General features: G+C 39.6%; 1 pseudogene; it reads left to right on the top strand.

The window, feature by feature from the left end:
• Nucleotides 1–39,018: 39,018 nt before the first annotated feature.
• On the top strand, nucleotides 39,019–42,391 carry LOC148209726 (uncharacterized; annotated as a pseudogene).
• Nucleotides 42,392–66,067: the final 23,676 nt, after the last annotated feature.

Raw genomic sequence — 66,067 nt, forward strand, 5'->3', positions numbered from 1 at the left:
AGTATATGTTTTAGTTTATAATGTCTTAGAACTTTTCTAATTTAGTATCTATGGTTTAAAATGTTTCAATTTAGTCTTTAGAAAAAAAAAATTAGTCTTTTATGTTTTACAATGTTAGTCTTTGTCTCTTGCTGTTGGTGAACGTTAAAATTGGCTATCCATAAATTTACATGATAGTTAGCAAATAGGTGGATATTTATAGAGGGAAAAAATAATAATTTTAGAGAGTAAAATATCTAATTCCTCCTTCAAATTTTTAAGAAATTAGAATAAATTCTAAATTTTCTTCTTTAAATTTTTACCAATTCACTGAGTATTGTAATAATTTTCTTGTCTAAAATTTTTTCAATTTATTAAGTATTATAATATTTTATTCTCTAAATTTCTACAAATTCATTAAGTATTATCTCATCTCAGGTAGGTTTATAATTAATCAATTTTAACATTCATCAATCGCGATAGACTAACTTAAAAAATGTTAAAATATAAAAGATCAAATTTAAAAATTTTAAAACAATATAACTAAAATGTAAAAATTCAAACGCTAGGACTTAAAAACATATATTATAGCATATTTTATATTTTATATTTTATTATTTCCACGAATGTGATTTTTTTTAGTTCAACAACATATAGGGATAATGGTTCCACCCTCAAATCTTTTGGTCAATAATATATGTCTTAACCAACTAATACTCAAGTTAGCTCCATGCGTATAATTTTGATATAATTAACTTAATTGTTATTTTGTACTAAAAAACTTGATTGTTATTTTGAAATCATAAATTTGCTTTGAATATAACACTATATTTATGAGAGTGAGATTTTGTTGTATAAAAAAATTATAAAAAAAAAGTGTTATGAGAGTGAGATTCAAGCTATCAATTTAGGCAGGAGCGATATCTTAATTTTATATTTTGCAAGTCAATTGTTCTTTTTTTCAATTAGAAAAACATTTTCACTCCTTAGTATGTATATTTGACTATTTAGAATCATATTTGTTTGGATAGAGTAAATAAGAAACAAAAATGTACAATCACATTTATTAACATTCTTATTAAACAAATAAAATTGAATGGCAAGTTTTTAAATTAAAACAATGTTTACAAAATCCTAATGAGTCTTGCCTTTCTCTCAAATCTCACATTCGTTTCATCTTTCCTTTCTCTATGTGATCACATAACCAAATGCCGATCTCTTCCTTCAATTTTTAGTTTTCAATTGTACTCAATCGTTACCACTATCACAATGCTCGCTATCATACCATTTTATTGCTTGTTGTTGCTTCCAACCTATGCTCGTTGCTGTTACCGTTGTACTAGTGTTCATCATCACCTCTTGTTGGCATCATCTCGTTGCTCTTGCTTTTTCTTTATGTCTAATATGTCTACTAACATCCTTCACTTTCCGTCCTTCATCAATTGCATTGTCTTGCATCTGTGTTCGAAATTAGTCTATCTCTTATCTGCAATCTTCTATTATAACTTATTTCATCAAAATTCGATTGGGAGGGATTGATTCTAATGTTTTGTATTTATATAGTTCATATGGAATTTTAATAGTCATCGGTTTCATTATGAGATTTTAATAGTCATCAATTTCGTTATGGAATTTTAATAGTCATTAGTTTGATCATTATAATAATAAGTAAATTAAAAATGGTTAATAGATTTCTATTTTATTGTAATTAATAATAATGACAATAACGATTTATGTTAAAAATTTTAAAATAAAATCATATAAAAAACAGTAAAATTGATAGAGTTTGTAATTAATAAAAAATTAAAAGGATATTATGGTCAAAAAATGTTTTTCCGAGATTGTGTCTTTTTAATACAGTATAGATAGGGTGTTCATAAAAATAATAGTAAATATAATTTTTTTTAAAAATCTATTTTTGTGGTAATTAAAAAAAAAAAAAAGAAGTCAGTCCATTGCTTTTTTCCACTCCTAAACTCTCTCACATCTCCCTCCATTCCTTGTTAACTCCCTCCCTCTTGTCTACTCGTTAACTTTCTTTTTTCATACACAGGTTTCTCACTCCATTCTCTCTTTTCTTTTCCTCTAGAAATTATTCAATACAACTATATAAATTTACTATTAGATTTAAGTCACTGATTTGGTGAGTGAGAAATTAATTAACAGTATCTTTTAGTTATGCATCTAATGACTATGAAAACGGCCAACCACATTAAGTATTTTTTTTTCTACGATTCCTTATACAACTCTCTGTGATCACATGGGCATAACTTTGTGCTTGAGAAACCTACTCCATTTAAGATCAAAAGTTCAAATCCCTATTCCTGCAATTTTGTTGTTGTTGACGCGTAGTCGAGTACGGTAAGTCAGAATTGGAGTAGTCGACTATGGAGAGTACGATAGTTCAGCGTAGGAAAGAGTTAAAGATTTGTAGCCTCCCTCAACTATGAGTATTTCCTTCTATTTATAGAGGGAAAAACCGAGTATCACTAGGATATCTTATCTGAATCTAGGGAAAATGTTGAGGCCATCAGGATATCTTATCGTTTTGAATCTAGGATATCTTCTCCTGAAATTAAGGCCATAAGGATATCTTCCCCTTTTGAATTCCTTAAATAAAGAGAATTTGAATTGTAGAAAATAGGGATTTTCTCATCCATAACAATAGCCCCCACTCTCAAAGTTGAAGATAACGAGTTATTCAAAATGTCAGACTTCTACTTCGAGAGTATTTTGTCGTTCATGGTTGGCAATTTTTATAGAAAAGCCCCCACATCAGTCTCTTAGGCTCTGCCATATAGTTAATTTTAACAATTTAGGTGTAACGCCCCAAGAATTTCACCATTTCCAAACAGGGACCGTTACTAAGACTACCTAAAATTTTCACATAAATAAGAGAATTATCTTCACAATAATACTAAGCAATAAAGCTACCACGCTTCTCCTGCGCTACTCTAATTTTCAACACACACGAGAGCTTGAACAATTAGAACAACAACACTAAAGATTTAAGAGAAACTCACATCCTATACCGATAGACCATTTAATAATGACTTCACATTAACCAAGCCCTTCAAGGAAACCTTTACTAACTATAAACCTTCCATTAAATGAATATTAACATCTCGAATGGCAATGAAGCAAAAACTAATTCAAGTACGATCAACTTAAACAAATGTGTTCATAAATATCCTACGTACGTAGGTTACAATCCCGTAGTTCAAGAAGCTAACAAAATTGATGCTCTAAAAAGAATAATAAATCTGCAACCTTACAACATCCGTTAGACAATAAAACTAAACAAAACCAACCACTAACAACTCAACTACAAGATTAAATAGCCACAACTATCCTAATTAAAAGAAATTAATTTCACGCAGCATAGTTAATGGTCTTTCCGATCAAGCCTCCTCCTCGCCATCACCATCCCAAGAGCTAGCTCGATACCTGCAAACTGGAGGGGAAAAAGAGGGATGAGTACAACCACAGTACTCAGTAAGCAGCCCTTATCTGAAGGGTCACGCACAAACAGCATACTTATCAAGGAACAACGTGTCATGCTTATTAAAGAATCAACACACACACATCATGCTCAACCAAATCATGAAAACATTTACAGTCATGCTTTTCATCACATTATGCATTCAAACATAGACACATTCTATAAAATTCGGTGACAACCACAACGAGGAACACATTAACTACCAACCTCTAATCTCCCTAACATCTCAAGTACCTCTACGCTTATTTCAGCTATCCTAGCCTTCCACAGTTAACTCCTTCGAGTAGGGTCGGCCCCTGACCATTTTCACCCAGAGCCCCGATACTACTGCATCGGCCCTCGACCATTTATACCCGAGGCCCCGATGACTTCACCATCTATTGGCCCTTGACCATTTATACCCAAGGCCCCAATAGTGTTCCTTTCAAAAGACTCCTCGCATCGACCCTCGACCATTTATACCCGAGGCCTCGACACTCATCTTTATCCAATATTGGTGTATCGACCCTCGATCATTTTTACCCGAGGCCTCGATGCCCAATTAGTGACGTATCAGCCCCCGACCATTTATACCCGAGGCCCTGACACTCACCCATTCACTTTCTCCAAGAATCCAACTCTCACCAGAATCTTACTATATACTTTCTTAAGCCATGACCCATGCGTCTTTCAGCTCACAAACACAATTCAACATACTTCCACAACATAAACAACATCTTATTCATGAAATGATAAACCAATCATGCTTTCACAACATAACATTTCTTAACAACAGCTCTACAATGAGTTTTGTCACAACAAAGCATAACCAAACAAATTTTAAACAATTAGAGCCCAACATAGTTCACCCATAACACTTAAAATCCAACATCAATATTCAATAAGTGTTGCTAGATATAATAAACACACGAAACACGCCGAACAACTCATGCATATTCAGACAACAAACATTTCCACAGCACTACTCAGCAGTTTAACAAAGCAGAAACCTCACCATTTTCACCGACATATATTCCGACACTACTCCAAGTATACCGAATATCACAATGAGAGTTATTTAGCACAATGACGTAACAAAATTAATATTAAACGCCACAAAATTTGCACATTAGAGTCCATTTAACATACATTAACGCATGCACACGCCCCTTGTCTACTTACTTTGTTATGTCTCAAAACTCTCACAAGAGTCGTACTTGCTACTACGCCATGCCTCATGCATCAACAATCTCATAACAGTCCAACATGCGATACTCCAAAATGATCATATGTAAAATCCAATCAATTTAAAATAGTTCAGCATGATCCAACAGCTCCAACAGGCTTCGTTCACAGAAAAGGCACAACCAACAACTTAACCAAATATAATTGATAGATACCCATCATACATCAAACACAACCAACTTCTCATAAATATTCAATATGCTTTCGAAGCAACAGATTATAGTACCGGTATACAATTTTCATCATGAAAACCAATTAGAACATAACAACAATTCAATCATAGTCATCCAAGATTACTTGGCTACATTTTATTCACACAACCACATTATTTTCCCAAGATATATCAACAGTTTTATCAACAATGACATTTACTAAATGATAACAACGACCAGCAACATGCAAATATCACACATGGGCACACGGACAAACAACCATATCATATCAGCACACAACAACCAATCCCTCCAGTAAGAAACTACTTACGCAAGGGTCCTAACACGGTACTAGGCTCGCCGAAGGATTGCCTACTAACTCACTCTAAGACCTCTTGTGTTAGGAGTGGGTCGATGCCGAGGGGGTTCGAGCTTCCAAATCCAAGTTTGAAGGACTTTGCGCTTGCTGTTTCGATGTCAAAAAACGATGGGTAACGCTGGATTGGCTCCGATTAGGGGTGGGTCAACGCCGAACCAACGCCGGTGGAGACAAGTAACGAAAAACGAGCTTCAAACGGGTGTGGGTCAACTCCAAACGGGTCGGAAAGCTACTGCTAGCGTCGGGGAGGGCTGGACGCACCATATTTGGACTAATCGAGGAGTTGTGTCACCATTTCAGTCGCTGAAGGACGTCGGGATGCCATGAACTGAGGCAAAAATCGTCGGAACGCCATGACTCGCTGCTGCAGCACCATCCAATGCTCGGGCTACCGCAAAACTGACGCAAAACACCGGAGGGAAGATGACTGCAAGGATGCGCCACCGTAGGAAGTCATCACGCGTCGGGTCAGTTACCGGAGAAACGTCGAGGGGACGATCGTGTTCGGATTCGTGGGTTGCCGCCGAATAGTCGTGCCGCCGCGAAATGAATCGTCGCCAAGGGTGCCGCCGGTCGCCGTTGAGTTGCTCCATAACCATGGAAAACGCATCCGTTCCGTGGGTCTCCTTTTAAGCCGCCGCCGCTGCTATTGTTGCTAACACCGGAAAGTGGCCGGAGGAGAAAAGAAGAAGAGGGTGGGGTGGGTGTGACGGTAAGGGTAAGAGGAATGGAAAGAGATGAATTCTAGGTTTTGTTTCCTTTTCTTTTCTTTTTGTTTTAAATTTACATTCTTTTTGTGTTAAAACCCTTTATTCTTTATTTTGTTTTAAAACTAAAAGTCCAACCCTTATTCTTAAAGGAGGCCCAACTAAATAACACAATGGCCCAAAACAAAAGCCCAATAATTAAGCTTTACAAATAAAATAAACCCCACAACAACCCGAAATAAAATAGTTAACTTAAACTCTAAAACCCAAGAATAATAATTCGAAGAAAAGTAGAATTTAGGAAGGGAAAATCCTAAAGCCCCTGAATTTAAGATTTAACTAAAAATCTCCTACACAGATCGAGAACTTAAATTATCTTAATCCAATGAAATTAAACTTAATTCTAAATTAGCCAAAAATTAGAATTTCAAAGTTAGAAGATCCAAGAATTAAAGTTATCAACTTAGGGAAAAACCAAAGACACTATTTATCTCTTAAAATAAACAAGTCAGGGAGCACGAGGCGTTGCATTAGGTTTTTTTTTGTTGGCCTTGGGATATAACTTATAGCTGAACCAGTGGTACCACCATTGGGTTTCTAACTTGATATGACCAAGATGTTTTAGCCTTGCCATTAGGACCAATCACTCGTTCAAGGGCCAAACAATTACAGCTAGCATTTGATTCTCACATGATACACGACAACCCAAGCGTATTGAGCTACTCGAGACATAAGCCACTTGAATCCAATCGTATAGTTGGTTCAACCCAAAAGGCCAAGATTAGAGGGATTACCTTTGTAGTTGTTACCTTGAGAAGACAGATGACTCACTATGCTCGAGGCCGGAAACACTCCACGAGTTTGATGACCAATCAAACAAGCATGCTCCGAGGGGTTCAAATACGAAGGCCTAAGTTTAACCACACAAAGGGATTCGAAATTTGAGAAGGGGTTTGCACAAGGCAATGGGAGAAACACTCACTCAATTTGATTCAATTCGAAAAGTCTAAGGTGTGTAACAATGGAGGGGTACAAGCCAAGGCCCTTGGCCTTTTAAGGAAAATAACAAAATTAAAAAGAAAATTAAAATTAATAAATTCCTAAAATGTCTAAAACCTGCCTAAAGATGAAATTTAAAATTGATAAATGATACAATAAATCAAAAGTATATCCTAAATCAAATCTCCCAAGAATAAACCAAAATCATAAGGAAAGATATTCCGTATTTGGGAGGAGTGGGCGGTAAGGCATGGCTGGCGCGCGTGGAGGCAGGGCTGGCACGGACAGTATGCGTGCATGGGCGTTGGTGGTGGGGCGCGCTGGGCGTGCGACATGGGTGCTGGGCGCTGGGGCAGGCACGCTGGCCGTGCGGCATAGGTGTTGGCAGGTGGGGTGCTGGCGATGGGCGGCTGGGATGCTGGCGTTGGGCGGTTGTGGCACTGGTGAGCGTGCGGCACGCACGGGCATGGGCGTTGGGGGCGGCATAGACGCGCGGGTGATAGCAGGGCATGCGGGTGCTTGAGCGTGCAGGGGACGTTGGCGCGCGGGCGGAGGCGGCTGGCACAGGCGTGAGTGGGTGCTGTGAGGTTAACGGCACGTTGACGTGCACGGCAGGGGCACGCGCGGGCAAGGGCGTGCGACTGGCGGTGCTTGCGTGCTAGTGGCCTCTCAACAGGCTTGTCCTTGAAATGGGGCCACTTGCTTGACCTCTCTTCTTCTCAACGCTTCCTCTTGACCCTAGTGGGTTCTTCATTGACCTTCAAAATAGTAAAAATTTGGTTATGTGTCCAATGAAGTCTCCTTCATTTGAAGGGTCTTTCCTCAAGTTCTTCTTGTTGGTGTAGGTGTCATTTTGGAGTGTTGGATCAAATATGATCACATCATCTCGTCCTTCTTGAATTGGATTCGTCCTCGAATCAGGTTGATTACCTACATCCAAATGAAGCAAGTTAGTCCAATGATATGAATCTATAGTAGGACTATTACCTTGATGAAGTTGAAAAACTTCATTTTCTTCTTTCTTCTCAAAGATCTCCACTTGATTGTCATTTGCGCTCTCCTCATGTGGCTCGGTCTCTTGAGGTATTTGGGATCCTTGAGTGGGTGGCTCGAAGTTGCTTCCTTCTCCTTCTTCTTCTTCCATTTGTCCTTCCACATTGGGTATGGCTTCGGACATTGTCTCCTCAATTTCCTGTAAAACTCAACACAAGTACTAGGTAAAGTATTTCTTCTTTCTTGAGTTAGGAGATCATTACCTTCATTAAAATATAGAAGAAGCAATTGTGTAGCACATAGAGCTCGCTCTATCTCATCTTTTCTAGCCATGAGGGTCACGACTTTCTCTTTCTTTCTTGGAGCCTTCTCTTTCTTTTTATTTTGAAGTTCAATAACTTCATTTTTCTCGGCCTCTAACCTTCTTTCCTCCAATTTTAATTCATCAATGTGTACTTCCTTTCGAGAAAGAGGTACAAAGTGTGATTTTCTTACCTTGATGGTCAAATGAATATTTATTAAGAAAACCATCGAAACTCACTCTTTTATCAAATTGCCACGGTCTCTCTAGCAAGAAATCACTAGCATGCATAGGTACAACATCACAAGTGACCTCGTCCTTGTACCTACCTATGTTGAATGGAACTTGAACTTACTTCTGGACCTTCACATCTCCACTATTATTCAACCATTGTAGGCTATAAGACCGTGGATGGGGTGTAGTGGCTAAATTCAACCTCTCAACTATATCGTTACTAGCAACATTAGTGCAACTCCCACTATCAATGATAACACTACATGGGGTGGAGTTTACTATGCATCTAGTATGGAGTAGGTTCTCTCTTTGTGCCTCTAAGGGTTATTCCCTAAATTGCACATTGAGTTTCCTCTTAGCCACTAAGGCTATGTCCTTGGAATCCTCTTTTACTTTCTCCTCTTGACTATTCTCATCTTTCCTCTCCTCAACTTCTACTTTTTCTTCTTCCTCATCATTCGTGAGTAGTTCTCCCTTTTTAAGTATCATGGCTCTCTGGTTAGGGCGACACTTGAAACATTTAATGTCACTAGTCGTAGTCTTGGGAATTTCGGGTTGGGCTTTGGACTTGGATGACTCTCCCCTTTCATAGTTAACTTTCGGCTTTGACTCTAGGGTTTTGTTCTCTGTTTTGCTACTAATTGTCTAAAGAGTAGATTTGACATACCTTTTAGCTCTCATTTGGTTTTACTCCTCCAGTTTGACGGCGAGGTGTAGAAGTCTTCATAGTATTGCAAATCAAGCTTGTTGGCTATATACGGATTAAGGCCATCTAGGAAACGAGCCATAGTGGTCTCGTCATCTTCCTCTAGTTGCAATCGGCTCATCAACATGTCCATCTCCTTGTAGTATTCTTCAACTCCCTGGTGCCTTGATAGAGCTTATTAAGTTTCCTTGAATTTGCTCTTTGGTAGTATGGCTGCACAAATCTTCTCTTCATGAGTTCCTTGAACTCTATCCAAGAAGTTACGGGTCCTTCATGGTTCCTCATTCTATGAGTCATCACTTTATCCCACCAAGTTAGTGCATAATATTTAAAATGAGTGATTGCAAGAATTACCTTGTTGCCATCATCATAATTGTGGCATGCATAACTCAATCTCCTTTTCCCATGATTCAAATTCTTCGGGTGTAGACTTTCCATGGAAGGTTGGGATTTTCAACTTGATGCTTCAAAGGTAGTTTTCTCTTCTTGGCCTCTCTCGGTGTTGTTAGAATCTTCCTCCTCCTTGGCCAATGTATGCCCTTCTTGGACCTACATCAAAAGGATCTTCATTAGCAAAATATTCATTTAAAATATTTATCTCATCTTCTTGAGAACCGTCGGATATCTCTCTTGGACTCATTGGTCTCCTTCGGTGTGGCATTCTTTGTGGCCTTTCCAATCCTTGAACTCGTGTGTTCATTATTTGCAAGGATTCGGTTAGGTCTTCAAGCCTTGTATGAACCTTGCAAAGGTTTGGATTTGAGCTTCCTTAAGCCTTTCATCGCTCACATTGGCCTTGTCTCTTTCTTTTTGTGAGTCATGAGACTTTCCTCTTGATGCCATCACTACACAAGTAAAAGGTTAGGATAAACAATAAAATTCACTTTCACTCCCCTACTTGTCCTCTCGGCTTCCTCTCGTTTGGTAGGGTGGATGTTGTTGTGAATACCCTTTGGAGATGCTTGCTTGAATGCTCATAGCGAATTGGTCTTAGAACACGTAAGTATAAGCCTACAAGCAACTTGCAAAAGTATCCTTTTTTTTTTCTACTAGGGGTCACTGGTATAGAAGACACCAAAGACAAAGCTCAAAAGACAATGATAGTTACAATGATATCAAATGATGATACCAAATGATAGCGAAGTCGAACAAAAGAAAGGGTAACCTTGAGCCTAATGCTCTTGGTTCTAGGGACTTAACAACAATATACAAATTGAAGTTAAAGCTAAACAAAGAAAAACTATGCAAATAAAATCAATAAAATAAAAAATAAACTAAAAAGATGTACAAATCCAATTTGTAGTGCAACAAACACAAAGAATAGACTTACCAACAAAAAAGTGGACTTTGCGATAAATAGGGTGATTTGGGTGAAGGGTGTGTGATGTATACAACTTGGATGGGGCTCCAACCACTGGCAAATATTAGCACAACAAGTGTACTTGACATATGTGGGCTGCCAAAAGGTTTGGAATACGTTGGAGGGCGCTGCTCTCTCAAAGAAAATTATGGGGCTGCACAATGGACTCTCTCGGGTGGCCCAATGGGGGTGGCGGCTGTCCTCCTTCTTTTGGGCTGTCCAAATAGGTCAAAATAATCCAACAATAATTTTAAGGGATTAGTACATTGATAGCCTATTTAGGAATCATAATTACATAAAAGGATTAAAATGTATAAAATTTACAGTTTTGTCATGAAACAACACTATTAGGATGATACCCATCACACAAATTACCCCTTAAAATGTGCTTAATTATACTTACCAAAATAAAAAAAATTTCCAAAACCCCACAACCATCCATTTTCGAGACCCCTTTCTTCCTCCTTCGACCGTCTGTTCTTCTTCCTCCGACCGACCGTCTCTGTCTGTCTTCCTCTCTGGCCAGCTCCGTTTTCTTCGTTGCCCGTCTCCGTTTATCCCGTTCGAAAGGAGATTTTCGCTCTTCCTTCTTCTCCGGTCGTTTATGCCTGCCTTCATCTCCGACTGCCTCCGTTTTTCTCCGTTGCCGGAGCAGTTCGTCTCCGTTTATCTCAATCGAAAGGTTTGGATTCCAACAGTTGTGTTCGATTTTTGATTTCGTGTGAACTATTGTATAGATGAGGATATATATTATAGTGAGTTTGATTAAGATATATCTTATAACTCCACTTGTATATATGCGAATATTCGGATATATACTATAGTGATTTTGAATGTATATATGCGGATATGCAGATATATACTATAGTAATTTTGAAAGTATATATGCGAATATATAAGTGGATATATACTATGATTTTGAATATATTTTTTGAATATGCAGATATATGTTTATTGAGACTTCAAAAGCTGTTTGTGTGATTTTGAATTGTCCTTGAAGATTGAGCACCAATGTGGGAGTGAATTAAGGAAAATCAATCTTTTTGAATGAGTAAATTAAGGTTTTGAACGAGTGAATTAAGAGATTTGTGTTGAAAATTAGTATGGGTCCACAATAATTAAAGAATTATGATAATAATTTATGGAATAAAATCTTTTATATTTAAAAAAAACAAATAACTATAATAAATGTAAATGCAATAAATAAGGGTAAAATCAGAATTAAAATAAAATCCTACATTCAGAAATCTAAAAGTGTAAAATTAGAAAATTTTAGACATTTGTGTAATTAAGTTTATAAAACAGCCCTCCGAAGATATTATCTCTAATTTTAAATCAAAATATAATCAATGTTAGAATTATTTGCCAAAAAGAAATCGATTTGGACAAGATTTGGTGGCCCAAAGATTTTCTCCAAAAACGTCCAGCTTCAAATTTGGAAAGTTTTCTGCTTCGACACCTTCTTTTCTTCCACTGATAACTTCTGCTACAGACCTCGGATGGCAGTGATCTATATGTCTCTGGAAAGCTCTTTCAAATACTTTTAATTTGGTACCAGATTTGACTATATTCAGCAAAAAGGTCAGTAAGATATGAATCGTCGAAGTTGAGACACTGCTTCTTCGACAGCTGCAGGATTTCTAGATTACACAGTGTTTTCGAAAAAGCGATAACACTCAAATCACTAATCACAAATTATTGATTCTAGAATCTATGGAAAGCTAACATATAGGTCTTTCTAATGGCACCAGTTTCACTCAATTTGAACTTCTGAGCAAAAAGTTATGGATGTTTAAATTCGACTCTAGGTTTATGCTCTCTGCAGGTTCTCTAAATTTCTGGGTCCGAAGAAAAGTTGATAACTTTGGCTATACAGTTCGGTTTAAAGTGAAACTTAGTTGGCTGGAAAGCTTTTGAGGTGCATAACACAAACAAATAAGTTTTGGATACTTTAAAGAAATTGTCGAAATCAGAAATTTTGTTGCAAGAATGATAGACAAAGTTGGCTCGCGGAAGACAAAGAACAATGGATGAATTTTTTATGAGATTTTTGGATAAAGGAATGTAAAGACAAGACTGAAATTTAAAGACAGAAAATAAACATATATCCCGATCTAGAGCCTAAGCTCTAATACCAAATGATACGCGACAACCCAAGCGTATTGAACTACTCGAGCCACTAGCCACTTGAATCCAATCGTGTAGTTGGTTCAACCCAAAAGGCCAAGGTTAGAGGGATTACCTTTGTAGTTGCTACCTTGAACAGGCAGATGACTAAATATACTCGAAGCCGGAAACAATCCACGAGTTTGATCAATCAAACAAGCATGTTCCGAGGGGTTCAAATACGAAGGCCTAAGTTTAACCAAACAAAGGGATTCGAAATTTGAGAAGGGGTTTGCATAAGGCAATAAGAGAAACACTCACTCAATTTGATTCAATTCGAAAAGTCTAAGGTGTGTAACAATGGAGGGGTACAAGCCTATTTATAGGCCAAGACCCTTGGCCTTTTAAGGAAAATAACAAAATTAAAAAGAAAATTAAAGTTGATAAATTCCTAAAATGTCTAAAATTTGCTTAAAGATGAAATTTAAATTTGATAAATAAAACAATAAATCAAAAGTAAATCCTAAATCAAATCTCCCAAGAATGAACCAAAATCATAAGGAAAGATATTCCTTATTTGGGGGGAGTGCACGACAAGGCATGGCTGGCGCGCGCGGAGGTAAGGCTGGCACGGACGGAGCACGCGCATGGGCACTAGGGTGGGGCATGCTGGTCGTGCGGCATGGGCATTGGGCGATGGTGCAGGCGCACTGGGGGTGCGGCATCGGTGCTGGCAGGTGCGCTGGGCGATGGACGGCAGGGTGCTGGCGATGGGCGGTTGGCACGCTGGCGATTCGCGGCAGGGCACTGGCGTTGGGAGGTCGGGGCGCTGGTACTGCACGGCAGGGCACTGGCGTTGGGCGGTAGGGGCGCTGGTGAGCGTGCGGCGCTCGAGGTCATGGGCGCTGGTGGCGGCATAGGCGCGTGGGTGGCGGTAGGGCGCGTGGGCGCTTAAGCGTGCATGGGGTGTTGGCGCGCGGGCGAAGGCGACTGGCACAGGCGTGGGCTGGCGATAGCGCGAGTATGGCATGGGCCTTGTGAGGTTAGCGGCACGTTGGTGGGCGCGGCAGGGGCGCACGTGTGCAAGGGGTTGAGAGTGGCGGTGCTTGCGTGCGAGTGGCCTCTCGACAGGCTTGTCCTTGAAATGGGGCCACTTACTTAACCTCTCTTCTTCTCCATGCTTCCTCTTGACCTGAGTGGGTTCTTCATTGGCCTTCAAAATAGAAAAAATTTGTTGATGTGTCCAATGAAGTTTCCTTCGTTTGGGGGTCTTTTCTCATGTTCTTCTTCCTTGTTGGTGTAGGTGTCATTTTGGAGTGTTGGGTCAAATATGATCATATCATCACATCTAAACAGTAGTGATTTCCACTAATGGACATCAAGAGGACAAAGATGAGAAAAAGCTTTATTCATGGTGCCAAATGAATATACGAGAAGAAGATGAAGAAATTTTGTATTAACAAAGTTAATTATTTTAAAATTGTTATTTATCTTATTTTAGGCCTTTATATTTTTTAGCCAATGATGTGTCATTGAATTTATTAATTTTAGGTTTTTTTTTATTAACTATGTCACTTAAATTGGGGTAGTATAGTCTTTTAGCTTCCTTTGAGATTATAGATTTGATATTGTGAACATAACAATCAGTTTGTAGATAACGAATTTGGAGTGCTTTAGTGTGATGACTAAGGGTTCATCAACTTTGCAATTCTTGATCTAGGTTGCAAACCCGGAACATTCAACCTAGGTTTGATAAACCTTCTTGTAGAGTGTTCAACCTTGAGTAGGGAACCAGTTCTCCTTACCTCTTGGTCTTCGATCATCAAGGTAATCATCGTCTAATCTTTCCTTGGGATTGTGCTATTTGATCTAGGGTTTTTGAAATTGACAGTTAGGGGTCCTCCTTAGGTGGAAGAGTTTTTATCTACAATTTTCTAGGGTTTCATATCATAATCTATTTGACTTTTGCCCATGGTTTTATACCATAGGGTTTACTCTTGGGTTTCTAACCTATTTGGCTTTTGCCAATAGCTTTATACCCTGAGTTTAGTCGACACCCTTGGGTTTCTAATCTATTTGGTTTCTTCTGGTTTTTTACCCTGAGTTTAATCAACACCCTTGGGTTTTTAACCTATTTTAGTTTTTGCCAAGTTTTATACCCTAGGTTTCATTGATTGGTTTGACTTGCCTGCGTTTTGTTTTAATCTTGTTAGGCCTGTACGCATGTCTTTTTCAGCACCTTTGGGATTTTGTTTCCTGGTTTCACTGACTGGCTTCTAGCTTATTGACTTGCTTCTAGGTCTGTCTAAATTCGAATTCATTGACTAGCTGTTGATTAACTTGCCCAGGATCTGTCATAGAATTTGTTGATTCGTTCGTTCTAGATCCTGCCTCAGAACTTACTGATTTGCTTTTCCCTCGGCTACCTTAGGTAGGGGCAGCCCCCGAGTCGTATGACATTAGTTGTCAGAGAGTGTGGTCTGCCTCCAGAATCCATGTATATATGTTTCTCCCGAGATCTCCTCTGATCCAAGCAATTCTCGATCAATTCGTTGTCAATCGTCTTAACTTTTATATCCTAGTTGTTCCCACATATGTCTCCAATTGTTGATGCAAAAAGTTGGCCTTCTAGGATCCTTCCAAATTCACACCAATCTTCAAGAATAAAAGTGATCGACGAGACCTGCAAAACAGAAGAGCACTAAAGATCGGTGTGGTTCATGTCACACATACTTCGATGCTTAAATCAGAATCAGAGTAGTCGAGTATGGAGAGTAGGGTAGTTCAGCGTAGTAAAGAGTAGAGATTTGTAGCCTCCCTGAACTATGAGTATTTTCCTTCTATTTATAGAGGGGAAAACCCAGTATCACTAGGATATCTTATATATGAATCCAAAGAGAATCTTGAGGCCTCTTCTCTTTTTGAATATAGGATATCTTCCCCTTTTGAATTCCATAAATAAAGGGAATTTGAATTGTAGAAAATAGGAATTTTCTCATCCATAACAGTTGTCATTTATTTTTTTGAATGTGGATAATGATTACACAATGAAACCCTAAATTTTTATAATACAATAATAGTCCAAATATTTGAACAAGATGATTTTCACAAATATCATAAGTTTAGAGAACATACCTTATCTATAATGTTAATTTCGTAGAATTATTAGTAAGAATTACGTTATCCCTCCTGGGTTTCTTCAGATATGTTATGGGTAAAAAAAATAGTCTTGCCACGTGGAGGATAAAGGAAGGTTGGAAGAACGAAGTCTTCCTTTAACCAACACTGGAAAACCTCCATATGACTGAAGGTGTTACCCATCCCCGAACTTATTCATCCAACAGGTCGACCTTTGGGACGACATGAGTAACTGGCGGTTGGATGCCTTGTCGGATCCTCAACCTATAAATAGAGTGCTTAAATCCCAATAAGGAATCATATTCTATCTCGATTTTTATACTAAGGTCAAACTTAAACTGATTTGAGAGTTAGAGTGTTTGCTTCTCTTGTGCAAGTTTTTCCCAACCAAGTAGCCCTTAAGCTTGTTCCAGTTACGACCTTGACTAATGTTGGACAAACATATGGCGCTGTTTGTGGGAAAGAACATCGTAAGCTATTCCTACCAACATGTCTCTCAACCTCAAAGACTCAAGGTTGAATCAACCAACAAGAAGACCTTAGGAACAAGCTGAATGATAATCGCAATCCAGGACATGCGATGCTGAACTCCATGGTTGAGTTACATGAGAAAAGTTCGACCTTATGAAGAGCAAGTTCGATGTCGAGGTTGATGTTGTTACTTTAAAAGAGAAATACAAGAGCAAGTGTAATGACAAAGATCTCGATGACACAAGCATAGAAAATCTCCATTCATTTAAGAGGACCTTGATCCTTCTATTCTGAGCAAGTTCACGACCCTTAAAGCTTAGTGATCATATTGATTACTTAGAAGTTTTTTAAGGGCTACTTCCAGGTTGCCGGTGATGCCCTAAAATGTCGAGCTTTCCAAATAACGTTGGTATGAAATGCTTGCCTGTGGTATATGTAGCTATCTCCAAGGCCGATATCAACCTACAATCAATTGAGGAAGACCTTTATCATAGAGTTCTCCTCACGACATCATGTTAAGAGGCCAGCTTCCCATCTCCTCACCATCAGGCAGAGAGACAATGAAGCGTTGAAGGTGTATATTGGCTGATTCAAGGAAGAACATATTAAAGTGACGCATTGCTCAGACGACACGATAATCTTGTATTTATTTGCAGGGCTTATGGATCTTACCTTCATAACTTAAGCAAGAGACTAGTTATTTCATTTAATGAGGGCTTATGGACCAAGAAGTTAGTGAAATAAAAAGATTTCAAGACAAAGGACAATCTTTTTCACAAGGCCGTTCCGACTAGAATTGCTCTGATTATGAGACCAGTCGAGGACGACCTTACAAGAATTACATGCCTACAACTATCCAATCTTTATGATATTGACAAATATTGAAGAAGGTGGGATGAAGAAGTTGCTCAAAAGGTTGGGAAAACTGAAGAGAGACCCTGAGAAATGCGACGAAGAAAACTATTGTCGCTTTCACAGGGATCATGGCCATGATACATCCAATTGCTTTGAGCTCAAATGTCAAATCGAAGACCTTATTCAAGATGGCTACTGTAAGAAGTTTGTTGACAAGAGCAACTCGAATTTTTCGGATAAGTCAAAAAGTAACCGCACTCGCTCAAGAACTCCTCCACGACGCGAGGACTAACCTCCTATCATCAATAGATGTCCAAGTGGGGGCCAATCTAGAAACCAATGAAAGGAGCTTGACAGGAAACCTTGACATTAAGGTGTACACCTTACACACCATGGTCGTGACTTGCCCCATCTCTTTCTCTGATGCCGACTTGGAAGGTGTCCATCTGCCACACCATGATGTCTTCGTTATTGTGTCCATGATCGATCACGTCCAAGTTCGATGGGTGCTTGTTGACAGAGGAGCCTCGGTAAATATACTCTCCTTGACAACATATGTAGCCATGGGATTGAACGATGCTGATGCATTTTCAGCACTAAACCCCAAAATAAAGAACCAATCAGACTTGGTAATGAGAAGCATGACTCAGCAAACGACAGTGGGAATATCTGGTGCAAAGGCAAATGTGAGCCACACTCAACGGATTTCTTGCTCCTATTGCGAAGGAGAGCGTCACTTCAATTATTGTTGTTAGGATTGACATTTTACTGTAGAAACGTGTGTCGGTAGGCCTGTTTCATCACGAATTTGAACCATTTCCCATCATTATTTGTCAAAAAGGATTACATATTATTAAAGTAGAATATGCATAGAACATTTCTGGATAAATTGTAATATATGGTACTTTAAGAAAAAAAGGAGAAAAACATGGTCAAAGTTCGAAGAAAATAATAGTTTTCTAAATTTTGCTAGAAATTGCGCCTCACATTTTTGGAGCAATCTTTGCAACTTTTTCAAAACATGCGTTTTGATTAATGAAAGGAAAGGGGGATATTTCCAACATGTTTGAATCAAGTTCCAATCCTGAGTCCAAGTAAAAAAGGGGTTTGTTAGTTAAATCTCAACCCATTTCCACATAAAAATATGGGGAGTTCAACCAACTCAAGGGCTTATAAAAGGGAGCCTCTCCCTCAGCTTCAAATCATACCTTCCAATCTCGTTTTCAGCTTCATTTTATTTCCTTCTTAGTTGTAGAACTCATTCTTATACTTTAGATTTATGTTTTAGTTGTTATTTCCTTGTATTTTCATACTTTTGCTTACCGTGTTGCTTTTTTAATTCAAATTCTACCTTTTGTTCTTTATTTATTATGTTCTTCTTAAGTTATTTAGCGTGTTTACACTCCCTTCACGCTCGAAAGAGAAGAGGGTCAAGCTAGAACTCCTTGACCCTCTTCTCTCTCCAGCGTCAGGGGAGTTGAAACTCGCTAAAGAACTTTAAGATAACAGAATGAACAAAGAACGAAAGTAAGAACTCAAATTAAAAACAATACGAAAGGTAAAAGTGTGAAAATCGAAGAAATGAACAACTAGAACATGAACATAAACCCTAAAAAGGTGTTCTACAACTAGAGAGCATCTAAAAAAAAGAAGAAATGAAGCTTGGAAGGGATGATTTGCTGAGGGATGGATAACTTCGTTTTATAGCACCATAGGTTGGTTGAAACTCCCCTCCATTTTAGGTGGAAAAGGGTTGAGATTCACCTAACCACCTCACTTGGACTTGGACTCACGGTTTTAAACATGTGAGAAATATCCTTCTTGCCCTTCATTAATCAAAACGTGCGTTTTGACAAATTACCCTCCAAAAATGCACCGAGCGCAATTCTGCAAAAAACAGAATTATGTTATTTTCTTCCAACTTTGACCGCATTTATCTCATATTTTTCCAAAAGTACCATAGTTTGACTTTTATGCAGAAATATTCTATGTATGTTCTACTTTAAGAATATGTGGTTCTTTTTTACAAATAATAATCTGAAATGGGTCAAAAACGTGGTCAAACAGGGCTACCGACACATGTTTCTACAGTAAAAAGTCAACCCTAACATTCAACATATCAACAAAAGGGAAACTACCTATTTGGTTTTGCAACCCAAGGTCAGCCAGGGATTCAACGATAATCAGAGGGAACATCTACCTCTTGGAGAGTTTAATTAAGGCATACATGGCATAGAATGATGCCATAGTGCAAAGTTAGGCAGCATTTTTTTGTAACCTAGAAATTCAGATGGGAGAGTTAGCCACATACGTGAAGAACAGACGGTATGGAGCATTATCGAATGATACGGAATTCCCTCTTGCAAGGAGCAATGCAAGACCTTCACATTGCGAAGTGGGAGGTATTGCCTCCTACCCATCCAAATGCTCCCGGTTTGTCAATGCTACGTTGGACTTGGGCGAGCGAAATTTTGTAGAGGCCCGAAGAGGGGCTTACTAAGCGACCAACAAGTTTTCCGAAACCAAACTTAAGAGAATTGTTACTTTACAAAAATGCTTGCTGAAAATCAACGAAAGAAGGAAGGTCTATTTTCCCACGTGAAAAACAACGCACCGAAAATCAAATCAAAATAATCCGAAGCCATGCCAAAATGAATCAAAATGAAGGAAGTGGGATACAAACAGAAGAAGAATTCGAGCCAGGCAAAACGCCTTTGCCCATGCCAGTTGAAAAAAGGACAAACCTCAAGCAATTAGTGTAACGCCCCAGGCCCAGAATTCGAAATCCGGATTTAGCACTTGTTTGCCCCGGCATTCCTCTGCATCCCCTATGACCTGACCGCACTGCATAGAAGAGTGTCGTCACTCACATGCTTCCTAGTAATCAACTTGGAGGTCACCCAACCGAAGATTGCTCCAAGTCAAACAAGCTTAAATTTGGAGTTTCTACGATTGAGTTACTGAAAAGGAAGGTGCATCTTGCTAGTGTAGTGACTATCAATTCTTTTAAGCCTTTCTTTACCATTTTTCTACGATCTCAAGACCCCTCTCATTTGGAGGTGGTATCGGTTCATTCATGTACCCCTCCTCTCTACTCGGGTGTCACAGTTAGTGAATAGTAGTAAGTAGACAGGGGGACCACAAGGTAACACAAGTGAATAGGTTGACCCACTAAAAGCTATAATAGCCAATGCAGGAGCATGTCATATGCATATGATTGGAAAACAGAAGTAGATAGAGCACAAAAATGCTCTAGCTGAGTATAGGCCTGCACCACCATATCCAAAGAGACTACATAAAAAGAATCAAGATGTTCAATTCAAGAAATTCATAGATGTGTTAAAACAACTGTATATCAAAATTCCATTGGTGGAAGCACTAGAACAGATGCCTAGCTATGTGAGATTCCTTAAAGGATATACTCACTAAGAAGATGAAGGAAGGAGATTTTGAAACTGGAGCATTGACAAAAGAATGTAGCATGATCCTAACAAGCAAAATTCAAAAAAAAAGATGAAGGATCTAGGAAGCTTCACTATATTGGTGTCTATAGGAGGGCAAAAGATAAGCCAAGCACTTAGTGATCTAGGGGTGAGCATCAACCTCATGCTCCTGTCCATCTTCAGGAAGTTCGAAATGGGTGAAGTGTGACCCACGACGGTGACTCTACAGCTAGCTGACCGATCCATATCATGAAGGGAAAATCAAAGATGTATTGGTACAAGTACAAATTTATATTCCATGCCGACTTCATTATCTTTGATTATGATACGTATAAAAAGTTTCCATCGTCACAGAAAGGCCATCTTTAGCTATTGGAAGAGCACTAACGGACGTACACAAAGGAGATGTGACAATTCAAGTGCAAGGCCAGGAATGAAGTTTTCGGTATAAGATTCCATGAAACATCCTACTGAAACAAAATAATGTTCAGTGCTGAGAATTTTAAATGAGGGTTTAATGGAGGAATTGAGTGTAGAAGCAATGTAGAAGCATTTTGACGATGCTGATGCTAAACACATGTTAAGGAAAAATTGAAAGTCAGAAAGCCATATATCTGGACAGTACACTCAGAGGTGAGTAGTTAGTAAAAATAGAATATGAACTGTTGGAGTTGGCAACATGAGATAAGCCATTGAAGTCATCCACAAAGGAGCCAGAAGTGCTAGAGCTCAAGGCATTTCCACAACATTTGAAATACGCATACATAGGCTCAATAGAGACTCTGCCTATCATAATTGCTGCTGATTTACATGAAGAAAATGAAAAGAGACTACGAAATGTGCTGAAGGATCATCAAAAAGCAATTGGCTGGACTATTACTGATATCAGAGGTATAAGCCTCAACTTCTGTATGCACAAAATTGTAATAGAAGAGGCCAGGAGGAATCCAATAGAACTTCAACAATGATTAAACCCTACGATGAAGGAGGTATTGAAGAAAGAAATCATCAAATGGTTGGACGCATGGATTATTTACCCCATTCCTGACAGTGAGTGGGTGAGTCGTCTGCAATGCATGCCCAAGAAAGGGGACATGACTGTTGTTGAAAATTCAAAAAATGAGCGGATCCCTACAAAAATAGTAGTGGATGGAGGATCTGCATGGATTACAGGAAGCTCAATGAAGTAAAAAAAAAAGACCATTTCCCCCTCCCATTCATTGATCAGATGTTGGACTGACTGGCGGGGTAAGAATATTACTGTTTACAAGACGGCAATAGCGGGTATAATTAGATCACAATAGCACCTCAAGACCAGTAGACTACAACGTTCACCTGTCCATACGAGACATTTGCTTCCAAGACGATGTCATTTGGGCTTTGCAATGCTCAAGCAACTTTTCGACAATGTATGATGGCAATATTTTCGGATCTGGTAGAATCAGTAGTGGAAGTATTCATGGTCGACTTCTCAGTATTCGGAAAATCATTCACCGATTGTCTGAAGAATCTGAAAAAGTCCGACAAAGATACGAACATACAAATCTAGTCTTAAATTGGGAAAAATATCATTTCATAGTACAAAAAGATATCATGCTGGGACATCAAGTCTCCAAGAAGGGTATCGAGGTCGACAAAGCAAAAATTGAAGCAATTGAGAAGCTGCCCCCAACAGTGAATGTAAAGGGCATTCACAGCTTTTTGGGGTATGCTGGTTTTTATAGAAGATGAAGGGAACGTGAATCCCGAAGCGGAAGCAGTAGAACGCGTTCTTGAATTTCTTTTGAAATTTAAAACACATAAAAATATAAAACAGGGAAGAATGTTGGATTTTACCTTTGAAGATTCTTTTTCGTGTAATCGTAATGAGACAACACTACTTGACCTTCCTCATTACGTCTCTCGGTTGAGAATCTGGATTGTGAGATCCAATTGCAACGGATACCTTTAGGGTTCAGTTGATTGTTATTTTTATAGAGAGGAAAAATTCTAAGACAATATCTTATCCTTTTGGATATAGGATATTTTCTCCTGAATCTAGGAGAAATCCCAAGACCATCACGATATCTTATTACTTTTAATTAATAATAAACAAATTAATTAAATTAATTAATAATTAATTAATTTAATTAATCATTATTAATCTAATTAATTTAATAAACTTAATAAATAATTATAATTAATAATTATTTGTCTAATTAATAATTAATTAATTCAAATCCAAATATTAAATAAATAAATAAATAATTTATTAATTAACAATTAATTATTTAACTTTTAATTAAATATCACATATTTAATTAAAACTATATATTTGAATCATATTCATATGCATCTCTCTTGTATAAGCTATAGTTCTAATATGAATCCAATTCATATTAATTATTTGAATCCTATTCAAATATTTATCTCATAACATATAATTTATTTCTTAATGAAATTCAAACTAAATTATATATATAATGTACATAATATGCATTATATACCTTCCCTGATATATAATTTGAACATTTCAAATCTCTCAAAATCTCGATCCTCGTTTTACCCGTTGTGAGCTAGCAAGGAGATCTAATGGAGCTTTTGAATAGAAGCTTCAACGATACGAGATTAATCAGTCAGACTCATTAACCGAGTTAATCAACATTCATTAATTGCGGGTTACTCCACTAAAGACCCGCAGTTGCACTCTTCTCACTGTAGAATATTTTCGTGTCCACAGATGTACGACTATTAATGGCAAGTCAATCCTTCACGAGTGCTCGTAACCCTAGCTAGGTCAAATTACCATTTACCTCTAAGTTACATCTTGCGCCTTAAATACCACTACTCCTATAATGAATAACTCGGTTATAGTCCGACCAAAAACCAGAAGTTCCTCTCGGGCCAGAGAGAGGGTGGTGCCCCTTGTTCAAGTCTCGGAGTTAGCATGTAAGGGAACGCTCATATACTAACTTAAAGTCGGGAAGGAGTAAATACCATCTTGCGTAGTTATTTGCCCAACTCTCCACCCGATCTCGTCCCCAAAATAGTAGGATTATTGAGTCGGCAACTCCGGCCACTCTCACCCATACAAATCAAATGACGATTTCTTATAGGCAATAGTTCATAACTCGCTCAGGATTAAGATCGAGTTACATGGTCATCTTATAAGATAACAACTTATTGACTAACGTTGTTAGAGCTAATGATTAATTATTTACGGTCCAGTATTATACAAACTCATTATATAGGATAGCCCCACTCACATGTCTCTACTTGAACGACCAGGATAAAGACGTTTGTAACTATTACAAAGTGGGCCGTATCCATAGTGTTACCAGGATAAGGTACCCAACCTTATCCATGTACTATAGACCATATAGACCATTTAGGTTATTACTGGAACATTATCCACTTGTATATCCAATATATATTATATATCAAAATATACACTGTATGTAAAAAGTATACACTTTATATCAAATATATACACTGTATATTAAATATATACTGTATATCAAATATATACTATTCTAGTTACATTAAATAACATTGGATCTTAGTTTATTAGAACACAAGTAATGAAAGAAATAATAAGATAATCATTTATTGAATAAATAATTTGTTCATAAATTACAAGTGCACGAGCTAAAGGCACCAAACCCAACAGAAGATTCATCAAGGCCTTCTCTAGAATCTCTAAACCTCTTTGCTCTTAACTTGAAGCCGATAAAGATTTTAATTTTACATCTGATTGTTCTCAAGTTTTCAATACACTGAAATATGCTTTGACTCATGCGCCCATCATTATAACACCCGATTGGACTCTGCCATTTGAATTAATGTGTGATGCAAGTGATTACGCGGTGGGAGTAATCCTAGCTCAACGGAAAGCGAAGATGCTACACCCAATTTACTATACTAGCAAAACTCTCATTGAAGCACAAGTTAATTACACTACAACAGAGAAAGAGTTATTAGCAGTAGTTTTTGCTAACGACAAAGGCTGGAGAAGCTGGTTTTTACTCTTAATTGGGAACCTGTCAGACCTTAAGAGCGCTCTCTCACAAAATGGGTTACCTCCTCCTTTTCCCCATTCTATCTCTCCCCTCCCGCATGAATTAAACCTCATTTTCGAGGGAGATTCCATACAGTATTTCAAGAACAGTGACATTCTAGTTGGATTGATGTGTTGGTAAATAGAGTTGATATTATATTTCCATCTTACTGACTTTTGTTGGCCACTTTTATCAGTTTGTTAGCTCTTGTATGATTCAGAAAGGTATACATGTAGTGTAAACAACTCTGTTGGTGTGGTTAGCTACTTTTCTTTAGTAGACTTGTGGATGCTTAGGAATAAGTTCCTCTAACAATGCTTATAAATTGCTCTTTATACTTCGGTATTTAGAATTGGGAATTGTAAATACTAATTTTTTGATGTCTTAGAATGAAACTATGTTGGTTTCAGCATCATCCGCGATTTTATGCTGGAGCGTAATCTATGAGTGAATCAAAGCTTTAAGTGTTGGGTTTTATGCCCTAAACTCGTGGTTTGTAAACATAAAACAAATATTCATTCAATAAAGTTGTTATTGATGTTTCTCTTAGAATTGCATTAACACAAATCCAATAAACTAACATCTGAGGTTATGTCATGTAACTGGAACAGTATATAAGAGATATAGAGTATATATTTAATATACAGTATATATATTTGATATACCGTGTATATATATACAGTATATATTCGATACACAGATGGATAATGTTGCAGTAGTAACCTAAAGGGTCTATAGTATATGGATAAGGTTGGGTACCTTATCCTGGTAATACTATGGATACGGTCCACTTTGTAATAGTTATAAATGACTTGATCCAGGTTGTTCGTGTGGAGACATGCGAGTGGGGTTATCCTATACAATGAGTTTGTATAAGACCGGACTACGAAATAATTAATCTTTAGCTATAACACCGTTAGCTAATAGATTAATATTCCAATAGAATGATCGGGTAACTCGATCTGAATCCTAAGTGAGTTATGGACTCCTACCTATTAGGCTAATCCTTTGATTTATATGGGTAAGAGTACACCGAGTCGTCGACTAAATATTCCTACCATTTTAGGGACGAGATCGAGTGGGGAGCTGGGAACATAACTACACAAGATGGAATTCACTCCTTCCCGACTTTAGGATAAGTAGATGAGCATTCTCTTAAGTGCTGACTTCAGGACTTGAACAAGGGGCCCCACCTTCTCACTGCCCCGAGAGGGACTTCCAGTTATTGGTTGGACCATAACCAGGTTGTTCATTAGAGGATCAACGGTACTTAAGGTACAAGATGTAACACAGGGGTAAAACGATAATTTGATCCAACTGGGGAGGTTTTTCCACTTGGTGGGAAGTGGGGAAGTGAGTGGGGAAGCGGTGACTTCCCCTCACTCCTCCTTCACTATAAAAGGGAGGTTCTCCCATTTCTTTTCGGTCCCCCGAATGTCGGTTGGTTGAGTTTTCAAAACTCAAACGAGAAAATCTCTGTCTCGATTTCTCAATTTCCCTTTCAATTATAAGACGATTCCCACAAACCGAGTTCTTAATATGTAGAGGATAGCGAGGAAGACTTTTTGGTGGCGTTGGTGTCTACATTGAAGAGGTGTCTTAAAAGGTATGTATCACTAACTTCCTTTTACTCATGCTTATGTCTTTTCTTTGTTGTAATTCAAAACAAGATCGAAGCACACGCGTTCGCGTTCTTCCACTATGGGATCTGATCCCTTCAATTGGTATCAGAGCCTAGGCTCTGATTTTGATATTGTTCTGAATTACGAAGAAAAGAATGTTGGGTGTTTTGATACATTTGATGTATGTGGTTTGCAAATAGTTGTTTTCGGTTTATGGCTTTAGATTTACAGTTTTTTTGTTGATTCTATCAATGTAAGGGCCCGTTAGTTTGGCTATTTAATTTTGTAAATCGAGTCTGTAAGTCCATGTTGTTCGTGGCAAGGAGTTGCTGTGAAAGAGTACCAGAGAAGTGAAGAAAAACTGGAGGAACTGGGCAGACAGCGCCTCTGCGCTAGTGGCGGCGCCTACGCGCTGAGAAGCGGTGTCTATGCGCTACCAGAGCTGCAGAAACCCGAGAGCTCGGGCCTGCAGCAATGGGGCAGCGCCTCGGTGCTGGGTCCGGGCGCCTAGGCGTTGGGCTCAGGCGCCTAGGCATCGGGTTTAAATATATATATATTTAATTTTTTAATATTTAATTTTTTGTTTTTGTTTCATTTCTTATTAGAAGCCAAAACCCGGTCTATTTTGCTATTTAATTATTATGCATTTTGAATGTATACTTAATTAGTTATATATGTTGCATAAAGTATGTCATATAGTTTAAAATCTCACCGTAGGTCTAGCATGTTCATGTATCATATGTATATAATAGTTATAATGTATGATAGCATGTTTTATTTTCATAATTAGTTAATATAAGTGTTGTATTAATTATATGAAAATAAAGTTGCATTGAGCATGACATTACTTTAGTAAATATAAACGTTATATTTATGTATGTCGTCGATGCATTATTATAATTTTAATTTCTATAAATTTATAAGTGTTATAAGTTTGGTGAATAGAAATTAAAGTCTATATTCAAGAGTTGCATGAAAACCCTAGGTCACTAATAATTAATTTTAAATGGGTTTGAAATTAATTAGACCTTAGTTTATATACTTTTTATTTTGGTGTTAAATAGGTTTAAAATGACGAAATGAAAGGTTAATATAAGATATTGCTTATAAGGGAAACCCTGTCTAAGGAAGGTTCTATCTAGGTTGAGGTACTTAAGCTAATCGTGAGGGAACATCTCTACTTGGGAACCTACCTGGAGTTTTAATTAGTCAATATTCTATAGCATGCAATAATTTGGTTAGTTCGTTAAAGTGTTTGATGAACCAAAACATTAAACGTTAAATAGACCAATATAAAAGTTATATTGGGTAAACTGATAAACTTAGATAATATTATTTAGTCGGATTTTACCTAAGTAATAACCCTAAGTTGTAAAATACTAAGTGGGAAGATTACGTGTATATATAAAATATACCAAGTCTATGAGATATATGTGTGGTATATATATACATTCTTTCCCTCACGTTCTTCATATAAGTTGACACCGTGAGTTCCATGCTCGACCTCGTGTCGCCCTGGGCTCGGCCTCCCTACAGAAGGTGTTTACATGGTTCAATACCAAGGTGAATGGAGAAAGTATTTATAGTAAGTGGGAGAAAGACGTGTGACAACACATCCTACGGTCTCCATTGGTTTGTAATGTGAGGTTTCATACACAACCTGCATGTCGTCCTGGAGCGACCACCCCTACGGAGGGTCTGTTGTATGGAATCAAAATCAGGGCGAACTCTAGAAATGGATAAGGTCTCTTAAATTTTACACCAATATTTGTCCTTCCCGACTTATTGGAGCGAACCTCTAGGGTCTGAAAATGGTGGGTCACACTTACGAGAAGTTGTTAAGTTAGTTAATAACTTCTTGACCAAACAAACAGTGACTAACTATTATAGGAATAAGAGTTGTTCTGGTGTAATATTTAGTTGAGAATGTCTCAATTCAGTGAAGGAGTAGCTGACTGCCCCACGGTTGTTGTTACTCTAAATCACCGAAGCCTCGTCGTAAAAATAATCTTGATTGATAGGGTGCATTATTACTTTTTGCTAAAACTGATTGGGTTTTAATGGCTAGTGCAAGTGTCTAATATAGATTGGTTTGTATGTCAGCACGTCTACTTTCGTTATTGCCCTGCTTACTGTCGAAAAATTTAACGGTAAAAATTACACACAATGGAAAACGAACCTTAATACGATACTCGTGGTAGATGATCTTAGGTTCGTCTTAGCTGAAGAGTGTCCTCAGGCTCCCACGTCTAATGTAGCCCGAGCCAGTTGAGATGCCTATGACACATGGATCAAGGCCAAGGTCTACGTCTTGGTCTTGGCAAGCATATCTGATGTGTTGGCCAAGAAGCATAAGAGCATGGTCACTGCAAGGGAGATCATGGACTTGTTGCGGGACATGTTTGGACAGTCGTCCATCTACCTCGGTCAGATCAAAGGGTCTTTATCGGCTTACCTAATTGATTCTCAACTTTTATCTTGTACTCCCTAAGCTTTTCAAGGGCTTCAGACTTATGTCGCATTAGGTAGAGATATTCATACCTCGGAAATCATCTATGAAAGAGATGAGGTATTCATACCCTCCTATGGCTTTAACATTCATCGGACCACAGAGGTCTTAATGTATAAGCTCTAAGGGCTCTTTGGCTTTGTAACATTTTCCAGTAAAAGGTCTTTTAGTCATCTTACCTTAAAGACAAAATTCACATGGTGGTAATGAGTCATCTTCTAACTTGCTTAGAAGTCCACTCTTAACCAATCTCTCAATCCTATTGAGATTTATGTGACCTAATCTTAAATGCCAAAGATAAGTATTTTTTTAGGAGAGGTTCTTTTCCTTTTTAGGTTGAGTTTTCGCATTTTTTTAAAAACTATGTATTTAAAATTGATTTAGTTATGGCTAGTCCTAACACATATACGTTGTGTTCAAGCTTTGCAGAACAAATATTAACAATATTTCGTGAATGAACACTTCATTTAGAGAGAAAGAAATAGCATAACGTTGTTCTAATAAACAATAAATTGAAATTAAGTTTCTCTTTATTTTGGGAACTACATACACAATATCTAATAATATATATGAATTCTTGTCTAAAAACAACATTAAGTCGTCCACTACGACTGCCGAGACGACATCTGCTATACCGACCTTGAGAGTCATCTCCCAGCTTCAAGCTGCCTCTAAGAACTAATTCCCTCAAATGAAGAACAAACGTGGTTAGCGGCCCAGGAATCAAGTATCAAGGCAAAATCATCATTCTCTACTAAGCAAGTTTCAAATACAAGTAAATTATATTTATCTTATTTGGCTTTCTTCTTTTTGGCAAGTTAGTCGAGGGGTTTCTCATACAGTGCCCATCCACGTTGCAATGGAAACACTTTCCTTTACTGTAACTTTGGTCTTGCCCTTCTTGGCAGTAGTAGAGTCAACTTTAGGTCCCTTACCACTAGTCTTCTTCTACTTGAAAGTCTTACTCCCAAAAGTAGAAGGTACAGACTTGGTTCTTGAGGTCGAACCACGATGGAACCATTTTTCGGTGGCAATGTTGGTCTTCCCTTCTTGTCCCATATTTTTCATAAGAGACTGAAAAAGCTATAACTCATTTAAGAGTGTGGTAAGGTTGTACTCTATCTTATTCATAACTGCATTCTTGTGGAACTGTAGGAAACTCTTCAGAAGAGATTCCAAGATAATGCTGAAATGACTCCCCTCGTCTATGACAGTCCTGTTCATCTCAGCCACATGGAACATCATATTGAGAACGTGTTATTGCACTGATGTTCTCATTTTCATGCGGCCGTTGAATATGACCTTGAGAGCATCATGTCGGGCTTGAGTTGACGGTTGTCCAAACATGTCCTACAACAAATCCATGATCTCTCTTGCAGTGACTATGTTCTCATGGCTCACATCAGATATGCTTGTAAAGAAGTAGACCCTGGCCTTGTCAATTGACCTTGGTCCACCTGTCATAGGCATCTCAACCTGCTCAGGATGCATTGGTTGCAAAAGCCTGAGGACACTCATCAATCAAGATGAACCTTAGATCATCTATCACGAGAATTGTATTAAAGTTCATTTCCATGGTTTGTAGTTTTCATCATTAAGTTTTTCGGTGGCAATCAAAACGATAATTGAAATAAACATGCTGAAATACAAACAAATCTATATTAGACATTTGCACTACCCATTAAAACCAATCAATTTTAGCAAAAAGTAATAAATCACTCTAACAATCAAACTTATTTTTGCAATGATGCTTCAGTGATTTAGAACAACAACTATCGTGGAGCAGTCAGGTACTTCTTCATTGAATTGAGACATTCTTAACTAAATATTACACCAGAATGACTCGTATTCCTATAACAACTAGTCACTCTTTGTTTTATCAAGAAATTATTAACTAACTTAACAATTTCTCGCAAGTGTAACCTACCATTTTCAGACCCCAAAGGTCCGCCCCAATAAGCCAGCCGTAGGAAAAGACAATATTGGTGCAAAACTTTAGAGACCTTATCCATTTCTGAAGTTCATCCTAATTTTGATTCTATACAACAAACCCTCCGTAAGGGTGGCCGCTCCAGGATGACACGAAGGTCGTGTATGAAACCTCACGATGCAAACAAATGGAAGAGATCCTAGGATGTGTTTTCACATGTCCTTCTCCTACTTACTATGAATAATTTTTCCATTCACCTTCGTATTGAGTCATGCAAACACCTTCCATTGGGAGGTCGCACCTAGGGCGACACGAGGCCGAGCATGGAACTCAGGGTGTAAACTTATATGGAGAACGTGAGGGAGAGAATATATATATACCACATATATCATATACTTGGTATATTTTATATATATACCTAATCCTCCCACTTAATATTTTAAAACTAGGGTTTATTACTTGGGTAAAATCCGGCTAAATGAAATTATATATATATATACACACCACATATATCTTATATACTTGGTATATTTTATATATATACCTAATCCTCCTAGTTAATATTTTAAAACTAAGATTTATTACTTCGGTAAAATCTAGCTAAACGAAATTATCTAAGTTTCTTAGTTTGCACTATATAACTTTTATATTGGATTTATTTAACACTGATGTTTTAGTTCATTAAACACTTTACCACATTATTGCATGCTATAAAATATTGACTAATTCAACTTCCAGGTCGATTCCCAAGTACAGGTGTTCCCTTACGGTCAGCTTAAGTACCTCAACCTTAGATAAAATCTTCCTAAGACAGAGTTCCCTTATGAAGGGATGTGAATCCCGGAGCGGAAACGGACTTTCGTTGCTGATTTTCGAGATACAAAATCGAATTTTACAGAGGGAAATTCAATACCTTTGAAGAACGTTTCTTCAACAAAATTCTGACAAACACCACCACCGAGCCTTCCTCACTATCCTCTGGGTATGATATCGTTCTTGTGGGAGAAATTCTTTGGAACAAGAGGGAAAGTTTCATAGAGAGATTGCACGAGAGAGTCCTTCTTGGAAGTTCTGTTCTGTGTGTTTTGTAACTTTTGCAGAACTGCGAAAAACAAAAGCAGTGACGTGGGGTAACTCCCCACGTCACACTAACCTCCCACTCCCCTGCAATTTTGCAGGGGAGTTTAATATTATTAATATTAATAATATATATATATTTATATAAATAATTAATATATATATAATAATTAAAATATAATATTAATTTATTAATTAATCATATTAATTAATAAATAATTATTAATTATTAATCCAATTAATAACTAATATATATATATATATAAATCAAATAAATAATTAACACTTAATTATTTATCACAAAAATAGAATCATATTCTATAACATTTTTCTCGTATAACCTATAGTTCTAATGTACATCTTATGCACATTATTTTTAACCTATAGTTTTAATATGAATCTCATTCATATTAATTTTATTTGAATCTCATTCAAATAATTTCTCTCATAATATATAGTTTTAATTTACAATTAACTATATATATTATAATGTATCAATATACATATAATCCCTTAAGTAATTTGAACAATTCAAATTCTTCCAAAAATTTGATCCTCGTTTTACCCGTTATGAGCTAGCAAAGGGACCTAATGGACCTACAGATCCGAAGCTCCAACGATGCAAGATTAATCGGTCAAACTCATTGACCGAGTTAATCAAGATTCGTTAACTACGGGTCATTCCACTAAATACCCGCAGTTGCACTCTTCTCACTGCAGAATGTTTTTGTGTCCATGGATATACGACCATTAATGACGAGTCAATCCTTCACGAGTGCTCGTAACTCAAGTTGGGTCAAATTACCGTTTTATTCGTGAGTTACATCTTACTCCTTAAACACCACTGCTCCTCTAATGAACAACCCGGTTATGGTCTAACCAATAACCAAAAGTCCCTCTCGGCCAATGAGAGGGTGGGGCCCCTTATTCAAGTCCCGGAGTCAGCATTTAAGGGAACACTCATCTACTCCCCTAAAGTCGGGGAGGAGTGAATTCCATCTTGTGAAGTTATGTTCCCAGCTCCACACTCGGTCTCATCCCCAAAATGGTAGGAATGTTGAGTCGGCTACTCGGGCCACTTTCACCCATATAGATCAAAGGACGAGCCCTCACGGGCAGGGGTCCATAACTCACTCAGGATTGAGAATGAGTTCCCTAGTCATCCTAAGAAATGGCAATCTATTAGTTAACGGTGTTACATCTAAAGATTGCCGATTTCGTGGTCCGGTCTTATACAAACTCATTGTATAGGATACCCCCACTCGCATGTCTCCACACGAACGACCTGGATCGAGTCGTCTGTAACCTTTACAGAGCGGGCCGTATCCATAGTGTTGTCAGGATAAGGTACCCAACCTTATCCATATACTATAGACCCTTTAGGTTATTCACGGGACATCATCCATTCATATATCAGGGGTATATCAAATATATACCCCGTATATCAACTATATACCCAGTATATATACTGTCCCGATTACATCAAAAATAACCTTGGATGTTTAGTTTATTGGATTTTGGACAATGCAAAGCTATAATTCAACAACAAATTTATTGAATAAAACTTTATTAAATAGACATTTGTTTTTACAAAATACAAACTACGAGTTTAGGGCAACACACCCAACACCTTATAGGCAATATTTTATATTAATCTTTTATTTTGTCATTTGAAAGCTATTTAAAACCAATACAAAAGATTAATTCTAATCGTATTAAAAACTTATCATAAGGTCTAATTAATTTTAACCCCTTTAAAACCAATTACATAAGGACCCTATATTTGCATAAAATTCTTTATTATAGATTTTAATTTCTATTAACTTTATAACCTTTATAAATTAAAGAAATTTAACCTATAAACGGACAACCATGACATACATAAATATAACAATTATATTTACTAAAGTAATGTCATGCTCAAATGCATTTCAATTTTCATTGAATTAATATAACAATTATATTAACTACTCATGAAAATATAAAATCATGCAAACATATATTATAACACTTATATACGTATGATGCATGTAACCTATGGTGGGATTTTGAACTATATGGCATACTTTATGCAACATATATAAATAATTAAACATACATTCATAATTCATAACAATTAAATAGCAAAATAGATTGATTTTTGGTATCCTATAACAAATAAAAATAATAATAATAAAACTCCCCCTACACCTAGGCGTTGCCCCTCTACAGTAGCCTCGGGTCCTCTCGGGTGTTGGCAACAAACTTGCAGCGCCTAGGTGCCACTGACCTATAGGCACTAGGCACAGTGCCTAGGTGCCACTGTATAACACCTAGGCATTGCCCTCTCGGGTTGCACGAGCAATTCTGGTTTGCTTCCTTTTTTCGATACTATTTCACAGAAACTCGTTGCCACGAACGACACGGACTTACAAACTCAATTTACAAAATTAAACACACAGAGCAACAGGCCCTTACATTGACCAAATGATCTGAAAAATTGTAAAATCTAATGCCAAAATCCAAAAACATATATTTAACAAACTCATACATCAAATGTAGAGTAAAATACCCACCATTCTTTTCTTTGTAATTCAAAATAGGATTGAAAGAATAAATTGGCTCTGACACAACTTGAAAGGATCGAATCCAACAACGCAAGTGCATGAATGTTTGGGCTTCGATTTCGTTTTAGGAAAAACTACAAAGAAAAACAAATAGGCAACAAAAGAAAAGATACACTACCTTTGAAGATCATTCCTCAACGATAGCACCAACACCACCAAAACAGCCTGCCCCGCTATTCTCTTGGAAAGGACTGATTTGTAGGAACCATCTTTGAAAAGTGAAGGAATTTGGTTTTGGTGAGAGATATTTTTTAGAGATAGTGTTCAACTGTAACGCCCCGCGTTACTCAGGTTAGCTTGCCTCGAGTTCCGAGAAATTTTTATAACAAAATAGATTTTATTTATTTATTTATTTCAATTTATTTTGTTTGATTCATCAATTATCTTTATTTAATTTAAGTGTGGCATCTCGACTATTGTGTATTGCTACAGAATTAGTGGTGAGTTAGTCGCGTGTAGTTATTTATCAAATTATGATTTAGTACGGATTCCGCTATGTGACACTTGTTTTGGGCCATTGGGCCAATTACGAAATTATATTATTGGCTTGTTTTAACAAGGAGGGGTTGGGTAAGTGGGCCTTAAACAAAAGGAAAAGAACCCAAGCCCAAAGGAGTTAAAAGTTTAAAACAAATAACCCTAGCCCTTGTTCTTTTCCTCTTCTTCATCCTCCCTTTCCCTCTCTTGTTGAAGCCGCCGGCCACCCCCACTCCGATTCTTCTTCTCCGGCGAGCAGCTCTGTTCAGGCGACGCGACGAACAGCGGCAGCATCGGAGCAGCTGGTGCGGCGTCGGGACAGCAGCACGGCAGTAGCAGCGTCGGGCTCAGGCAACAGCAGGCGACGTCGGACAGCAGCTGGCGCGGGCGTCAGGCAGCAGCTGGCGGTGGCGCGTGGTCTCGGGCAGCAGCAAGTGCAGCGACGGCGGCGCGTGGTGGTTGTTCACGGTGTTTTCCCTCGATCCGACAAACTCCAACGACTCGAATAGCTTATATCCGGGAAGCCCGGTAATTTTCTTTGACCCACCCTTGTTCGAAGTTAGATTTGGATTACCCACACTTAAACGAAATCGATTTGGAATACCCACACCTAAGCGAAATTGTTTTGTAGTAACGGACATCAAATCGAAGTCGTTGGAGGTCATTTTGGGCGTTTTTCGCTGCTGTAAAAACGTGGACAGCAGTGTTTTGGGTGGTGTCTGGTGGTTATCTTCATCCGTTCGAAGCCCGATTTACGCTACCCACCCCTTTGCGAGCTAGATCTAATTTACCCACACTTACACGAAGTCGTTTTGCGGTAATGAGACCCTTTGAACCCTCTTAGAGTTGTTTTCGAAGGCTGAACAGTATATTTATATTGCTGTATTTTTTCTGTTTTTGTGCTTAGGTGTAAGTTCGACGCAAACTTAAGGACGTGGTTGTGTAACTAGCACCAGGGGGCGAGTGCGTGCGTTATTTAGCGTTAACGGAGTGATTTTGATGTTGATTTTTAGCTAAACTAATTTAATTGAGCATGTAGGGATTGTTAGTTTTGATTTGTGAACTTCTAGTGATTTTGTTGCCGTCTTTCTATTATTGAACACTTATGAGGAAACACGCTTTCTATTCTTATTGTTGGAGGTGACTAGTAGATTCTCAATTGTTGTGGTTAAAAGTAACTGGCTCATGACGTTTTGCAAACATGTTGTAAATGAAATGCTCGCGTTGTTAAACTGATAATTAGTTTATATTGTTTTAGTTGTGAGTTGTTGGGTGGTGACTTGTTTATTACAAGGAAAAGCATGCTTGTGAACTGTGCAGTGAATTAGAATGTGGGAAATATACTTGTAGGTGGTCTTGGGAGGGCTAGTGAAGTGGTGAAGGGTGAAGGGTGAAAGGACGGGTTGGCAGTCCGTTAAACTATGGGTGGTCTGATCTGAAAATGCATATAAATCGCTTGGAGGTTCAAAGCCTTGAGTAGTTGCCTTGGGAATAAATGATAAGGCCGAACGTCAAATTTCTGTAAATGAATATTGGGGTCTTGGGGATAAATGTCAAGGACCAATACGCTGGGAAGTCATCGGTACCTTGGGGATAAACGGCAAGGACCGGTGCACAGTTCAGGCCTTGGGAATAAATGGCAAAGCCGAACATCAAGTTTCTGTAGAGGAGTATTGAGGCCTTGGGGATAAATGTCAAGGGTCAATGCGACTCGAGGAGTTAGGCTTGAAGAGCTAAAGTAGAATGGTGCTTGCGAAGTAGTGGTGCTAGGCCTTGGGAATAAATGGCAAGGTCGAACATCAAGTACTGTAAAAGGAGGGGGGGCGGTATCTTGGGAATAAATGTCAAGAGCCGTCATGCCTCGAGAAGTTAAACGGGGAGTATCACAGGGTGGTGTAGAGGGAGGTTTAGTACTGTGGGACAAGGGCTAGTGAATCATTGGTTGTAGTCTTGGTAGTTCCGACCATGGTTGTTGTATGTAAATGTCAAGTTATTGTATTTTTATCTCTCGCTGTCTATTTAATTGTCTTGCTATCGTTTTATTTTATATGTCGTGACTGTGAGCATGATTTTTGTGTTAGTTAGGAATGGCTACTTACGGAGTACCTTATGTACTCACCCCCCCCCCTTTTTATCCTTATTTGTTTTCAGGTGTGAACACGGTCGACCGCGGTGATGACGGGGAGAGGGCTTGACCGAGGATGGATCACTAGTCGAGTTAGTGAGGATAGAGGGAAGGGTCGTTTGGTATGAGTAGCGTTGGGATTTATTTTATGGTTAGGTGTGGACCCGACGAGCGATTTTGTTTTCTTTAGAACTACTTTTATTTTTTTTATGGATGTTATTGTTAAACGCGTCACTGGTGTCGTTGGAGTTTAGGTGTACGATTGTTTTATTTATTTAAGAATTTAGCCACTGAGGCGGTTATGAGATGTTTTTTTTTTATTTGCCCACGGAGGGCGAAGTTTCGACAGTTTATAAAATTGATATTTTTGGTGGAATTATGGAAGTCGAAGCTTTATTTTATTTAAATTATTTCCATAGAGTTGGTTATCTCGTGTTTAGAGTTCAGGTTAGACAGGTGGATTATTTAGCATTACCTAGGATGGTATATAACATCCTGGGGCGTTACAGTTGGTATCAGAGCCAAAACGTTCCTGTAGACTGAGTTAGTAACTAGTATACTTAGGAGTAGTGATCTCGGTCGACCTCCTTGTCATCACCAGGTACGCTTCATGCTTGTCCTTGAGAGCTTATACATTCCCCATGATTTACTTGTGCACTGAATTTTTTTTCTTTCATCAGTTTTTGTTGCTGCTCTGTTTCGCTAGGCATAGAGTTTTCACTAAGCATACCAAATATAATGTAGTGGACCTTTTACTATTATGGGAGTTTCGACTGCCACATTCCTGCTAGTCTATGCGTGGAGTATCGTGCTAACGTCTTACTGAAATTTTGTGTCGTTCTTCCAGACAATGCCTCCCCGTCGTAGTATGAGATTGCGAGCTGACGCCGACCCCGCTCCCGGAGATGAGAACGGAGCGGATCCACCGCCCCCTCCTGTTGGGAATCAGGCAGGAGTAGTCCCTCCATTTCCTCCAGCAGCAGCTCAAGAGCGGGCAGATCCTCCAGTTCCCCCAACAGTTCCTCAGGTGAACCCCCAATTGGTGTTGCTTGTGGAGGCATTGTAAGCAGTGATCAATAACGCAGCACCCCAACAGCTTCATACTCCCCAGAGCGAGGTTCGCTTCATCAAGGATTTCAAGCGTTACGGACCCCCAACCTTTGACGGTGAGAGTGAAAGAGCGACTGCAGCGGAAGAGTGAATCAGAGAGTTGGAAGCCCTTTACTCGTATCTTGGTTGCGAGGACCAATTCAAGGTGAAGGGTGCGGTTTTTATGTTGAAGGGCGAGGCCCTGAACTGGTGGGACTCAATAGCAGCGGCAGAGGATCATGCAAATGTACCAATTCCGTGGGCGAGGTTCAAGGACTTGTTGTACGACTACTACTATCCGGAGACTGTGAAAGACATGAAGGAGGCGGAATTCCTGCATCTAGTCCAAGGAACCTTATTAGTGGCACAGTATGAAAGGAAGTTCGCGGAACTCTCCCGTTTCGCTCTAGAGTTGATTCCCACTGAGGCATTGAAGATCAAGAGGTTTGTTAAAGGCTTGCGCAATGGAATCAGAGGCCCGGTGGACCTCCAGCGACCCACCACCTATGCTGAAGCGGTTAGGGGCGCCTTGATTATGGATAAGGATGTCTCCAACAAGGCCTCACCCCTGCTAGAGGTCGGATCATCTTCAGGTGTGAAAAGAAAGTTCCCTCCGACTTGTGCCGACCCGATATTGAGAGCACCCCAGCACCAGGCTCAGCACCAGGGCATGCCGCCAGTATGCCCCAACTGCCAGAAAAGACATACGGGCCAGTGCTGGACGGGAAGCAAGGGTTGTTTCAGGTGCGGAAGAGAGGGGCATTTTGCAAGGGAATGTCCCATGTCGGCCGCAAATACACAGAGGTTAGGCCAGAGGATTTCCCCATCAGTTTCAACGTAGGGAAATAACCAAAGGGCTCGTGTCTTCGCACTTACTCGCAAGGAAGCGGCGGATGCCGAAACCGTGGTCACGGGTATTTCTTCTCATTTTTTTTGGGTGTTATGTGTGAGTGTATGCCCTTATCTTTGCATTGTGATCCAGGTACTGTCTTAGTCCATGATGTGCCTGCGTATGTATTGTTTGATTCGAGGTCGAGCCACACTTTCATCTACCCTCGAATTAGAGCCGTTAGGGTTTTTGTTGTCGGTTTCTACACCATCAGGGTCAGTTTTGATTGCTAGTGAAAAGGTGAGGGCAGGTGAGTTATCTTTTGATAATCAGACCCTAAGGGCAAGATTGATCCAGCTGGACATGCAAGATTTTGACGTTATTTTGGGCATGGATTGGCTAGCTACCAACCAAGCCAACATTAATTGCTCGAGAAGAGAAGTCTCCTTCCAACTATCTTTGGGTCGGAACTTTACATTTAAAGGAGTTACGGGTAGAGTCCCAAGGACAGTATCGGCGTTGAAGGCAAAACGCCTGTTACAGAATGGAGCTTGGGGATATTTGGCCAACGTCGTCGACATTAGTAAGACTCCACCTAGTATCGACTCCATTCACGTGGTCAGAGAGTTCCCAGACGTGTTCCCCGATGACCTTCCGGGGCTACCCCCTGTTCGTGAACTGGATTTTTGCATCGACTTACCACCCGGGACAGCCCCCATTTCAAAGGCACCGTACCGCATGGATCCAGCGAAACTTAAGGAGCTTAAGGCTCAGCTGGTAGAGCTCTTAGACAAAGGCTTCATTCGCCCGAGCGTGTCTCCTTGGGGTGCTCCCGTGCTGTTTGTGAAAAAGAAAGATGGATCTATGCGACTTTGTGTTGATTACCGAGAACTGAACAAGGTGATAATAAAAAATAGGTACCCCTTTCCTCGCATCGATGACCTCTTTGATCAACTAAAAGGAGCAAGGGTGTTCTTGAAGATAGACCTACGATCGGGGTACCACCAGTTGAGAATTAAAGACGCCGACATACCTAGGACAGCCTTCAGGACCAGGTATGGGCATTTTGAGTTTACCGTTATGTCTTTCGGACTCACTAATGCCCCTGCGGCATTTATGGACCTCATGAATCGAGTTTTTAAGAAATTTTTTGATCAGTTTGTGATCGTGTTTATCGACGATATTTTAATTTACTCCAAGACGGAAGAGCAGCACGAAGGACATCTGCGGTAGGTTCTTACCGATTTGAGGAAGAACAGCCTGTACGCGAAGTTCTGGAAATGTGAGTTTTTGCTGGTTAAGGTGGCTTTCCTTGGCCACATAGTCACCAGGGAAGGTATTGCCGTGGACCCGGCCAAGGTGGAGGCGGTCAGTGGTTGGCCAAGGCCTCGCACAGTGACCGAAATCCGCAGTTTTTTCGGCCTAGCCGGCTATTATAGAAGGTTCGTCCAGGATTTCTCTCGAGCGGCGGCGCCGTTGACTCAGTTAACCCGCAAGAATGCCACGTTCACTTGGAGCGATGAATGTGAGAAAAGCTTTCAAGAACTGAAGAAGCGGTTGGTCACGGCCCTAGTGTTAACAGTACCGGATGGGGCGGGAAGTTTAGTGGTGTACAGTGACGCTTCACGAAGGGGTTTAGGTTGCGTTCTGATGCAGCATGGGAAAGTCATTGTCTATGCCTCACGTCAGTTAAAGGTACACGAGCTTAACTATCCCACCCATGATTTGGAGCTTGCTGCGGTAGTGTTCGCCTTGAAGATATGGAGACACTACCTATATGGGGAAAAGATTCAAATCTTCACTGATCATCAAAGTTTGAAATATTTCTTCACTCAGAAGGAACTTAACCTAAGGCAGCGGAGGTGGTTAGAACTGGTAAAAAGACTACGACTGCGAGATCAATTACCATCTGGGTAAGGCAAACGTGGTGGCCGATGCACTCAGTAGAAGAGCAGCAAGCGTAGCTCCTCTGGTAGTACCTCTTGGACCAGTGTTAGATGAGTTGGACCGTTCTGAGGTGGAGTTAGCGGTAGAAGATGTCTCAGTAGTGCTAGCTCAACTCTCGGTCAAACCCACCCTAAGACAGCGAATCATCGCTGCACAAAAGGGAGATTCCAGTCTGAACAAGGGTGGTTTCGTTATGCTGGGCCAAGGAGATTTTTCCCTTTCGGAAGATAAGGCCCTGCTCTATCAGGGGAGACTGTGCGTGCCAAGAGATTTTCCTTTAAGGAGGGATTTACTAACCGAGGCTCATAATACCCCATTCTCGGTGCATCCTGGGAGTACCAAGATGTATAGATATCTTAAGAGACACTATTGGTGGCACAATATGAAGTGTGAGATTGCTCAGTTTGTTAGTAGCTGTTTGACGTGCCAACAGGTGAAAGCCTCCAGACAGAGGCCCGCCGGGTTGTTGCAACCTTTAAGTATACCGGTGTGGAAGTGGGATGACGTAGCCATGGACTTCATTACAGGGTTGCCGAGGACGACTAAACGTTTCACAGTGATTTGGGTGACTGTGGATCGCTTAACAAAGTCTGCGCATTTCATACCAGGCAAAGCCACATATTCAGTAGAAAGGTGGGCGGAACTTTATCTACATGAAATAGTTAGACTTCATGGCATACCAGTGACCATAGTGTCAGATCGGGACTCCCGTTTCACGTCAACGTTCTGGCGGAGTTTGCATAAAGCTCTGGGGACACGACTCGATTTCAGTACGGCGTTCCACCCCCACCGATGGCCAAACCGAGCGTTTGAACCAGGTTCTGGAAGATATGTTGAGGGCTTGCACATTGGATTTCGGTGGTTCTTGGGACAAACACCTGTACTTAGCAGAGTTTGCATACAACAACAGTTATCAGGCGACCATTGACATGGCCCCATATGAAGCGTTATATGGGAGAAAGTGTAGGTCGCCGGTGCATTGGGATGAGGTCGGTGAGAGAGTCCTATTGGGACCAGAATTGGTACAAGAAACTAATGGCGCCATCCAAAAGATTAGAGCAAGAATGCAGACGGCCCAAAGCAGACAGAAGAGTTACGCTGATGTTAGGCGAAGAGCATTGGAATTTGATGTCGGTGACCACGTTTTTCTTCGTGTGGCACCGGTGAAGGGAGCCCTACGTTTTGGTAAGAAGGGAAAACTCAGTCCAAGATTTATTGGTCCTTTTGAGATCTTGGAGCGCATCGCCCGGTCGCTTACCGGTTGGCTTTGCCACCGTCGTTGAGTGCAGTGCATAACGTGTTCCACGTGTCCATGTTGAGGAAATATGTCCATGACCCTTCCCACGTCTTGGATTACGAACCACTGCAGGTAGATGAAACATTGTGCTATAGGGAAGTACCCATTGGGATCGTAGCGAGAGAGACCAAAGTGCTGCGGAACCGGGTGATTGACTTGGTGAAGGTCTTGTGGAAGATCCAACAAATAGAAGAGGCTACTTGGGAGAGAGAAGACGAAATCAGGGCCCATTATCCTGAATTGTTCGAGCAACGAACTTTCGAGGACGAAAGTTTTTTGAAGGGGGGAAGTCTGTAACGCCCCGCGTTACTCAGGTTAGTTTGCCTCGAGTTCTGGGAAATTTTTATAACAAAATAGATTTTATTTATTTATTTATTTATTTCATTTTATTTTGTTTGATTCATCAATTATCTTTATTTAATTTAATTGTGGCATCTCGACTATTGTGTATTGCTACAGAATTAGTGGTGAGTTAGTCGCGTGTAGTTATTTATCAAATTATGGTTTAGTACGGATTCCGCTATGTGACACTTGTTTTGGGCCATTGGTCCAATTACGAAATTATATTATTGGCTTGTTTTAACAAGGAGGGGTTGGGTAAGTGGGCATTAAACAAAAGGAAAAGAACCCAAGCCCAAAGGAGTTAAAAGTTTAAAACAAATAACCCTAGCCATTGTTCTTTTCCTCTTCTTCTTCCTCAATTTCCCTCTCTTGTTGAAGCCGCCGGCCACCCCCACTCCGATTCTTCTTCTCCGGCGAGCAGCTTCGTTCAGGCGGCGTCGGACAACAGCTGGCGCGGGCGTCAGGCAGCAGCAGGCGGCGGCGCGTGGTCTCGGGCAGCAGCAGGTGCGGCGGCGGCGGCACGTGGTGGCTGTTCACGGTGTTTTCCCTCGATCCGACAAACTCCAACGACTCGAATAGCTTAGATCCGGGAAGCCCGGTAATTTTCTTTGACCCACCCTTGTTCGAAGTTAGATTTGGATTACCCACACTTAAACGAAATCGATTTGGAATACCCACACCTAAGCGAAATTGTTTTGTAGTAATGGACATCAAATCGAAGCCGTTGGAGGTCATTTTGGGCATTTTTCGCTGCTGTAAAAACGTGGACAGCAGTGTTTTGAGTGGTGTCCGGTGGTTATCTTTATCCATTCGAAGCCCGATTTACGCTACCCACCCCTTTGCAAGCTAGATCTAATTTACCCACACCTACACGAAGTCGTTTTGCGGTAATGAAACCCTTTGAACCCTCTTAGAGTTGTTTTCGAAAGCGGAACAGTATATTTATATTGCTGTATTTTTTCTGTTTTTTGTGCTTAGGTGTGAGTTCGACGCAAACTTAAGGACGTGGTTGTGTAACTAGCACCAGGGGCGAGTGCGTGCGTTATTTAGCGTTAACGGAGTGATTTTGATGCTGATTTTTAGCTAAACTAATTTAATTGAGGATGTAGGGATTGTTAGTTTTGATTTGTGAAATTCTAGTGATTTTGTTGTCGTCTTTCTATTATTGAACAATTATGAGGAAACATGCTTTCTATTCTTATTGTTGGAGGTGACTAGTAGATTCTGAATTGTTGTGGTTAAAAGTAACTGGCTCATGAAGTTTTGCAAACATGTTGTAAATGAAGTGCTCGCGTTGTTAAACTGATAATTAGTTTATATTGTTTTAGTTATGAGCTGTTGGGTGGTGACTTGTTTATTACAAGGAAAAGCATGCTTGTGAACTGTGCAGTGAATTGGAATGTGGGAAATATACTTGTAGGTGGTCTTGGGAGAGCTAGTGAAGTGGTGAAGGGTGAAGGGTGAAGGGACGGGTTGGCAGTCCGTTAAACTATGGGTGGTATGATCTGAAAATGCATATAAATCGCTTGGAGGTTCAAAGCCTTGAGTAGGTTCCTTAAGAATAAATGACAAGGCCGAACGTCAAATTTCTGTAAATGAATATTGGGGTCTTGGGGATAAATGTCAAGGACCAATACGCTGGGAAGTCATCGGTACCTTGGGGATAAACGACAAGGACCGGTGCACAGTTCAAGCCTTGGGAATAAATGGCAAGGCCGAACATCAAGTTTCTGTAGAGGAGTATTGAGGCCTTGGGGATAAATGTCAAGGGTCAATGCGACTCGAGGAGTTAGGCTTGAAGGGCTAAAGTAGAGTGGTGTTTGCGAAGTAGTGGTGCTAGGCCTTGGGAATAAATGGCAAGGTCGAACATCAAGTACTGTAAAAGGAGGGGGGGCGGTATCTTGGGAATAAATGTCAAGAGCCGTCATGCCTCAAGAAGTTAAACGGGGAGTATCACAGAGGGGTGTAGAGGGAGGTTTAGTACTATGGGACAAGGGCTAGTGAATCATTAGTTGTAGTCTTGGTAGTTCCGACGCATGGTTGTTGTATGTAAATGTCAAGTTATTGTTTTTTCTCTCGCTGTCTATTTAATTGTCTTGCTATCGTTTTATTTTATATGTCGTGACTGTGAGCATGATTTTTGTGTTAGTTAGGAAGGGCTACTTACGGAGTACCTTATGTACTCACCCCTCCCCCCTTTTTATCCTTATTTGTTTTCAGGTGTGAACAGGATCGACCGCGGTGATGACGGGGAGAGGGCTTGACCGAAGAGGGATCACTAGTCGAGTTAGTGAGGATAGAGGGAAGGGTCGTTTGGTATGAGTAGCGTTGGGATTTATTTTATGGCTAGGTGTGGACCCGACGAGCGATTTTGATTTCTTTAGAACTACTTTTTATTTTTTTTATGGATGTTATTGTTAAACGCGTCACTGGTGTCGTTGGAGTTTAGGTGTACGATTGTTTTATTTATTTAAGAATTTAGCCACTGAGGCGGTTATGAGATGTTTTTTTTTTATTTGCCCACGGAGGGCGAAGTTTCGACAGTTTATAAAATTTATATTTTTGGTGGAATTATGGAAGTCGAAGCTTTATTTTATTTAAATTATTTCCAGAGAGTTGGTTATCTCGTGTTTAGAGTTAAGGTTAGACAGGTGGATTATTTAGCATTACCTAGGATGGTATATAACATCCTAGGGCGTTACATCAACCCTTGAACAAAATAATCCACCACTCCCATTTTATATAAAGGGAGAGGAATGGGGAGGCAGAAACTATTGGGTGTGTTGCCTTAAACTCGTAGTTTGTATTTATGTTAAAACAAATGTATATTCAAAAAAGTTTTATTCAATAAATTTGTTGTTGAATTCATAGCATTGCATTGTCCAAAATCAATTAAACTAAATATCCAAGGTTATTATCATGTAACCGGGACAGTATATATATTGGGTATATATTTGATATACTTGTCACATAATTGTTATACCCCTGATATACGAGGTATATATTTGATATACCCCTGATATACAAGTGGATAATGTCCCGTGAATAACCTAAAGGGTCTATAGTATATGGATAAGGTTGGGTATGGCCCACTCTGTAAATGTTACAGATGACTCGATGCAGGTCGTTCGTGTGGAGACATGCAAATGGAGGTATCCTACACATGAGTTTGTATAAGCCCGGACTACGAAATAGCAAATCTTTAAATGTAACACCGTTGACTAACAGATTGCTATTTCATAGGATGACCAGACAACTCAGTCTCAATCTTAAGTGAGTTATGGACTTCTGTCCGTGAGGGCTCGTCCTTTGATCTGTATGGGTGAGAGTGGCCCGAGTTGCCGACTCAATATTCCTACCATGTTGAGGACGAGACCGAGCGGGGAGCTGGGAACATAACTTCACAAGATGGAATTCACTCCTCCCCGACTTTAAGGGAGTAGACGAGTGTTCTCTTAATTACTGACTCTGGGACTTGAACAAGGAGCCCCATCCTCTCATTGGCCCGAGAGAGACTTCCGGTTATTGGTCGGACCACAACCGGGTTGTTCATTAGTGGAGCAGTGGTATTTAAGGAGCAAGATGTAACTTAGGGGTCAAACGGTAATTTGATTCAAACTGAGTTACGAGCACTCGTGAAGGATTGACTTGTCATTAATGGTCGTATATCCGTGGACACAAAAACATTCTACAGTGGGAAGAGTGTAACTGTGGGTCTTTAGTGGAGTGACCTGTAGTTAACGAATGTTTATTAACTCGATCAATGAGTTTGATCGATTAATCTCGAATCGTTGGAGCTTCTGATCTGTAGGTCCATTAGATCTCCTTACTAACTCATAACGGGTAAAACGAGGATCAAGAATAATGAAATTATTTGAAATGTTCAAATTATGTAAGGGAATATATATAATGTATATTGATACATTATATATACGTATATATTGATTTTGGATAGAGATTCAAAATTAATACTATACATTATGAGAGAAATATTTGAATAGGATTCAAATAATTAATATGAATTGGATTCATAGTAAAACTATAGGTTAAAAATTAATGCACATAAGATGTACATTAAATCTATAGGTTATACAAAAGAGAATATGGTTTGATTAAATATGGGATATTTAATTAAATGTTAAATAATTAATTATTAATTATTTAATATTATATTTAATTAATTAATTATTAATTTGATTAATAATTATTAATTATTAATGTGATTAATAATTATTTAATATTTTAATAATATTAATTTTAATTAATGTTATTAATTTTTAACTCCCTGCATTTTAGTAGGGGAGTGGGGAGTGTAATGACGTGGGGTAACTCCCCACGTCATTTGATATTTGTTTTTAATGCAGTTTTTTTTCTATTGAAAGAACACAAAACGAATACACAAGAACTCCCAGATTTCTCTACATCTCGAGAACTCTCTTCTCCATTCCGTATAGATCGATATCGAACGCTCCCACAAGCATGTTCCCGATACCCAAAGGATAGCACGGAAGGTCTATTGGTGGTGTTTGATTACGCTTGTTTACATGCGTAAAAAGAAGGTTTTAGATGTTGTTTTAACAATGTTTCAGCTTTGTTTCGGATTTTTCTCGGTCGTTTGAGTTCCAATTCATGCAAAATTCATATATTATGGTTTGTGGATGGCTTATGTTGTATTTATGACATTTTAGGACCATTTGGGAGTGCAAATTAATCAAAAGAAGCGAAAAGACGAAAAAACACCTCAGGAGGCGCCAGGCGCCTGGGAAGCCTGCAGAAAACAGTTTTTCTTCCAACTTTGCCCTTAATGAAACGCGTCTTCGAATGCGTTTTGGTGGTTCCAACCGATGCATACGTGTAGAAGAAGTGTTCCACTATCAGTTTGAGCACGATTTGGTCAGTCAAAGGAGTTGGAAATGGGTGATTCACCATCGTTTTAGGACCTACCTAACCAATTCTGCACAGCTATAAATTCCAGCAACTTCTCCACCAAATTCATCAAGCCTTGCTTCCTTCTCTTGATCATTTTTAGTGTCTCTTTGTTGCTTTCTAAGTACTTTTGAGTTGCTTTCATTAGTTACTTTTGGTTTTTAAATCCCGAGCACTTTACATTCTTTTATTGAGCTTGTTTTGTTTCCATTTGTACTTAGTCATTTTTCTACTTATTCAAATATATAAAAATCTAGCACTTTGCTTATTCTCTCTTTGCCTTTACTTTATTTTTAGTTAAGAGAGTTGTGTTTTTGGAGGAAAGAGCACGTGACACTCTCCCTTGCTTGAAAGAGAAGGGCGAAGCTCTCAATCCCGATAAAAACTCTCCGTTAGTTAACCTTTGTTTTTCACACATGCATTCCACATTCAACCATTTTACTTGCTGTATTTTCTTCAATATGTCTTTCTAAATTCCCGTCTCTAGCCCGGTTATGGATAGTTAGCCTTTTATGTCTAAAAAGGGTTTGCTAAGAAGTAGTGTTTTTACTTTCCATTCATTGCTCAACATGTTTTCCCAAAAAAGTTAGGATTTAGAGAAGGCCACTGTAAGTCTTAACAAGTCAATACTGAAAAGGTTGCTTATTTGCATTGTTGAGTGGTTAAACCGAGGAGAGGAGCGCCTTAGACATGAGGGTTCCGCTTAAGTAGCCTAGACATAGGACCTTAACCCGAGGTTGCGACTATTTCCATCCTAAAACTAAGATATATCTCATAATAGACATATTAGGGAATGTCTTAGGACTTTGAACTTGCTTAGACATAAGTAAAGTGAGAAGCGTAGTCGTTAGTTTCTAAAGTAAAATGCATATTATCCTTAGCATGTCCTTGATTCTTTGTTGGCTAACTTGAAGTAATTCGGGCTAGGTTTTATTATTATAAGTCCAAATCCCAAATCCAAAACCATTATTTGTGACCACTTCCCATTTACAAGAATCACTCATTTCAACATTCACTATTCTTTAAAACTTCAGAGTTTGGAAATTGTTTAGAAGTCCTTGAGGATCGATACTTGGATACTCCATCCATTTTATATTACTCTGACAGGTGTGCGCTTGCATCTATATAATTGTTACCACGCTTAGCGCGTGCGTTCAGCATAAACATCCCAGTCAGTGTTCGTTGGTTAATCCATTGAAGAAAAGTTCTTCAAAGGTAAACATTTTTCCCCTGTATTTCATCTTTGAACTTTTGATTTTGTGTCTCAAAATTGATGAACAAAGATCCGCTTCCACTCCGGGATTCACATCTCATTAATTGGTATCAAAGCCAAGTTGATGTTCTGATTTTTGGGAACAAAATCGGTGTTTTTGGTAGTTGTTTTCCTATTTTTGAAATATTGGTTTGCGGGTTGGAAATTTCCCGGTTTTTTGCATGTAGATAGCAATTTACTTCTTGATTTGATCATGTAAGGGCTCAATGTTTTAGGCATTGTGACTGTATCGAGTCTGTAAGTCCGGGTCGCTCGAAAGCTGTTCGTGGCGTCGGATTGGGCGAAAAGTTGCAGAAAACAACGAAGAAGATGAAGCAGACCACGCAGACAACGCCATGGCGCTATGCAGCAACGCAATGGCACTGCGGGGACAGCACACAGCACCACGCCACTGCATTGTAGCACTGTGCAGCGCCATGGCGCCATGCTATAGAGTCGCGGCACTGCTTCTGCCCTTAGGCGTCGAGGCGCTATCCGGAGTGTTTTTCGACGTGTTTCCATGGCTCCGGTTCGCGGTTCCAGGGTGGTTGCGGTCATTTTCTTCATTTTTTGTATTATTTTGCTTTCTTAGGCTGCCAAAAACCGGTCCTACTTTGCTATTTAATTATTTTATACATTATGAATGTGTATTTTAATTAACAGCATATTTCATATTGTATTCCATATAGTTTTAAATTTCCACCATAGGTTACATGCATAATATGTATGTTTGATATATAGTATGTATGTATGATCATGCATCATATAGTTATAAATGTTATAATGTATGAATGCATATTTTATTTTCATGATTAATATAAGTGTTGTATTAATTAAATGAAAATAAAGTTGCATTGAGCATGACATTACTTTGGTTAATATAATTGTTTTATCAATGTATGCTTACAATGCATGATTATAGTTTTAATTTCTTAAATTTTATAAGAGTTATAAAATGTGGTAGATAGAAATTAAAATCTATAATAAAGAATTGCATGCAAACATAGGGTCTAAGTTAATTAATTTTAAAGGGGTTTAAAATTAATTAGACCATAGGTTATATCTTCTAATATGATTAGGGGGTAGTCTTTTATTTTATTTTAACTAGGTTTAAAATGAAATGATAAAAGACTAAATATAAAATATTGGCTATAAGGGAACCCTGACAAAGGAAGGTTATATCTAGGTTGAGGTATTTAAGCTGACCGTAAGGGAACACCTCTACCTGGGAACCGACCAAAGGGTTCAATTAGTCAATATTTTATATGCATGCAATAATGTCCTTGTTTATTAAATCGTTTAATAAAATAAAACATTAATGTACAACTACCAATATAATAGTTATATTGGGCCGACTAAAAATTCACTTAGCCAGAATTTATCTAAGTAATATACCATAGTCTTAGAATACTAAGTGGAAGCAAAAGAGAATATGTAATATACTGCATATATATTTGATATACAAAGTATATATAACATACTTTTCTCTCTCTCTCACGTTCTCCTTTATATTCACACTATGAGTTCCATGCTCGGCCTCATGTCGCTCTGGGCCCGGCCTCCCTACGGAAGGTGCTTGCATGGTTCAATATCGAGGTTAATGAAGATAGTATTCATAGTAAGTGGGAGAAGGACGTGTGACAATACATCCTGCGGTCTCCACCATTGATTTGCACCGTGGGGTTTCATACATGACCTGCGTGTCGTCTTGGAGCGACCATCCCTACGGAGGGTTCATTGTACGGAATCAAAAGCAAGGCAAACTCCATAAATGGATAAGGGTCTCTTAGGATTTGCTCCAATATTTTCCTTCCCTACGGCGGGATTATTGGGACGGACCTCTGAGGTTCGAAAATGATGGGTCACACTGTTGGGTGTGTTGCCCTAAACTCGTAGTTTGTATTTTGTAAAAACAAATGTCTATTTAATAAAGTTTTATTCAATAAATTTGTTGTTAAATCATAGCTTTGCATTATCCAAATCCAATAAACTAAACATCCAAGGTTATTTGTGATCTAATCGAGACAGTATATATATTGGGTATATAGTTGATATACAGGGTATATATTTGATATACCCCTGATATATGAATGGATAATGTCCCGTGAATAACCTAAAGGGTCTATAGTATATGGATAAGGTTGGGTACCTTATCCTGGCAACACTATGGATACGACCCACTCTGTAAAGGTTACAGACGACTCGATCCAGGTCGTTCGTGTGGAGACATGCGAGTGGGGGTATCCTATACAATGAGTTTGTATAAGACCAGACCACGAAATAGACAATCTTTAGATGTAACACCGTTAACTAATAGGTTGCTATTTCTAAGGATGACCAGACAACTCATTCTCAATCCTGAGTGAGTTATGGACTCCTGCCCGTGAGGGCTCGTCCTTTGATCTGTATGGGTGAGAGTGGCCCGAGTCGCCGACTCAACATTCCTACCATTTTGGGGACGAGACCGAGTGGGGAGCTGGAAACATAACTTCACAAGATGGAATTCACTCCTCCTCGACTTTAGGGGAGTAGATGAGTGTTCCCTTAAATGCTGACTCCGGGACTTGAATAAGGGGCCCCACCCTTTCATTGGTCGAAAGGGACTTCCGGTTATTGGTTGGACCATAACCGGGTTGTTCATTAGAGGAACAGTGGTGTTTAAGGAGTAAGATGTAACTCAGGGGTAAACGGTAATTTGACCCAACTTGAGTTACGAACACTCGTGAAGGATTGACTCGTCATTAATGGTCGTATATCCATGGACACAAAACATTCTAGAGTGAGAAGAGTGCAACTGCGGGTCTTTAGTGGAATGACCCGTAGTTAACGAATCTAGATTAACTCGGTAAATGAGTTTGACCGATTAATCTTGCATCGTTGGAGCTTCGGATCTGTAGGTCCATTAGGTCCCCTTGCTAGCTCATAACGGGTAAAACGAGGATCAAATTTTTGGAAGAATTTGAACTGTTCAAATTTCTTAAGGGATTATATGTATATTGATACATTTAATATATAGTTAATTCTAAATTAAAACTATATATTATGAGAGAAATTATTTGAATGAGATTCAAATAAAATTAATGTGAATATGATTCATATTAAAACTATAGGTTAAAAATTAATGCACATAAGTTATACATTAAATCTATAGGTTATACAAGAGAGAATATGGTTTAATTAAATATGAGATATTTAATTAAATGTTAAATAATTAATTGTTAATTATTTAATATTATATTTAATTAATTAATTATTAATATTAATTATTTATTAATTCGATTAATAAATTATTTTATATTACATTTAATTACTTAATTATTAATTTGATTAATAATTATTTAATATATTAATTAATTAATATTAATTATTAACTCCCCTGCATTATTGCAGGGGAGTGACGTGGGGTAACTCTCCACGTCACTGGTTTTTCTAGCGAAATTTTGCAAAAGGGTTCTGCAAAACAGAACAACATAGAACTCCCAAAGTGATGCTCTCTGGCAAAAAGCTCTCAATCAAACTTTCCCTCTCGTTCCAAAGAAATTCTCCCACAAGAACGATCTCGTACCCAGAGGATAGTGAGGAAGGCTCGGTGGTGGTGTTCGAGGGAAACTCGTTGAAGAAACGTTCTTCAAAGGTAAAGTTTCCCCTGTATTTTCTTTATTTCCAATTCGATTTTGTATCCCGAAAAATAGCAACGAAGATCCGCTTCCGCTCCGGGATTCACATCCCTTCACACACCTACGGGGAGTTGTTAAGTTAGTTAGCAATTTCCTGACTAAATGAACGATGACTAAAGATTATAAGAATAAGAGTTATTTTGGTGTAAAATTTAGTTGAGAACGTCTCAATTCAGTGAAGGAGTACCTGTCTGCCCTACGGTGGCTGTTGGTCTAAATCACTGAAGCGTCGTTTCAAAACAATTTTGATAGGGTGCTTAATTACTTTTGCTAAAATTTGATTGGGTTTAAAGGATAATGCATGAAACTAATATATGTTTGTTTTTACTTTCAACATGTCTACTTCTATTATTGCACTCCTCGCTGCGGAAAAACTTAACGGCGAGAATTAAAAACAATGGAAATCGAATCTAAATACTATTCTCGTGATAGATGATCTTACGTTCGTCTTGCAAGAGGATTGTCCTCAAGCTCCTGCGCCTAAAGCCACTGTGGCAGTGCGCAACGTCTATGACAGATGGATTAAAGTCAATGACAAGGTTAAGGTCTACATCTTGGCGAGCAAATCTGATGTGCTTGCTAAGAAGCACGAGGACATGGTCAACGCTAAGGAGATCATGGACTCGCTGTAGAGCATGTTTGGGCAACCGTCCTCACAGGCTCGACACGAAGCCCTTAAGTTCATTTACAACTCCTGCATGAAGGAGGGCTCCTCAGTGCGAGAACACATTCTCAACCTGATGGTCCAGTTCAACGTGGCAAAGTCGAACGGGACCGTCATAGACGAGCAGAGTCAGATCAGCTTCATTCTGGAATCTTTTTCGAAGAGTTTCCTGCCATTTCGCATGAATATGGTTATGAATAAGCTGGAGTACACTCTTACCACGCTCTTAAACGAGTTGCAGACCTACCAGTTTCTTATGAAAAGTAAGGGACAAAAAAAGGAGGCAAATGTTGCCACCTCAAAGAGGTTCAACCGAGGTTCGTCCTCTGGAACCAAGTCTGCGCCTTCTACTTCTGGAAGTAAGACTTTCAAGAAGAAGGTTGTTGGTAAGGGGTCTAAACCTAACTCCGCTGCTGCCGCTGCCAAGAAAGGCAAGGCCAAGGCTGCAGAGAAAGGAAAATGTTTCCACTACAACCTGGACGGACATTGGAAGCGCAACTGCCCGAAGTACCTGGCCGAAAAGAAGAAAGCAAACAAAGGTAAATATGATTTACTTGTTTTGGAAACATGTTTAGTGGAGAATGATGACTCTGCCTGGATACTGGATTCAGGAGCCACTAATCACGTTTGTTCTTCATTTTAGGGAATTAGTTCCTGGAGGCAGCTTAATACTGGAGAGATGACTCTCAAGGTCGAAACGAGAGAGATCGTCTCAGCTGTGGCGGTAGGGGAAGTCAAGTTGTTTACAAACAATAATGTGTATATATTGTTAGATAATGTGTACGTAGTTCCTAAAATTAAAGGGAACTTAATTTCAGTTTCTTGTTTGTTAGAACATTTATATTCCATTTCTTTTAATTTAAATGAAGCGCTCATTTCAAGAAATGTTGTAAATGTTCTGCTTTGCTTGAAAACAACTTGTATGTGCTAAGACCAACCATAACTAAAGCAGTTTTAAATACCGAGTTGTTTAAAAATACTAAAACTCAAAATAAAAGGTAAAAAGTTTCTCACAAAGAAAATACCTATCTTTGGCAGTTAAGATTAGGTCATATTAATCTCAATAGGATTGAGAGGTTGGTTAAGAATGGCATTCTAAGTGAGTTAGAAGACAATTCTTTACCACCATGTGAGTCTTGTCTTGAAGACAAGATGACTAAAAGACCTTTTACTGGAAAAGGTTATAGAGCCAAAGAGCCCTTAGAACTTATACATTCAGACCTTTGTGGTCCGATGAATGTAAAAGCTCGAGGAGGGTATGAATACTTCATCTCTTTTATAGATGATTATTCAAGGTATGGTTATTTAATACCTAATGTAACATAAGTCTGAAGTCCTTGAAAAGTTCAAGGAGTACAAGGCTGAAGTTGAAAATAAATTAGGTAAAACCATTAAAACACTTCGATCCAATCGAGGTGGAGAGTATATGAACTTGAGATTTCAGGACTATATGATAGAACATAGAATCACGTCCCAACTCTCAACCCCTGGTATACCTCAACAAAACGGTGTGTCAGAAAGGAGAAACAGAACTCTTTGGACATGGTTCGATCAATGATGAGCTATGCTCAGTTGCGTAACTCGTTTTGGGGTTACACAGTGGAGACTACAGTTTACATTTTGAACGTAGTTCCATCAAAGAGTGTTTTTGAAACATCCTTTGAGCTATGTAAGGGTCGTAAAGCTAGTTTACGTCACTTCCGCGTTTGGGTATGTCCGGTGTTTTGGGCATGCTTGTCCAGGGTGTGTTACCCATGGCCGCATGTCCAAACCATCCTCACCACTCACTTTTCTTTCATGTCTTTAAAGCTTTCTAGTGTAATTTTCTTGTATCGGGTTTTTGGGGTTGTAGGTGGAATTTGGCCGAGCGGCTTTGGAACTAGGTGTGTATTAGTAAGATATGTAAGCACGCCAAATTTCAAGCCAATCGGAGTTCACACGGGCCCTGTAGGCCACCGAGTGACTCCTCGCCACTTAGGACCTCTACACCTGCCACACCAAAAATGTCTTATAATGTACCTTAGGGGGGACCAAGTAGTCATCAAACCTCCCCCCGACCAAGTGTTGTATACTTTCTTGCAATCAAAGCTTTCTTGCATCCAATGTCTACAATGCTTGTTTTAAAAATGTTTTCAACTGTTTTTCTCTCTCACGTTTTCTAAAACCAATTTTCTCGTAAAACGTGAGCGGAGGCTAAACCCACGACCGAGATTGCCCACAACTTACAGTTTTTCTCGACTGACTTGCTCGTTTGAGCTAGAGCAAGTGCCGCACAATCGCTCGAGCTGCTTTGAAAAGGTGAGATTTTGACAAATGGTATCAGAGCTTAGTTAGCTCCTCGACCCGAGAAAGCCCGGAACCATGTCTGCGACAAAACAACTGAGCAAGTCGCACGTCGACTAACTGGTAGAGATAGAAGAACAACTTCTCTACCTAAGATGAGTTCCAGCTTCCCTCCATCTGCTGGAGGCGCGAGTTGATGAATTCTCCGACAAGTTTGGAGAAATAGACGCAGTGAATGCTCGTGTAGACGGGTTGCCGATACAAGATATAGCCATGAGGGTTGAGGCCCTAAGAAGCAAAGCTACGCGTCCTGGTAGCTTCGAACGTGGAAATAGTTCCACGAACCCAAACACACAGATAGAAGTACGTATGGGCGAGTTAAACAATTCGCAATCAGCAATGATGCAATTGTTTAACGAAATGACAGAAGACTTCAAAGTAACCATAGACACCCTCCGAGCTGAGATAACTGAAATAAACACTAGAGTGAACCTAACCATGCGAGCCGTGGGAAATCAGGCCCCCAACCAGGCGAACATGGGGTTCAACAAGCTGAAGGTCCCAGAGCCCAAACCATTTAATGGCAATAGAGACGCAAAAGATCTCGAGAACTTCATGTTCGATGTGGAACAGTACTTCAAGGCTACTGGGACAACGTCAGAAGAGATGAAAGTGACTTTTGCCACCATGCATCTTACTGACTGGGCGTTTATGCTGAACGCACGCACTAAGCGTGGTAACAATTATATAGATGCAAGTGCACACCTGTCAGAGTAATATAAAATGGATGGAGTATCCAAGTATCGATCCTCAAGGACTTCTAAATAATTTCCAAACTCTAAAGTTTTAAAGAATAGTGAATGTTGAAATGAGTGATTCTTGTAAAATGGGAAGTGGTCACAAATAATGGTTTTGGATTTGGGATTTGGACTTATAATGATAAAACCTAGCCCGAATTACTTCAAGTTAGCCAACAAAGAATCAAGGACATGCTAAGGATAATATGCATTTTACTTTAGAAACCAACGACTACGCTTCTCACTTGACTTATGTCTAAGCAAGTTCAAAGTCCTAAGACATTCTCTAATATGTCTATTATGAGAGATATCTTAGTTTTAGGATGGAAATAGTCGCAACCTCGGGTTAAGGTCCTATGTCTAGGCTACTTAAGTGAAACCCTTATGTCTAAGGCGCTCCTCTCCTCGGTTTAACCACTCAACAATGCAAATAAGCAACCTTTTCAGTATTGACTTGTTAAGACTTACAGTGGCCTTCTCTAAATCCTAACTTTTTGGGAAAACATGTTGAGCAATGAATGGAAAGCAAAAACACTACTTCTTAGCAACCCTTTTTAGACATAAAAGGCTAACTATCCATAACTGGGCTAGAGACGGGAATTTAGAAAGACATATTGAAGAAAATACAGCAAGTAAAATGGTTGAATGTGGAATGCATGTGTGAAAAACAAAAGTTAACTAACGGAGAGTTTTTATCGGGATTGAGAGCTTCGCCCTTCTCTTTCAAGCAAGGGGGAGTGTCACGTGCTCTTTCCTCCAAAAACACAACTCTCTTAACTAAAAATAAAGTAAAGGCAAAGGGAAGATAAGCAAAGTGCTGGATTTTTATATATTTGAATAAGTAGAAAATGACTAAGTACAAATGGAAACAAAACAAAGCTCAATAAAGGAATGTAAAGTGCTCGGGATTTAAAAACCAAAAGCAACTAATGAAAGCAACTCAAAAGTACTTAGAAAGCAACAAAGAAACACTAAAAATGATCAAGAGAATGAAGCAAGGCTTGATGATTTTGGTGGAGAAGTTGCTGGAATTTATAGCTGTGCAAAATTGGTTAGGTAGGTCCTAAAACGATGGTGAATCACCCATTTCCAACTCTTTTGACTGACCAAATCGTGCTCAAACTGATAGTGGAACACTTCTTCTACACGTATGCATCGGTTGGAACCACCAAAACGCATTGGAAGACGCGTTTCATTAAGGGCAAAGTTGGAAGAAAACCAGTTTTTCTGCAGGCTTCCCAGGCGTCTGGCGCCTCCCATGTAGGTTTTTCCGTCTTTTTGCTTCTTTTGATTAATTTTCACTCCCAAATGGTCCTAAAATGTCATAAATACAATATAAGCCAACCACAAACCATAATATATGAATTTTGCATGAATTGGAACTCAAACGACCGAGAAAAATCCGAAACAAAGCTGAAACATTGTAAAAACAGCATCTAAAACCTTCTTTTTACGCATGTAAACAAGCGTAATCACACCCCCAAACTTAACTTTTTGCTTGTCCTCAAGCAAAACTTAGCAACTTTAATCAGCTTTCTAACACATGGACAAGGAAAAGCAAAAGCAACTGAGATGTTCAATCATAAATTGTCTCAGGGAAAAGATGTCAAAGCCTACCATTCTATTGCCTTTGTAAACTTAGTCACTATAAACCAAGTTTGAAATGATAAAAACTTTTTCTTTCAAAATCTTTTTTCTCTTTCAAAAACAGAAAACGTTTTCAAATACCCCTAAGGAATCTGCACACTCCCTCCTTACACTAAGACTTTTACATCTGAAAGACCGGCTACTAGCCCCTGAGGTTTTCACACACTAACATCGGTTTCAACCACAGCTACTCGTAGAAAGACTCTGAACTAACAGCTAGGTCATAAAACGACGACAATGAGAAACATTGAGACCGTGGGCCAGAACCAAGCTGTATGAACAAAGAGTACAAGACCTTGCCACCGCCATGGCCGCTGTCGAATGATTGCTAGACTATAGCAGTGAGCCATCCCACCCGAAAAAGAATGCTACAAACCCCACTAGGGGAAACAAGACGTTCAAACCCTTTACCCCAAAGAGTGGGGGAGCTGACAAGAGACCTTAAGGCCCGAATCCCGATCTCTCTCGAGGACCCTACCCACAAAGTCAAAACGCTCAAAGGCCGATATCATGCTTCTTGTGCAAAGGTCCCCACCGGGTAGCTGAATTCCAGCACCGAGCTGCCCTTACTGTCTTTCAAGCATCCGTTCAGTCGTGTAATGAACCTAAAGTTGAAACGGAACGCGAGAAGGAAGAAGACGAAGAAACACCTAGAATGGGGGCGTTAAAATTCCTATCTGCCATTCAAAAAAGGGTCAATGGACCCAAAGGAACGTCCGAAAAGGGGCTTATGTTCGTAGATGCTACGATCAACTCTAACCCTGCCAGGAGCACCATGGTGGATTCGGGTGCAACCCACAACTTCATATCAGAACAGGAAGACCACCGATTGAAATTGACTATTGAGAAGGATACGGGTAAAATGAAGGCCGTCAACTCCGAAGCTCTACCCATTGTGGGAGTTTCTAAAAGAGTGATGTTGAAATTGGGGACGTGGACAGGCAGTGTCGATTTCGTAGTGGTTCGCATGGACGACTTCGACATGGTATTGGGAATGGAGTTCCTCATTGAGCATAAAGTCATACCGATGCCTTTGGCCAAGTGTATGATCGTCACTAGTAATAGTCCCACTGTGGTCACAGCTAGCATCAAACAGCATGATGGTATAAGGATGATATCCGCGTTACAGTTGAAGAAAAGCCTCAACCGGGAGGAACCTACCTTCATGGCCATTCTGATGGTCGAGCAGACGGTGGAGACAAGAGATGTCTCACCTGAGATTCAAGTTGTCATGAGAGAGTATGTTGACATAATGCCAAATAGTTTACCAAAGACCTTACCCCCTCGACGAGGGATTGACCACGAAATCGAGCTCATTCCAGGAGCTAAACCTCCGGCAAAGAATGCTTACCGGATGGCTCCACCTGAGTTAGCTGAACTTCGAAAGCAGCTAGACAAGTTGCTAAACGCTGGGTTCATCCGTCCAGCTAAAGCTCCCTTCGGAGCCCCAGTGCTGTTTCAGAAGAAAAAGGATGGGACGTTGCGTCTGTGCATTGACTATAGAGCCCTCAACAAAGTCACTGTTCGCAATAAGTACCCCCTCCCAATCATAACCGACTTGTTTGATCAATTACATTGAGCTAAGACTACTTGTGTGACGAGGTATGGGGCTTTCGAATTCCTTGTGTTGCCCTTTGGATTAACGAATGCCCCTGCCACGTTCTATACTATGATGAATCAGGTCTTTCACGAATATCTCGATCAGTTTGTGGTAGTCTCTCTAGACGATATAGTGGTATACAGTCCAACGCTGAAGGAGCACCAGATCCATCTCAATTGGTCTTCGACAAACTAAGGCAGAATCAGTTATACGTAAAGAAAGAAAAGTGTGCGTTCGCACAAAAGCGGATCACGTTCCTTGGCCACCTGATCGAATAGGGGCAAATCAGTATGGACACAGATAAGGTAAAGGCGATCCAAGAATGGCTCCAGTCCTTACCTCTGTGACCGAGTTGCGCTCCTTTTTGGGGTTGGCCAACTATTACCAACGATTTATCGAAGGATTCTCAAGGAGAGCCACCCCAATGACAGAGTTACTGAAGAAAGGAATGACCTGGATGTGGTCAAAGGAAAGTCAGGACGCCTTCGAAGATCTAAAGGCGGCCATGATGAAAGGCCCAGTACTTAAGCTAGCCGACGTGACGAAGCCATTTGAAGTAGAAACGGATGCCTCAGACTATGCTTAGGTGGTGTTCTTCTCCAAGATGGCCACCCGATCGCTTACGAAAGTCGCAAGTTGAACAATTCGGAACGACGCTATACCGTATCAGAGAAAGAAATGCTAGCGGTCGTTCACTGCCTCAGGTCTTGGAGGCAGTACTTGTTGGGCTCATATTTTGTGGTGAAGACGGACAACAGTGCCATTTACCACTTCTTCAATCAGCCTAAGCTAACATCCAAACAGGCTAGGTGGCAGGAATTGTTAGCCGAGTTTGATTTTAAGTTTGAACACAAGCCAGGAAAGTCCAACCAAGCTGCCGACGCTCTTAACCGAAAAGACGAACATGCGGCCCTGTGCATGTTAGCCCACATTCACGCCAGCAAAGTGGACGGGTCGGTCCGCTACCTCATCAGAGAATATCTTCAAAGAGACCCCTCTGCCCGAACTGTGGTCGAGCTGGCTAAGACCGGGAAGACCCGCCAGTTCTGGGTCGAAGGGGACTTGTTATTTACAAAGGGAAACAGACTGTATGTGCCAAGAATGAGAGACCTGAGGAAGAAGCTCCTACACGAGTGTCACGATACTCTATGGGCTAGTCACCTTGGGTGGCAACGGACTTATGCCTTGCTGAAAAAGGGGTACTTTTGTCCAAATATGCGGGAAGATGTGATGCAATACACGAAGACCTGTCTTATCTGTCAACAAGATAAGGTAGAAAGGACTAAAATAGCAGGGTTGCTTGAACCCCTACCAACTCCTACGAGACCATGGGAGAATGTGTCGCTTGAATTCATCTCCCACTTGCCCAAGGTAGATGAACATGAAGCCATTCTTGTTGTTATTGATCGATTTTCCAAATATGCAACATTCATTCCGACTCCCAAGACGTGTTCCGCCGAGCTGACGGCGCAGTTGTTCTTTAAACATATTGTAAAGCTATGGGGAGTTCCGACGAGCATCGTTAGCGACAAGGATGGCCGATTTACAGGAACCTTCTTGACTGAACTTTTTTCTATTTTGGGTTCAAGCTTAAACATTTCCTCGAGTTATCACCCACAGACCGATGGTCAGACAGAGAGATTTAACAGCATGCTCGAGGAATACCTGCGTCACTTCGTCGATGCCAGACAAAAGAACTGGGTCCAGCTGTTAGATGTGGCTTAATTCTGTTTCAACGGCCAGACGAGTTCTTCAACAGGAAAGAGCCCCTTTGAGATTGTGTGCGGAAGACAGCCGTCTATGCCACATATTCTTGACCACCCGTATGCGGGGAAAAGTCCTCAAGCCCACAACTTCACAAAGGAATGGAAGCAGACGACAGAGATTGCTCGAGCATATTTGGAAAAAGCTTCCAAGCATATGAAGAAATGGGTCGACCGCAAAGAGACGCCCTCTCGAATTTCGAGTAGGCGACAAAGTTCTTATCAAGCTGAGGCCAGAACAGATTCGTTTCCGAGGGCGCAAAGACCACAGACTCGTGAGAAAATACGAGGGACCAGTCGAAGTCGTTAAGAATGTGAGGAGTGTCTCGTATAAGGTGGTGTTACCAACTTGGATGAAGATCCACCCGGTAATCCATGTGAGCAATTTAAAACCTTATCACCACGACCTTAAGGATGACGAACGCAATACTGTTGTACAGCCCGCCATCGACTTCAAACTTAAGGAAGACAAAGAAGCAGAAGAGATCCTTGCAGAGCGAACCAGAAAGGTGGGGAGACCCGTTCGAAACGTTCAAGAATTCCTCGTCAAATGGAAAGACCTACCTGATGTAGAGACCAGCTGGGAACGAGAAGAAGTCCTTGAAGCCTGGAAGACAAAGATCGAGGACTTCAAGCTGCAGCAGTTGACAGGGACGTCAACTATATAAGTGGAGGAGAATGTTGTGGGCATCCTTGTCCAGGGTGTGTTACCCATGGCCGCATGTCCAAACCATCCTCACCACTCGCTTTTCTTTCATGTCTTTAAAGCTTTCTAGTGCAATTTTCTTGTATCGAGTTTTTAGGGTTGTAGGTGGAATTTAGCCGAGCGGCTTTGGAACTAGGTGTGTATTAGTAAGATATGTAAGCACGCCAAATTTCAAGCCAATCGGAGTTCACACGGGCCCTGTAGGCCACCGAGTGACTCCTCACCACTTAGGACGTCTACACCTGCCACACCAAAAGTGCCTTATAATGTACCTTAGGGGGGACCAAGTAGTCATCAAACCTCCCCTTGACCAAGTGTTGTATACTTTCTTGCAATCAAAGCTTTCTTGCATCTAATGTCTACAATGCTTGTTTTAAATATGTTTTCAACTGTTTTTCTCTCTTACGTTTTCTAAAACCAATTTTCTCGTAAAACGTGAGCGGAGGCTAGACCCACGACCGAGATTGCCCGCAACTTACAGTTTTTCTCGGCTGACTTGCTCGTTTGAGCTAGAGCAAGTGCCGCACAATCGCTCGAGCTACTTTAAAAAGGTGCGATTGTGACATCCGGCACACGTGCTCATGACTAACCCAAAGAAATTGGAACCTCGTTCAAAAGTATGCCTATTCGTAGGTTACCCTAAAGTGACGAGAGGTGGTCTATTCTTCAATCTACAAGAAAACAGAGTGTTTGTATCGACAAATGCCACCTTTTTGGAAGAAGACCACGTTCGAGATCATAAACCACGGAGTAAGGTAGTGATTAACGAGATTTTCGAATAAGCTACAAACAAGTCAACAAGAGTTATTGATCAAACTGGCACTACAACAAGAGTTGTTGATGAAGCCAGTATATCACGTTAGTCACATCCACCTCAAGTATTGAGGGTGCCTCGACGTAGTGGGAGGATTGTGTCACAACCTGACCGCTACGTGGGTTTAACTGAAACCCAAGTTGTCATACCTGATGACGGTGTCAAGGATCCATTGACCTACAAAAAGGAAATGGAAGATACTGACAAGGACAAATGGGTCAAAGCAATGGACCTGGAAATGGAGTCGATGTACTTCAATTCTGTTTGGGAACTTGTAGATCAACCTGACGGGGTAAAACTCATAGGGTGCAAATGGATCTATAAGCGAAAACGAGACGCCGAAGGAAATGTACCGACCTATAAGGCAAGACTTGTGGCAAAAGGCTACACACAAATGGGAGGGGTAGACTATGAAGAAACCTTCTTTCCTGTAGCCATGCTTAAGTCTATCAGAATACTTTTGTCCATCACCACATATTATGACTATGAGATATGGCAAATCGACGTCAAGACTGCTTTTCTAAATGGCAATCTTGAAGAAAGTATTTATATGTCTCAACCCGAAGGGTTCACAGCACAAGGTCGAGAGCAAAAGGTTTGCAAGCTTAAACGGTCCATATAAAGACTGAAACAAGCATCTCGATCTTGGAACATAAGGTTTGATACTGCGATCAAATCTTATGGTTTTGACCAAAACGTTGATGAGCCTTGTGTATACAAGAAGATGGTCAACAACATTGTAGCCTTCTTAGTGTTGTATGTGGATGATATCCTACTCATTGGGAATGATGTAGGATACCTCACTGACATAAAGAAGTGGCTAGCGACTGAGTTTCAAATGAATGATTTGGGAGAAGCTCAATATATTCTTGGCATCCAAATTCTAAGGGATCGCAAGAACAAAATGTTGGCTCTGTCTCAAGCAATTTATATCGACAAGATGCTTGTTCGATACTCAATGCAAAATTCCAAGAAAGGTTTGTTACCCTTCAAGTATGGAATTCATTTGTCTAATGAACAATGTTCTAAGACACCTCAAGAGGTTGAGGATATGAGACGCATTCCCTATGCTTCAGCAGTGGGCAGCCTAATGTACGCTATGCTGTGCACTAGGCCTGACATTTGCTATGTAGTAGGAATGGTCAGTAGGTACCAATCCAACCCAAGATATAATCACTGGACTACTGTTAAGGGAATCCTCAAGTATCTTAGGAGAACGAGGGACTACAAGCTCGTGTATGGCTCTAAGGATTTGATCCTTACAGGATACACTGACTCTAACTTCCAAACAGACAAGGATTCAAGGAAATCCACATCAGGGTTAGTATTCACTCTTAACGGAGGAGCGGTAGTTTGGCGAAGCATCAAACAAGGATGCATCGCAGACTCCACCATGGAGGCTGAGTACGTTGCAACTTGTGAAGCAGCAAAAGAGGCGGTTTGGCTGAGAAAGTTCTTAACAGATTTGGAAGTCGTTCCAAACATGAACTAGTTCATCACACTTTATTGTGATAACACTGGTGCTGTGGCAAATTCTAAAGAACCTCGAAGTCACAAGAGAGGCAAACACATCGAAAGGAAGTACCACCTTATACGGGAGATAGTGCAACGAGGAGATGTGATCGTCACAAAGATCGCTTCGGACCACAACATTGCTGATCATTTTACGAAAGCACTCACGGCTAAAGTGTTTGAGGCCATCTAGAAAGGCTAGGTCTACGAGCTTTGTATGATTAGACTAGGGCAAGTGGGAGAAATATAATGGGTATAATTTATGCCCTAGTTTATTGTATTTTCCCTTTGTTTTATGATAATGTACATCCCACTCGAGTTTAGTTCAAGTGGAAGTTTGTTGGGTGTGTTGCCCTAAACTCGTAGTTTGTATTTATGTAAAAACAAATGTATATTCAATAAAGTTGTTGTTGAATTCATAACATTGCATTGTCCAAAATCCAATAAACTAAACATTCAAGGTTATTATCATGTAACTGGGACAGTATATATATTGGATATATATTTGATATACTAGATATATAATTGATATACCCCTAATATACGAGGTATATATTTGATATACCCCTGATATACAAGTGGAATGTCTCGTGAATAACCTAAAGGGTCTATAGTACATGGATAAGGTTGGGTATCTTATCCTAGCAACACTATGGATACGGCCCACTCTGTAAATGTTACAGACGACTCGATGCAGGTCGTTCGTGTGGAGACATGCGAGTGGGGGTATCCTATGCAATGAGTTTGTATAAGACCGGACTGTGAAATAGCCAATCTTTAGATGTAACGTCATTGACTAACAGATTGCTATTTCATAGGATGACCAGACAACTCATTCTCAATCCTGAGTGAGTTATGGACTCTTGCCCGTAAGGGCTCGTCCTTTGATCTGTATGGGTGAGAGTGACCCGAGTTGCCATCTCAATATTCCTACCATTTTGAGGATAAGACCAAGTGGGGAGTTGGGAACATAACATCACAAGATGGAATTCACTCATCCGCGACTTTAAGGGAGTAAATGAGTGTTCTCTTAATTACTAACTCCAGACTTGAACAAGGGGCCCCACCCTCTCACTGGCTCGAGAGGGACTTCGAGTTATTGGTCGGACCATAATCGGGTTGTTCATTAGAGAAGCAGTGGTATTAAGGAGAAAGATGTAACTTAGGGGTAAAACGGTAATTTGACCCAGCTCGAGTTACGAGCACTCTTGAAGGATTGACTTGTCATTAATAGTCGTATATCCGTGGACACGAAAACATTCTGGAATGAGAAGAGTGCAACTGTGGGTCTTTAATGTTGATTAACTCGATCAATGAGTTTGATCGATTAATCTCGTATCGTTGGAGCTTCTGATCTGTAGGTCCATTAGGTCCTCTTGCTAGCTCATAATGGGTAAAACGAGGATCAAGAATAATGAAATAATTTGAAATGTTCAAATTATGTCAGGGAATATATATAATGTATATTGATGCATAATATATAATATTAATTTTGGATAGAGATTAAAAATTAATACTATACATTATGAGAGAAATATTTGAATAGGATTCAAATAATTAATATGAATTGGATTCATATTAAAACTATAGGTTAAAAATTAATGCACATAAGATGTACATTAAATCTATAGGTTATATAAGAGAGAATATGGTTTAATTAAATATGGGATATTTAATTAAATGTTAAATAATTAATTGTTAATTATTTAATATTATATTTTTTAATTGGATTAATAATTATTAATTAAAATTTATTAATTATTAATTTGATTAATAATTATTTAATATATTAATAATATTAATTTTAATTAATGTTATTAATTATTAACTCCCCTGCATTTTAGTAGGGGAGTGGGGAGTTTAATGACGTGGGGTAACTCCCCACGTCATTTGATATTTGTTTTGAATGTAGTTTTTTTTTTTTTTTGGCTGGAAGAACACAACAACAAATACACAAGAACTTCCAGATTTCTCTCCATCTCAAGAACTC

This window comes from Momordica charantia (assembly GCF_013281855.1).
Source record: "Momordica charantia cultivar OHB3-1 chromosome 8 unlocalized genomic scaffold, Mcharantia_2.0 BLBB01000008.1, whole genome shotgun sequence".
NCBI lineage: Eukaryota > Viridiplantae > Streptophyta > Magnoliopsida > Cucurbitales > Cucurbitaceae > Momordica > Momordica charantia.